The sequence below is a fragment of the Centruroides vittatus genome, unplaced genomic scaffold (genome assembly GCF_030686945.1).
Source record: "Centruroides vittatus isolate TY-2023 unplaced genomic scaffold, ASM3068694v2 contig_344, whole genome shotgun sequence".
Lineage (NCBI taxonomy): Eukaryota > Metazoa > Arthropoda > Arachnida > Scorpiones > Buthidae > Centruroides > Centruroides vittatus.
Window position 1 is genome coordinate 390,710 of NW_027122169.1, and position 72,089 is coordinate 462,798.

Consider the following 72,089-nt stretch of genomic DNA (forward strand, 5'->3'; position numbering starts at 1 on the left):
GAAGATGCTAGCAGAAATAAACGGATATTTACCTAGTGGAGTGTCCTTAAATAATCAGGAATGTTTCCTATAGGAGAAATTAAGAGATTCGAGAAATAATGCAGACATTATCAAAAATCCGACAATTTACGACATGTCCAAGGCGTAAATTTCTATCTTTATATAACTTTAAACAATTTCCACAATTTTATTAAATAAATATCCGAATAATGTTACAAAATGAACGAAAATTTTACAAGTTGCACAGTTTGCTTTACAGGAATTAGTTTTTATATATAGGTTGCTCTGCTTTACCTGGGACAACGCGATACGTGACAAGTCGCGTTGTTTTAATTAAAGATATGACTGCTATTCCTTTCATTATATTGTTAAATGTAATACAGAAAGCTTCGTTATTTTACGACTTTCTTAAAAAATGATGTCATAAGTGCTTAATAGATTTGGCGTTATCTCCTACCTCGAGAGTCAATAAACGTTAATTGTTTTATGGCTCTTTTCATTCTCCTCTCATCAGTTCATTTCAAATCGCAACGGTTTTTTTCAAATCCTAACGGACAAATCTTTGATAACAGGTGGGATGTCCTGCAATTGCAATCGATCAGTTACGGCGGCGCTGATCGATTATACGAAGGTGAACACATCGTCAGACCCAACTGCTTGTACCTGCTAATAGCGGACAAGCTTCTCTGTACCGAGGGTGTCCGCTATTTGGAGGTTATACTGTATAATAAAATTTTTTCCAAGATAAAGGAAAGACAAATTTTCATTTTATCGTAATAAGTAATTGCTCGTACACGAGCAGCAAAAGCAATACACACGAAATCATAATAAATTACAGACGTATTAAACTCTAAATTTGTTAATGAGTTATAGCGATTTCGTTTCCGGCAAGTATTTGATACTTGGAAAACATTCTGTTTTTAATAATTATTAACTCGAAACATTAATAAATTATGTTTCGTTTAATGTTTTTAAATGATCCGTAAATTATAAAGAAATTTTAGGAAGATTGACAAATTACTGATTCTTTTATTAATTTTATAAAATGTGTTTGTAAAAAGTATGATTATCAAGTTTTAACATATAAAACGATTAACATTATCAAGCATTAAGTGTTTACTTCAAAACAATGTAACTAAATTGCCAATTTCAATATAAAGTAGAGACTCGTAAATCGGCACCCCGGTAATTGGAATCGCCGGTAATCGGCACGATTTTCAGTTGGACTGTGTCGTGCTGAATCGAACGTTTTTGATACTAAATTTACTTCTAAAGTATAATTTTCATGTTTTTATATTCTTCAATATATTTATTTTGTTTGTACAAAATGCAGAAATAATTTTTAACGATACGATAGTCTCGATTATTATTATAAAAATTTTCGTTAGGCTTAAAATCGACGAAACTTCAACACGAAGCGACACGCAACGGAGAAAAATTAGGTTAATGTTACCCTAGGATCCAAAATGGCGGCTGAGGAAATTTTTCCCTATTTCGGAGACTGCGACGGGGGAAAAAATTTTCCCCTGCATTCAAGATGGCCGGGGTTCCGGCCGCCATCTTGAATTTCTCTGCAGACTCCGCGGATTTTTTAACCGAAATAAACAATAAAAAACAACAAAAAGAGGAGTTTTTTACTCACTTTTCGATTGTTCGATATTCTGAGTATGATCTCCTCTTTGGGGGTCGACGAAATTTTTCGAATGGTTGACTGTTCTATGTTCGACCGCTACTCCTTCTATGTCGTCAATGTGCATATATCCTTTCCATTTGTCCGTTATTATCGTACTGCCGGAATTCACGTATTTACAAACGATCCAATTCACAGTGTTTTCTGATCTGTTGTTCACCTGACATATGAAGCATTTATCATCTTCATCGCAATGAATGCAAACGGACTCGGTCGGCTGTATGCTTAATTTTACAGCAAAATTCGATGCGTTATCGAAACGGGGAGGCAAACCTAGCTCCGAAAAGTCGTCTTCCATTAACTTGTAGAAATCACGGGAAGTGCATCTCGACCAAAATTCGTCGTTGCAACTCAAATCAGCAAAACTAGTCATTATCGAACAATTGGCAATAAACTAAACGCGGGGAGGTAAGGAGAGGAAAAAACACGATCTTTCCTTAATTTCTGATTACTTGGTTCTCTAACTTTTAGGATTAAATTGTAATAAAAGAAATAACAATACTTACTAATACTGGAGGAATTAATAATAATAAATATTCACCGATAGCAATTTGTGTACAAATGAAATATCGTTACGGAAAAAAAAAAACACAGCAATTAATCCAATACGCAATTCGCCGCAACACAGCAGTAAACGATTCCAACAGGAAACTAGTCGATTTGCATAAAATTGCCCAAAAATGAACAGAAATCACGTCGCAGATCATGCATTTGCATATTCGTTCGTAACACTCATACGAAGTTCCCGCCAATTTTACTCTCGCACGACGTCACGAAAAGGCTCCCTCTACCGTCGCAAATTTACACACTACCGTCTCCGTTTCGAGGTTACAGGATACTCGGCAACGTCGTACGCAGGGTAGAAACCGAACGGGGAAAAAATCCATACGTCGTCGACGTCTTGATCCTAGGGAAAAATTTTTTCTCCGTCGCAGTCTCCGAAGTAGGGAAAAATTTCCTCGGCCGCCATTTTGAATCCTAAGGTAACATTAACCAAAATGCAACAGGAAGCGACACGCAACGGAGAAAAATTTGAACATCGGACAGGTTAATATATTTTTTCGTACATAAACCGTAATCGGAACAAATCCCTAATCTGAACAACCCCAGTCCCCAATTGATTCCGATTTTCGGTTCACTATTGTATTAAAAATATCGAAATTTACAAAAACTTCACAAAAGAAACTAACTTTGTAGAATGCCTGTTTTAACAGCACTGTCCATTTTCGACGGTGTATTTACTGAGTAACGGTACAAAAAGTAATGTCTATCAGCTAATAATATACTGTATTCTATATAAATTTCCTTAAGTTGTTTAATTTTAAAATAAAAAATAAATGCATATTAACAGATTAAACAGCTTCCACCATTGAAAAAGTCGCCCGAAACACATTAAAAATTAAATTGATAAGTACTGTTTATTAATTAGAAATTTCATCAGAAGATTCAAAATAATTTAATCATTGATATTAAGCACAAATATTTCGATAATGTAGCAAAAAAAGAAAAATTCACCTAATTCTTTTTATTCCTCGAAAAAGTCTCTTTTTCTGTCCTTTAGTTAAACTTGTTTATAATTTCGGAAGCAATGAAAAATAGAGATGTTTTCTGCTGTTCGTCGAGGTTAGGATCGTTTGGACGGACGATTCCCGCCTTTTCTTGTTTCGATTATTTTATTTCAAATTAGTCGACGCTGCAGAAGTCGGTTGGAAGACGACCGGTAGCTTTTGAATCCACGATGGCTGATTGGCCGCGGATCATCGGACCATAGCGGACCTACGATAAAGCTAGTCTACGCTGATTGGTTAATCAGACTTAACTGCAATCCGTATATAAGGTTAGAGTTTTGGCGGGAAGGCAAGTCAGCGAAACGGACTCGTCGAAGGAGGTTTTAGTCGTCTCGCTGCTTCTTTAACGAACGCTGGAAGGATTATACGTCTATCACCATCTCGGGAGTACGTCGTAAGGCGTCCTTTTCGACGGACCTGGTTCAGGATTAATGCACTTTGAACTAAAGTTATTTTGTGTGTGTGCTGAAACTGGTATTTGTAAATAGTTTAATATCGTATTTGTCATCATTATGAATTTTTGATTTTTGTTGATGTTAAAATCCCTGGAATATATATGGAGCACTTGACTCTGATGTTAAACTTTATATTTCATATAACCGCAGTTACCAAATATTGCAAATTTCACGCAAATGAGGCAACGAGCCGATCGAATATCATCACCATTACGATTTAACCGAGTTTTGAATGTTTTCACTCAAGCCAGGTGTTTCTATATGCACAACTCGAGGAAAAGAAGAATCAAATGAATGCCTAGTATGATTCATCTTGAAAAAGCAATTTTTAAAACTCAAAACAGCAGTAAATTTAGCACAATAATTATTTATTGGAATCCATATCCAAAATAGAAGACATGTTCGTTTCCATATCAAGTAACCCAATAATAACATCTGTGTGTAGTTGAAATGGTAAGTGAAATCTTTCATTTATTTTGCATATTATACTGTACTTTGTTTATCGAACACACGAAAGTGTTGCTTTTATATATGTATTGTTTTATGTGTCTGCACTATAATTAGATTATTAATATTATTCTGCATTCGAATTATCGAGTGCTGGATCAACTGACTCCCACTGTATTATATTCTTATTTAATAGGCATTCATTTGTCCTCATTGTGGTAAAGAATTCCAATATAAATCGAGACTACAGGACATATGATACATTCGCCACTTCGTAATTTTACATGCAAACTTTGTAATAAGAGTTATAAACATAAAAGATCTTTAATTCGACATGTTAAACTTGATCACGCGGTAGGTAATAGTGTTAGATAATGAAAATATTAAGTTGAATCATTCAGTTTATAATTGTAAACGTAAAATGTTTTATTTTTTGTACAAACAACAAATGATGCCTTGCTTTTAAATTGAAAAAAATAGGTATACGTTACCAATTATATAACTACAGCACTAGTATTTTAATACTAAAGCTATGTTATGTTTATTGAAATATAATAGATAATTCATTCAGTTATTTTTTAAACTTTCAGTTGAGGAGGAAGAAAGAATTCAGGAATACGATATTCAACAGAATTGAGAAAAAAAAATTTTAACTAATATCCAAACAAAGAGATATGATCCTTCAAGGAGAAAATGGAATAAAATTCATGATAGGATTAAAAGGAAATACTTCAGGGTTGTCCTCAACGCGTTCTAAACAAGAATTTACGTGTGATTTGTGTAAACAGATTGTTACAAACAAGAGAATATTAGAAACACATCTGTTCTGTCATATTAGAAAAAAAAAACAATTTCGATGCACAACCTGCAATAAGAAGTTTTTGTGGCAATTTCTTTTGCAAAGACATATGAAAGAACAAAAAACGAAATCTCAGAGGAATTTACGTTTGCGGCCATCTGGAAATCGAGTGAAGTCATCTCCAAGAAATGGCAAAGTTCATGCCTTCGGAAAAGAATTTAAATCGAAATACATGTTGTTACTTCATGGAGAACGTCCTTTCAAATGTGTTACTTTTTATTGAAATAAATAACTTTACACGTGGACTTCACGAGTAAACGACATGGCTGACTTGCATGCGGATTGTTTACATTAAAAAAAAAGTTAACTCTGTTGCTTCGCGACAGAGGGAGCCTTGTCATATTTTTTCTTTTTATTACAACACTTCCTCCAAAAGAAAAAATAAGACTTGCTTAATGATTACATGGTTACAATCTTCGTAAACCAATCTTTTCTCTTAGCAGTTCAAATCGGACACGTTCAAGCGGCTTCGTCAGCAGATCGGCCAATTGGTTCTTTCCGTCGATGTGCTCCAATTTGAGTTCACCATTTAAAAATCTTTCACGTACATAAAAGTGTCGAACCTCGATATGTTTGGACCGTTGATGAAATTCCGGATTCTTTGCTAGCTTTATAGCACTTGCGTTGTCAATATATAGCGTTGGAGGCTGCTCTGGCATTTCAATCAATTCAGACAATAAACGTTGTAGCCAGATTAATTCTTTTGCTCCTTCACTTGCTGAGATAATCTCTGCTTCAGTTGTGGAAGTTGCCACTACTTTTTGTAATTGGCTAGTCCATGATATAGCTCCATTCGAGAATTTCGCGATAATTCCAGTTGTTGAACGTCTTGTCTTCTTGTCACCAGCGAAATCTGAATCACTGTAGACTTTCAGTTCTTCTTCTTTATTATAAATGATGCCCCAGTTCATAGTACCTTTCAAGTACCGAAATACACGCTTTACCTGATTCCAATTTTGAATAGTTGGTTTCTCTGTAGCTCGAGCAGCTTTATTCACTGCAAAGGCGATATCTGGACGAGACGCAGTTGCAAGATACATGAGACAGCCCACTGCCTCGCGATAGGGTATATCAGATGACACTGCCTCGTCGAGATCACTTTCTTCACAGCCAACAGGGGTTGAGACTGCATTTGATTCAGCCATTTGGAATCTTTCTAATATTCTTTTTGTGTAATTTTCTTGACTTACTGTAATTGATCCATCTTCATATTGTTTTATTTTCATCCCAAGAAAATTGTCGAGAGACCCTGTCGTCATATTAAATTCTTGTTGCAGAGCTTTCAAAAAATCAGCGATATCTTTCTTGTCACTGCCGACAATGAGACCATCATCTACATAAATTGCGATATACAGTTGCCTTTTATTCTGGTTTCGATAAAAAAGACAAGGATCTGCAGTACTGTTTTGAAAACTTGCTTTCTTCATAAATCCGATAAATCGTTTATTCCAGCAACGTGGTGCCTGCTTCAGCCCATACAGACTTTTTTTCAGGAGACATACTCGACCGGTACCATCATCGAAACCCTCTGGTTGTTCCAAATACACTTTCTCTTCAAGTATGCCATTGAGGAAAGCTGTCTTTACGTCAAACTGTTCCAATTGCATACTCTTTGCAGCTGCTACTGCTAACAAGGTTCGAATAGTGTCATAACGTGCGACAGGACTAAATGTTTCCTCGTAGTCAATTCCTGGTTTTTGGGCATAACCTTTTGCAACCAACCGAGCTTTGAAGCGAGTGCTTCCATCACTTTTAGTTTTCTTGCGCAGAACCCAACGATTCTTCACAACCTGTGCATCTTTCGGACGTTCGACTAACCTCCATGTGTCGTTTTCTTTTAGAGATTCCATTTCTTCATGAATGGCATGCATCCATAGTTCTCTCTCGTTCGATTGCAATACTTCAGAAAATGAGTTTGGGTCTTTGTATTCCCCAGCAACAACTCCTGCCATCATTAAAAATTCATTGCTTTCCATCCAGGATGGTTTACCTCGCTGTCTCTTGCTTCTCCAGTTTTCTTTGTCAGAAGTTTCATTATTTTGCTTCGATAAAAGTTCCGTTGATTCCTCTCTTTTATCACATTCACTTTGATTTTTGCTTCCTCCGGAAGAAGACGCCGTGACGAATTCTTCAGTTTTGATTTGATTTTCTCCGTTTCGGCATGTGACCTCCTCCGGTTCCTTCACCTCAGACAACGGAGTGCACCGACCCGATGTCGGCTGCTGCTCTCGAGGAAAGTCAAATTCCACAGTATCACTTTGCCGATTGCAGACGACTTCTGGTTTGAATTTCACATCGTGACTCATAATCACTTTTCTTTGAGAAGGAATCCAGACTCGAAATCCATCCTTATCGTTAACATACCCAACCAACTGTCCGAAAATAGCTTTATTGTCAAACTTCGATCGAAAATTCTTGTTTACATGTACGTAGCATCCAGTGCCGAAGATTCTCAGATGATCAAGTCTTCCTACTTGTCTACCATACCATAATTCATAAGGAGCTTTGTTCTGAACTGAAGATTTTCCAGTACGATTCAAAAGATATACGGCAGTGTTGCATGCTTCTGCCCACAATCCTTTCGGTAATTTGCTTGGATTCAACATAGAACGTGCTGTTTCCACAATGGTACGATTTTCGCGTTCAGCTGCACCATTTTGCTCAGGTGTATAAGGTGGAGGAATCCATTGTTCTATCCCTCTGTTTGCGAGCAATTCAGCAACTCTTTTGTTGACAAACTCCGTACCTCCATCACATCTGAATTGTTTGACAACATGTCCATTTGTTCTAGCTTCATTTAAAAATTGCTCAAGCACATCACATACTTCGCTTTTCTGTTTCAAAAAGAAAATTCGTCGAAACTTGCTGAAGTCATCCTTGAAACATACGTAGTAACGTGCTCCTCCTAAAGATTCGGTGGACATTGGTCCGTTCACATCTGCATGGATCAATTCGCCAGTAACTGTTGGACGATTCATTCTTTGCTTAAATCGTAGTCTATGCATTTTTCCCAAAGCACATCCATCACAGAATTCTTCTTTGCAACCTTCCACGTTGATGTTCATTTGCTTCAAAACATCTTTTACATGCTGTTTATTTTGATGACCAAACCTTTCATGGTACACCTGTAGAGTATCAGACGCTGTCACAAAATTCACCCGAATGTTTTTATATGGTTTTACAACGCGTATATCGAGCATGTACAGACCATTTTTCATGTAACCAGTCATGACAGTGTTCTTACCAATTTCGTCTCGAATTTTAACACTTCTCTCATCGATTACTATCCTGTAGCCGTTCGATGCTGCTGCTCTGACAGAAAACAAGTGGACACTTGCATCAGGGACGTACAAAACATTTTTCATTTCAGCATTATACCAGATATTGTTTCGTCGAACTTGAATCCTTATTGTTCCTTGGCCATGTGCATACATACTCACATTTTGCTTTCCAAGTGAGATTACTTCAGGAACAACAAATTCTCTATATGAGACGAAGTATTGTTTGTTTGGGGTAATATGCTTGGTTGCGCCACTATCACAATACCATTTATTTGCATCAATGTAGTTTCCAACCGACGCGCCCATGACATGTGAAATGAATACATTGACACTTCGTTGCTTATTACTCCCGACACCTGTCTTTTTCTGCGGACAATCTGCTGCCCAATGACCCAATTGTTTGCACTTGTTACATGGAAATTTTTGTTTTGCCCGTTCCACTGACATTTTTGTTTTTCCAGAATTCTGCTTCTTTTTATACTCGCCAGAAGCGACAAACGCATTTGTTTCGGTTGTGCCTTGATCACGCAGTTCAATCGTGCACAGTTTTTCAATGAGTAAATTCAAACTTTGATTTTTTGACGGAATCGTGTCCCAAAGGTCTTTGAAATTATCATAGTCTTTTCCCAATGTAGATAAAATTCGGCCGTTTAATATTCTTTCAGACAAAGTATTTTCTTCGTGTTTCGTTAATTCGTCGTTTAAATCAACAAATAACTTTTGCAATTTGGCAACATGCGTGCTAATGTCCTCCTTCTCATCCCGTTTAACTCGAAAGAAGGCTTCAATTAACATGTTCAAACGTTGCGTACTGCTGCGCTCAAATCGCGCACGTAATTTATCCCAAATTTCTTTCGCATCGTTGCACGTCAACACGAGCTCAGCAACTGGTTTACTTAGCGTACTTGCTATTAAACTTGCCGCCCTCGCGTCGTCTTTCTGCCACTCAGCGTATGTTGCCTTTTGTTCATTCGTCGGCTCTGTTGGTAACTCAACGCGTACACGTTTTCCGTTAATAATATCTTCTAATCCGTATGAACGCAACACCATAGAAACGTGCCATTTCCATTTTGCCCAATCTTCAGGCCCTTCGAGCTTATCTACGTTTACCTTGTAATCCCCGCTGGCAGCCATTTTCCTTCTATTCGTTCTCGTTCGCACGTATTCGACCAAGTATAACTTCAGAGGCGCTCCACAATGATCTCTTTCATTCAAAATTGTACTTTTCTTATTTTCACGTGGACTGGACGTGGACTGGGCCCATAACCTGTTACTTTTTATTGAAATAAATAACTTTACACGTGGACTTCACGAGTAAACGACATGGCTGACTTGCATGCGGATTGTTTACATTAAAAAAAAGTTAACTCTGTTGCTTCGCGACAGAGGGAGCCTTGTCATATTTTTTCTTTTTATTACAACAAAATGCGATATTTGTGATATGGTATTTAAACACATGGGACGTTCTACGCTATGAGTTATTTGATGCATTTTTAGTTGCCCTTTCCGTTTAAATCCTTTATTACAAATATTGCATTTGAAAGACCTATATCGTACTCCATGAAGTAACAACATGTATTTCGATTTAAATTCTTTTCCGAGCAAAGTTCTCATTTCTTGGAGATGACTTCACTCGATATCCAGTTGGCTGCAAACGTAAATTCCTCTGAGAGATTCGTTTTGATTTCGAAGAACGTCCTTTCAAATGTTATATTTGTGATATGGGATTTAAACGGAATGAATATCTAAAAATGCATCAAGAAACTCAAGCTGAAGAATTCATATATATTTGAATATATAGATATTTGTGATATGGGATTTAAACGGAATGAATATCTAAAAATGCATCAAGAAACTCAAGCTGAAGAATTCATACTATTTCTCTTAGGTAACTAACAAAAGGCCTAAAACCAAAAAAAAAAAAAAAAAAAAATGTTTGATAGCTCATAAAATCGTTCATAACGAGAAATTCAACCACACTTTGATATATGCAACAAATATTTTAAAACAAAACACTATTTGATATGTCATGAAGTATAATCCAGCAACTTCAACCTTTAAATTTCCGGTACAAACGACGAAAATTAACAGAAAAAACTAACGTTTTCGAATCTCCATCGAGATCTTCCTCAGGTTCGTTAATGGAATGTCATACTCATGACCGGAAATTTAAAGGTTGAAGTTGCTGGATTAGACTTTATATGTACCGGTAGTCACGGGTGAAGTTTGTTGTCATGAAGTAGTTAATAATAATTTCATCATACTTGTCAGATATGTAATTAAAGTTTTAAACGCAGTTCTAGTTTAACACGGTATATTCTTATACACAGCAATGAATACAAATATTCTTGTCATATGTGTAACAAATATTTTCAGACAATAAGTTCTGTTCTTTGAGACAGCATAAAATTATTGACAGCGATAGAAAAATGCATATTTGTGACATATGTAAAAAACTATACCAGTACAAATGCCTTAGCCAGACATTGTATTATTAAACGTGAAAATACCTATGTATGCAATATTTGTAACAAGCCGTTTAAATTGAAGTGCAACTTTCTTTCCCTGACCGATTCGAGATAACTATTTTAACAGTTATGGTGTGTTTATATTGTCGCGCCGGCTCCAAAAATAGACGAGCTCTTTTTTTTCCCGAATCGTTCTTCTTCTTTATTCCAAAAGAACGGTGGAAAATTTTGTTTTTGTTTTTTTTAACGAGATATTTAAAGTTTAATTTGTTGTTAGTGTATCTAAAAAGTGTAAATTTCGGAAACTGGGCTGTCAATTTATTTATATCCCGAGCCCCACAGCTCGTAACAATATAATAGTTATAAGTATAACTATAACAAATTATTATTATAAGTTTTAAATATAATACCATAAAAATTCTTACATATTGCATAGGAGGTTTTGAATAACTTAAATGAATTTCAGTGTAGTGTGTTCTAAGTTTGTAACAAATTCATTTTCTTTATGACAACCCAAGTTTATTATCATACAAACGACATTTATGTTTACTTTTAACTAATAGAAAATTTTTAAAATTATATTCTACAATTTTAATTATAGTTTAATTAAAATGTTTGATGAAAATTTTAAATGTTTTTGTTTACTTTTTCAAAAACAAATTGTAAAATTAAATATAAACTTGTTTCTGCTTTATAAAGTTTTATAAATTTCGAAAATTAAAATCTAAAACTAAATCACGTGTTTATTATCCATCAAAGCAGCATAATTTTCAGGAGATAAATTTTTTGTACGCAAGATGGCAGTACAGTAGACCCCCCCTATAATACGAGTTCATATAACGGATTCGTATAATACGGCGAAAAAATTGCGATCGTATTCGTATAACGCAGTAAAATGTCATCGCCGACTCGTGTAGCGACAGGATTGGTCGAATTTGGACCAATAGCGGATATTGTACAAACCGTTGAGTTTAAACGAACACTGGACCTACTAAAAAACATTTATTATTCAACGGCCATAAAAATTATATTTTTATTAATCAGTGATTCTCAAAGTGGGGGTCGCGACCCTCAAGAGGGTTGTGAAAAATATTTGGGGGGTCGCTGAACAATTGATGCCAGATCAATTTTTTCAAATATTTTATAAATTTACTATGGAATCATGTTTAGAAATAATAGAAATAAAAAATATATAAAATAATTTTTACTTAATAAATTGCACATATAAATAATAAAATAATATAAATATTAAATACGAGCCTAACCCCCTCCCTCCGGGATGTTTTTTGACACATACTTATTCTTCGGGGTCCTTTGAAATTTTTTAGTGCATAAGGGGGGTCGCGGTCCAAAAAGTTTGAGAAACAGTTATTAATGATGTCTCCAAAGTTAAGTTCTTTTCATGCGAAAAATTCGCTGATCAGGAAACTCGCCCGCCGTTCGATGAGCCGCTCCGCGACGAAAACAAGCTTAAGCAATGGCGTCGTCGAACAGTGCACACTCGGTAAGTAATCCTACAATTTTTTGTTTATAGCATAGTTTATATGGATTAATCCCAAAAAATTATATGTGATTTGGAAATGTTGAGTCAAATTAGTCTAGAATCGGTTAATTTTATGGAAGAAAACCTTTCAAACAGCCGTAGCCCCTAGACTGCACACGTGCCGGGCTGTGATTGGTTCGTGTATTTGAGTGACTCGTACAACACGGATTCATATAACACGGAACGTATCTACCGTGTTATAGAGGGGTCTACTGTATAAAGTTTAAGTATATCGCCATCTGGTGTAAGGAAATACGTTTATGGCAGGAAACAATCTTTACCTGGAATTTAATATTTGCATTATGTTGTTTAATAAAAGTTAAACTCTTTTCTATAATTAGCATTATTGATAATTACTTTGCTCCTAAAGAAAGAATTTAAATTGATACAAAAATATAAACGCGGAATGAAATAGGCAGTAAAAGCAAAAATCCCAAAAGTGAACTCGAATTCTCTGATCCGTTTTAGATATGTCGAAAGGATATTTCACTCGGGCTCCATTATTGTAAGCCTGGAGGAATTTCCCACAGATATGGAAAGAAAGGCTTACTCGATGCCCACTAAGCAAACCAGTCAAAAAACAGAAAGTGAGTACATATCTGATATTAATGTGTACAGTGTGTTTGTGGATTTTTTTTTTTTTTAATCAGCTGTCATATGTAATTTAGATTTCACTGTAGAAAGAAATTTATGAAGAATATTTGCAATTTGATAAATTATTTAAATTTTCGAACATATTGAATATAAACGACTCTGTACACATAATAACGAAATGAGAAATTATTGTGATTTTACTTTTGGTTCGAATTACGTTTTTGAAAATGAGGAATTACTGTAGTTATATCAAATACAGTAGAGCGTCGATAAGTGGAACCAATTGGGGACTGGGGTCCTTCCAGTTAATGATTTGTTCCAGTTTCCGACTTTGTACGAAAAAATACATTAACCTGTCCGATGTTCAAATTTTTCTCCGTTGCGTATCGCTTCCTGTTGAATTTTTCTCCGTTGCGTGTCGCTTCGTGTTGAATTTTCGTCGATTTTAAGCCTAACGAAAATTTTTATAATAATCATCGAGGCTATCGTATCGTTAAAAATTATTTCTGCATTTTGTACAAACAAAATAAATATATTAAAGAATATAAAAAACATGAAAATTATACTTTAGAAGTAAATTTAGTATCAAAAACATTCGATTCAGCACGACACAGTCCGACTGAAAATCGTTCCACTTTCCGGCCATTCCACTTACTGACGTTCCACTTATCGACGCTCTACTGTATTTTATTCTAAAATTATTTATAGTTTCAAAACGTAACTATACTGTGATTTATTGAGAGTCGGAGTCGGAGGAATTTTGATGACTCCGACTAAAATACCAAAACTCCACGACTCCGACTCCACAGCCTTGGTTTTACTAAAGCCGTTTGAAATGAATAGTTTTAAAATATTATTACTATTATTTGGTTAATTATCCAAATCATTTTGAATCTGACAGATTTTAGATAAAAATATGTGATAGACTTATACACGTGAAGTATTTTAGCATATTTGTTTGTGGAAATAAGTTTACTAAGACCAAGCTCTTAAGCTCTTAAAGAACTTAATCATTTAACCCTTTTCCTCCCCCTAGTTCGGCTTCTCATAACTGTCACTTTAACCACTCGACCATCAAACTCCCTTGACCTTTAACTATTAAAATTTAATGCCATATATACAGTAGAAAAAAAAATTTCTCTCATAATTTACCTGTTTGCCTTACAAATTTTTTTATCTTCTAATTATATTCGGATTTGTTTTTAAGTAAACAGATTAGAGTACTGTAGAATTTCTAGCCTCCGTACGTCAGAAAAGAGTGGAGATTAACTTTCCGTGTACTAACATATATAGTACAAATAAGAAAAAGAATGATTTTATCTGACTCCATCGGTTTTAAGATAAGAGTTATTTTGAAGTAATTTTTATCCTTTACATTATTTTAGAAATAATCCTGCCAAAATTCAATTGTAACCCATAAATTCCCACTGTCATCCACTTGTCTGTCTTTCCTTAATCTTGAGAATGGAATTAGATAGATGAAAGCTGAGATCAAATATGGAAAGCTTAGGAGCACGTATATATGAACTTCCGATGCAAACCAAAGTCGTGTTATATCAATTCAAAAAGTTTCTCCTGAAAGGAGTTAGATGAAGGGCATGACACTATTGCTAACAGGAAAAGTATGATGCACAGGGGCAAGACTACTAATTTGAGATAGAGAGCATATATTTTGAATTAAATAAATTAAAAATATGATTAAAAATTGCGGCTAGGTATTGTGACAATGTCATAATAAATATCAAAACAAGCTAATATTGTCACAATAATTATTAGCTTGTTTTGATATAATTCAAAGCAAAAAATGTTACAATAGGAAGTTTTGTATTTTGTCTCCTGTATACATTTGTCTGCATCTACAAAAGAATTTTTTCCTCTCGACCAATGCATTTTAAAATGTAAAAAATCTACATCATCAAAATATTTTGAATTTTGCCCGTTATCCAATGATTATATCCCTTATTTTAGTGAAATATAACATTATGTTAATACAATATAAATATTCAAGATAATTTAATTGAATATAATTCATTTGTATTTTCTTCAAAGAATATTTATTTATCAAGAAAATCAATTATCTGTGGAATTTTACTATTTAAATCAATTCAGTATTTTATAGAAAGTTAAACTAGGTAGTAATTTTGGCTGTAAATACAAGAATTTGCAGCTAAAGTGATTAATGTGACTAGCTACATATACAGTACGTATAACTGTATTTAGTGTCATCTTGCATTAATTCTGTATACTAATGGTTTTTTGTCATTAATATTTTCAATAACAGAATTTTCTATAAAATTTTGATCTGATCCAAATTACATAGCAATAATTAAATGTATTGTATACATTAAATTAATTTTATAGATTTTGTTTTTATCATATCATATCATATATTAATTAAACTGGAAAAACTATCACAATTTTTTACTACATATTACTTTATGTAATATAATTAGCCTGGTACTATCAAAATTTTAAATGTATATTCTTTCCTAAATATATATTTCTACATACTCTGAATTTGGTAATAGTTATCAATGCATCTTTTACTTTAGGTTAAGTGGGTAGAGCAGAACTAACTATAGTGGCTATTTAATCTTTATAGTTACAGTTATTTTCAGGTAAATAGACATTTTTAAACTGTTTTTTGCACTATCAGTGTATGGTTGATAATAGTTAATAATGATTGTGCATTATTATTATGCTTTAAACACTAACCTTTTATCATTTTAATCATTATTTACTCACAGTACATAATTTAAACTGTTGGCAATTGTTATTTCAATTATATGCAGGCTGTTGTTAAAGACAGCACTGCAAAAAACACTGAATGAATGACTAATTTGTTCTAATTAATAGCTATAGTCAGAAATAAATCTTTAACTTATGCATTTTATAATTGTTTGTGTGTCTATTTAATGTAACAGTCAATAAAAGCAGAATTTCTACTAAACATATTTATTTTCTATACTATATTCAATTATATCAGTTCTATAACAAAAAGATCAAAATAAAAATTAAAATAACATTATATACAGTATATACTAAGTAGTTTATAATAAGCTGAATAAAAAATATAAAAAATAAATAATAAAATAAACTTACATTTTTAACAAAGTGAGGAAAAAATCTGAATTCTTGCCAGTGCAAGAAGTAGGATAGACTAGAAGGCTAGAATAACAGTCTAATCACCTAACATTACTTGAGGCAAAGAATTTATATACAGTCTGAATGGCATTTCATTAACTCCATTGACTTTGTATATAGTGCCAACCTATGCCTGAGAAAAAACAATTTTTGCCCTGAACGGGTTACCAACAGAGAGCACTTATATCTCTGGCATTCTTGTACTTTACAGTTCATATGTTTATGTGACTATTCAAATCCACCCGACAAAGTGATAAATACAAATACGTCGCACTAACCTTGTGTAGCTTTGCAGTTAATTTCAGAAACCTAACACTTATGTTTTTGATCACGCTAGGACCTTCTTTGGGTGTTCTATGAAAATTTTTCTGGTGTAATCCAGTTCGAACACCCGAAGAAGGTCCTAGGGTGGATCGAAAACATTAGTGTTACATTTCTGTAATTAACTGCAAAGCTATACAAGGTTAGTGCAACATATTTGTATATGTGACTATTCCATTCAGCTTATTATTTTTTCTCCTTTTAGCACTTTGCTTCAAGCAGCAAGACGAGTGATCAAGTCACTTCATCTATCAAATCAGCTATTTGTATATAAAGTATCAAAATTGAAAAGACTGTTGGAAATATTACTCAACTTTACTTATATACTTGTGAGCACTATGTTGGCCTCTTTATTCCTAGACTTATTATACCATCACTGGACACAAGATCAGCCTTAGAAAATCAGTTTATTTATCCAAAAAGTGTGCCTTTTGGACCTTAAGTTCCTCATAAACTTTGTTTTACAAATATTTATGAAATTGACACCTTTGAAATGCATACTTTTTTGGGAAAACAAACTGATTTTGTAAAGCTGATTTTGTATCCATTAACAGTGTAATAAGTCTAGGAATAAAGAGGCCAACATAGTGCTCACAAGTATATACCAAGGCTAGAAAAGAAGCCTATTATAGTATCAATTTTACTTTTTGATGATAAAAGACAAAATGATGCATTAATTTTGAAAATTAATAAACCATACAAAGCTGTTATATTGCTTTCATAAATTGATTTTACTCTAAAAGGATTTTTAATTTAAAAAAAAAAAAATTGGTAGTCACAAGCAATGAAATAATTCTAAAAATTTTATTAGTACAGTTTTCAAATGGAAATATTTAAATAACTTTTAAAATATGTTCTTAGAAAATAACAGAAAAAGAAGAAATTTTTATACTTCAATTTCCAAATTATTTACATTTTCTATCCAGAATTTTTTATCAATAATATCAACATGGGATGATACCAATATACTGGACTTCTTCTTATTTTCATTTTTTAATTTTTCCCTAACAATAACCGTTCCTTTTCTATACAACTCGGGTAAATTATTATAGTTTGTGTTAAACTCCGAAAATAAGATCTCGTTTTTATCGGATGACACCGTACCACTTAATCGCTGTTCAGCCTGTTGTGCAGTTAAGCCACCCTTTTGTATCAATGTCCAAAATACCGTATTGTAGAGATTATTAATATGACAGTCCGCTTGTCTCCAACTGAAATAATCACGTAAATTTTTATCGGTAGGATAGAGGACGACTCTTCCATCGAAACTCGGAGGATATTTCATCTCGATGGTAGGAAAAAATTCCCGCCAATAGTACACAAACGATGAGGAAAACAAACTACAAACATTCGTAACTAATTTACTTTGACGTCGATTATATATGTCAGTAGTTCTTTTAAACGCGAAGCTGTATTCATCACTTTGCCCGTAAGCTAAAACAATATCTTTAAGTTCATTCATCACAGTGAAAGCACATTTAGTCATTAAATCTAAGCAACGTTTATCGTTGGGTTTTTCGAAATCGTGAGCATCACAGAATCGATGAAATCCCTTCCCGTCTATTCTCACAATAATCCAACAGTTTTTCAAACAACGATCGTCAATCTCGAAGTGTTTTACATACTCAAACTTGCTTTTCGCCATTTTAAACGTGACGATACACACACACGTGGCTACAGCTACGTTTTATCACGTGGTACGCGTCTCCGCCAATCACCGGTTCTGTAATAAAACCATATAATGTAACCTTATTATCAATTTCGTTCTTCTTTATTTCTTCTAATTTTACATATTTTTTTTTTAACACGCGCACGTTTGGAAATGTTTTACATACTCAACCTGTTGTTTGCTATTTGATTGAAATGAAGAAGTAATGCACGTGACATCATCGTGGAAACCGACATATCTCGTCACGTGGTAGGCGTTCCCGTCAGTAATTGACAATTTAATAAAACCACGTGATGCGAACGGAAGTTGAATAACATTGACGGATGCTGGAAGCGAGTAACTTTTCTAAGTTGTTTGCCACGAATTTATAGAATATTGTTTCAGTAACCATGAATTTTTGGAAATGTCGAATGTTTTGTATTATAACAGGAGCGAGTAGAGGTTTGGGAAGAACCATAGCTACTCAGTTCTGTCAACAGGTGGAAAAGGATTCCGTATTCTTGCTTCTAGCAAGAAACGAAGATGAATTGGAAGAGACAAAACGACAGATGCTTGAAAGAAACAATTCGATAAAAATAATAATTAAGGCAGTCGATTTAAGTCAACCAAACTGGATTGAATATTCTCAAATTTTAACTGATACTCTAAAATATTTAGAAGTATCATCGGATAATTTCGACCGTTCTCTTCTTGTTCACAATGCTGGAAGTTTAGGAACACTTTATAAAAACAGTGAAACTTTGACTGATATTCAGGAATTGAGGGACTATCTAGATTTAAACTTAAATTCTGTTGTTATATTAACATCTGTTTATTTGAAGTATTTTAAAGAAAATCGTTTTATTATAAACATATCTTCATTGGCTGCATTACAAGCATTCGAAGGATGGCATTTATATTGCACAGGTATTAACTGTGATTAAATTTTATTTATAAAATTTTTCTGAAAACAATAATATATGCAAGTTTAAAATATAATATGGGATTCCAAAAATAATTACTGTTTAGTTTTAAAATTTTACAGGAATTTAATTTGTATATAATTTATATATTTACTAGTTAAGGCTGCAAGAGATTCCTACTTTAGAGTCGTGGCCGAAGACAAAAGTGTATCCGTTTTATCCTATGCACCTGGACCTTTAGATACCGACATGATAAATGAAGTTGCTAAAAATGGAACTAAAGAGCAACGAGAATGGGTGTTGAGTAAGTATAATATTGTCGCCAAAAAACAAAATTTTATGTTGATATAAAAAAATTCTCATTTCACTCTCATACATAATTGCTTTGGGGGTCTAAAGTCAAATTATACATATTTCTGAAGATGAAAATGATACTTAAGTCTGTATTTTCATTTATTTTCTATATCCTAGGCTTGAAATCCAGAATTGAAAGCATAGCAGTAAGGCGTATGGTAATGGGAATGGTAGAGACATGATACGTAACTTATCGCGCATGTATGCCAACCTACTAAATGCGCGCAATACTCCCAACACACAAGTAAAGCCCAACGACAACCATAATCACAGCATCAACCAATTGCGCATGGTGGTGCAATACAACCAGCACCTAAGTTCCATCTATAAAAAGATTGCTGCGCGTAAAGGCACAAAGATTGCCTATAAGAGATCTAACACAGTATATGGGCTATTGCATAATGGCAAGGAGAGGACTGAGGAAAGTCAGGCACCTGATGTCTATATGATTCCTCTCAGAGACCACCACAGATTCCAATGTGATCTAGTATGCATCGGATCCATGAAGTGCTCACTAAGCAAAAGAATACAGGAGCATCGGTACGATATCACCAACAAAAAGCATACCACCATCCTAGCCACCTATGCCAAGGACCCCGAAATACAAGCCGACCTCCATAAAGTCAAATTGATGAGATGGTCACATCAGATAGAGCACCTTTGCAACCTGGAAGCACAAGGCCGGCCTGGCCAGCAACTGTATTAACACAAAGGATGCAGTTAATATTTCTTATGCATGGTGGTGCTATGAAAAACAAAACACAAGCAACACTAGCATTTAGCTACCTTTTCTACACCATTAATTATATCTTATTATTTATTGTTTGTGGTGTAGGGATATTTTTATTACTATTGTAGCACGTATGGCTAAAACTTATCTTCTAGCATTTAAATGTTGCAGTATTTTAAAATAATTCTAAACATATTCGACGTGTTCCATATTCGAATTGTACTGGCCAAAAGCCTGAGAAAGACCACAATTACCATTGAAAATTTTAGTTTTAATTAAAATTTGTTGTTACTGGGATATAATAAGGTTATTGTGTGTGAACTATCATTCCTGGTGATTCTGTAAGTAGTAGTTTTATTTTTTTGAATGTGTTGATCTTTTGACGTACTCATTAGATATTATACTTAAAGCCTGAAGATGATTATTCAATATGATTGAAAACATTAACAGAAAAAACATTTTGCTGGAACTATAAGATGTTGAAATTATTACTTGAACTTTTATCCAGGCTGTCATTGTTTATTATTCTTCAAATTTATATTCAAACACAGTTGATTTGAAGTCTTAACCTACTTCAGAAATTAGAATTGAAATGACAAATGATTACTAATATTTTAAATAAAAATAATCCAAAAATATATAGGAATTAGAAAGAATATTTTGAGAAAGAAAACTGTTTATTATTAGTAATAAAATTTGGAATATAAATTGTAAACCAATTAAATATAATGTGAAAAGAAGAATTTATTTTCAGAACAAAATAAAAATATTATGTATTATGAAATAAGACAGATTGATCGGTAAAAAAAATGCAATTGATAAACATACAGCTTACCATACTTCTATCCAAATATAATGCATTTATTTATTTTTTTAATTCTCTGTCCTGTGGGCACTAAGAGGGTTTTTTTTTAGCAAGCTCGTTATGAGTTTGGCTAAGCACATAATAGGGTAGTCAGGTGGTGAGAGATGGAGTCTGACATATCCAGATGGACCACCCCCTGAAAACTTTTGAGGTTTTTGCAACATATCCAGATTCAATCTTTGATCCTGAAAGTGAGAAGCTGCCATTTTAACTGCTTGTCGTCTGGTTATCAATATATAGTGCATTCTTGAAAATGTTTAAGATATTGAATTTGGATATTGGGAATGTTATTCAATTATTTATGAGAAAAATTTAATTTGTTTCCAGTCCATCCAAATAACCACATATTTTCAAAAGACACTAAAAGAGCCTATTTGTTCCATGTTTTCAGCATAGCTATACGTCTGAGTGCAGTAACCAATCTTTCCCTGGGTGATATTAAAATACTACAAATTCCAATTAGCTTACCAATTACCAAAATGATGTCATCAAATGGTAAATTTTTGTAGTATTCCTATTAGAAATTATAGATGAACTGAATTTTTTAATATGCAGCAGACAGCAGTGAAATATTATAATGATATTTTACATTTTATATTAAAGTACTAAACTGTTTGAACTATAAAGTATTTAAAATAATGAACTATTAAGAATATTGTAAGACTGTATTGAGATATTTTTATGATAAAAAATTACAAAACTGCACAACTACAGCAAAACACAGACACAATGCTACCGAAACAAATGAAAACAGATATTGGGAATGGCATTGCTCCCTACTTCCCGCTTTTACTGTGCCGATTTTGAATTTTCACAAATGCACTTTGAAGAAATTGTAATTCTAAGATTATTTGATTCAGATAACACTAGGTACTGCTGTAGCAGAATTTGGATACAGGGAGTTTGGTATCAAGGTATGACTGTATTCAGTAATGCCATATTAATAAATATCAATATTGCATTTAATGTAACTTGTTTCTTATAAAGATCATTTCTGTATTTTATATTGTTAGTAATTCCTAAATACTAAAATTATTTGCAGAACTATAGACATATTTAATTTTAACAGTTTATATTAACAAAATAGCATTATTTTTCCTGATTAAAAATTTTTAATTATTATTGAATGATTTACAATTAATAAATAATTGTTATTCATTATAAATAAAGAAAAATTCTATAATATTGATTGATCATTGATAGCTAGTTTATTGACTTATGAAATACAATATGACTACAACTGACATTTTATACATGATAAAATTTGTGGACAATTCAATGTTTACATTATGGATTATTACAAAATATGCTGGAATACAAATTGCAAGTTGTTCTGAACATACTTGAGAGCATTTATTTCTCTTGAGTGGTGAGAATGTGATTTAATATGTTACTCAGATTTCATCAGTATCAGACTGGTTCAATGGTGCAATGAATGAAATTTTATGCAATATGGTTGTGACTTATTTAATTAAGGTTTTCAATAAATTGCTTGTTCAAGGCAAATCTGTGCATACAGTGGTTTCAGTCAACAAAATGTTAGTCATATGAAAACCACCCTTTAAACAGTTACAGATTTTATTTTCATTTTTTCATAATTGGTCTTTTATAGGAGTCAGACTTGATAGTATTTACTGAGTTAATTAGTTAATTTATGTCTGATGTTATTTTGATTTTTGGTTACTGATGAATTAAATCTTTATATCATATTTTTATAAATTTGTTAATGCATTTGGTCTATACATAACTAAATCAAATGATTGCCATAATTAATCAAGCTATTTTTTGCTACTGTGTATGATAAATAATAGCAGCAAAAATAGCCCAATTAATTACTGCAATTGTTTGGTTTAGTATTAATACATTGGACTTTGTGATGTTTATATATCTATACATAACCAGATGTTCTTTGCCATTTATCTATTTTTTTTTTTTACTTAATAAACTTTTTAATAACTTTTATATGTTAATTGTTAAATATGACAAAAATTGATCAATTATAAAAATAATAAATTTTTATATATTTATTTAGAATCACGAAATGATAGCACTTTTGTTCCCTGTGATACAACAGTGACTAAGCTTATGGACATCATTGAAAAAGGCTGTTTTAAATCTGGAGACCACATTGATTATTATGATAAAATATAAGCCACTAAACTTCCTATGCAATTGTTTTCATTTGTATTATGATTTCTTTACAAAAATTTATTGGATAAAAACTGAGAGATGAAATGCTATTAAAACATAAATGTTAATAAGCCATAAAGTAAAATATGTAAATTTGTTGTTTGTTAAAATTATACATGTTAATTGTTAAAATATATATAATCTTAAAGTGAAATCCTAATGAATCTGATTTCATTTAAATATACAGTAGAGCATCGATTATCCAACCCCCGATTAACTGACTTATCGGTTAACCGACCGTGTTCTAGTCGGCAAATTCAAATGACCGCTAGTGATGTGGCGCTACAATATTTGGTTATGTCTTGGCTACTTTAATATTATTTTTGTTAAATTTTTGCATGTTTTAGCTGGCAGCACTGGCTCGACCATGAAAGAGAGGCTAGTATTTAAACCAGGCTTAATACACTATACTAATAATGTATTTTTTTCATACTTTTCGGTCATCCGACTTTTCAGTTATCTGACCAACCCCAGTCCCCAATTAAGTCGGATAATCGATGCTCTACTGTATTTACATATCATAAACACATAATTATTATAGAATTGAATGATCCTATTCTCACAAAGAATTATTAATAAATTTTATAATAAATAATTTATAATTGTAAATAATTTGCAGTTAATTTATAAAATCAACATTGTTCTTGTAAGTCCTTTATTATTAGTTTAAGAGCATTTAAATTCTAATTTTGTATTGAGAGCATTTTTATTTATAACAAATTTTTGCATTATGTTAAAATTCATTATTTGTTTTAGAACTGAGTTTTTGACTTTTATTGTATATTAATTAAAAAGTAAGAGTGCATCAAAAGTAATTACTGTAGTAAATGATGAGTTTCAAAAAAAATAATAATAATAATCATTGTTCAAGATTCAAAATTTTAAAAAATGAACAATGATGATTTTATTCAAAATAGTAATTATTACTAACAATGAATTTAGGATTGAAAACTTTTATATCATTGAAATATCTTTGTTTCTGATTTTGTAAATTTTCCAAAATAAAAAATTTGAGATAAATTCTGTAATCAATTCTGTAATCTAAGCTGCAATCTCATTGAAAAATAAGTCGTACAGTTCATAACTTTACATTTTTCTTCTTTAGGTGTCTTCTCCTGTCAGGAGGTTGACAACCATTTCACGCCACCATGATCTATCTTGTGCTTCTCTTGAGCACTCTTCATACGTTAAGTTTGTCCAATTCCTGATGTCGTCGAACCAGTTCATTCTTGGCCTACCCCTACCTCTTTGCCCTTCAACCATTCCCTCTAGTAATAGTTTTTGTAGGCTTTGGTGTTGCAGTACATGCCCCAGATAACTCATTTTTCTTTTCCTTACTACTTCTAGTAAGGTTCTTTTCTGATTTGCAATTGCCAGGATATCTTCATTTGTTCTTCTTTTCTTCCAAGAAACTCTCAGCATTCTTTGAGTCATCCACATTTCAAATGCCTTTAATTTCTTTTCATTATTTGCATTCATTGTCCAAACTTTACATTAAAATAACATTTAAAAAAATTACATTTTACAAAATTACAAAACTATTTACATTTTCTTTTTTAGCTTTACGTATATTTGGTTTGAGTCTTGCATAATTAATTACTACTACTAAGGCAGCTTTTCAAACCAGGGTTGGTGCATTACCTCACCCACAAGCCTCCCTTTCTCCTATCATTCCATGCATTCATGTCAATTCCTGTTGTCAGCATCCATTTTAACTGAGTATCTTAATTTATTTATTTCTTGTTTTATATTTCTAATCAAATTTTCTTCTTTATCATCTCTCTTAATAGGTCTTTATCTCTTGTTGTTAAGTAACCATACTATTATAACTTTTTATCTTTGATGATAATTACAATGTTCATTTCCCTACATGTTTTCCTTAGTTTACAGTTTTATTTGCTTTTCCATTATGCATATTTGACTAATTCAAAAAATTTGCCTGAGAACATTATTTTCAAAGATGATGAATTTACACACTTTGCAGAGTCTGAGTTCTGCACTATACAGAACCAATGGTCAGATTATTGTTTTATATTCTAATTTTAGTTTTTCTATATAACAACTTTCTTTCGTCGTGTTTTCTCGTGTAAATCTTGCTTTATTTCCTGCTTATATCCTTGTTAAAATTTCTTCTTCTATCTTATTGTTTTCTTATATAAAACTTCCTAAGTACCTGAAACTATTTACTCTGTCATAGCATCAGTTACCAATATTGATAGAATCATTTACATTTTTTTCATCAACTAATGGGAATGCATGTATTTTTGTGGATATTATGTAATCATATTAATTTTGCTTCCTTTGCCAAGATCTTTGTCTCCTATGTTCTTGTGTATTATTATGACCAACAAGAGCTAAGTCATCTGCATAAGCTAAAAATGATTTTTTACTTATTTAGCCTGGTAGTCATTTCTCTAATTGTTTTCTGCTCTCCAATACTAAATCAAAAGCTAGTTAGGATAGATGTGTTCCTGTTTCACATTAAATTTTACCACAAATATCTTGAGATATTTCCATTCATTCTTATTTTACTTTTTGAACTATCTACAGATAATCTCTGCACTCAAAGCTAGAACTATTTAAAATCAATGACACAAAAAACCTTACACATGTTGTTTCTAGCAATTAAACTAATAAGCACAAACGTTTTCGGCCGTTTTGAATGGCTTTCTTCAGGTGCACTGAGGTCGGTTGGAACACAAATAAGCAGTGTATTTTATGATGAAATTTCCAGCACTTTGCTAACCTTAATAATTGTCGTAGTCTCTGAATTTAATGTGATCAGTACACAGCTATGTCTAACATTCTTTTGTACCAATCCACGATACTCTCTGCTTAAAATTTGTTTATGTATGCTCTTTAATCAGTTCTATGAAGATACAGTAAATGAATGTTTTTCATGAACTATAGGAGGAATATATTTTCACAAAAATGGCTGTTACCTGTTTGTTCAACACAGCCTTTACTATCTAATGTATTGATATAATCTAATTGTAATTGCTTATCAAGAAATTGTATAGAAGTGCAATTACTGCTAGCAGGTCATTTTATTTAACTTGGGATTATTGAAAGAAGTGAACAAAATCATTCAAAATTAAAACTTGATAAGTTTGATTTTTAAAACCATTATGTTTACATACTGAATATATCTATAGAAAATTTATACATATATATTTGTCACATAAGGATATTGTCATAATCAAGTGATAAAACATTTGGAACATGTGTATTTTGTAACTTGTTTGTCAATTGTTAATAATCAATGTGACTGAATGCTTATGTAGCCTACATGTTACAACCCATCTTAATATTTTGTTGTTAAGACTAATAAATATAGACAAATTTAAGAATCATTTTGACTTAAAAAGCTTGATAACTGAACCCATACTCAGCAAAAAGAATAATTACTAAAAGCAACACCTGAGACCCGAGACATTTATTTGCTACACGCTAACATTTTCAGCCTAATCCTCAGGTGACTGATTTTGGAACACCAGTTACATACTGTTACAAAATAGAATATGTTGGAATTATTGGAATGTTACAATTATACTTATCGTATTCTATTTTAGAATAGTTTGTAACTGGTGTTCCAAAATCAGTAACCCGAGGATGGCCTACGCATTAGGCTGAAAACGTTAGTGTATAGCAAATACTGTAAATGTCTCAGCAGCCAAAGGTGTTTGGTGATGATTTTAGTAATCCCTCAATTATTTAAACAATCTTTTTAATTATAACTTTCTTCATTTTTTGTTTTGAAAACATTGTAAATGGACAGTGTTCAATGTTTTTCTGCAAATAAAGCCTGTAAAGAGATGTAATTCTTATTTCCCAAACATGTACGGTTTATATATGGTTCACAAAAGCTACACTTCTGAGTATGAGAAATCTGTTATTGTGACTGTGTTTCAGAGAATGCTGAATTACTGGACATTTTGGATTATTTGGTTCAGATTAATGAACTACTATACTTTGCGGTACAATAACATTCTCTAATTTGGACTTGTCTTCCTCTGCTTGCTCAAAATTTACAGCAAATTTTCTTTTCTCTTTGGGGCTGCAATTTGAAACAATTGTAGACCTATAAATTCCCATTGTCATCTGTTTGTCTGTTCACTGTCTTTCCACTGTCTTTCCTTAATCTTGAGAACAGAATTAAATGAAAGCAGAGATCAGATATGGAAAGATTAGGGGTAGGAAGCTCCAATTAATTATATATGAACTTCTGCTGCAAACTGGAAGTCAGGTTATTTCAATTCAAAAATTTTCCCCTGAGAGAAGTTAGCAATAGAATCATGCTGGTCATCTAACTAATGGAAAAGTCTGATGTACAGGGGTAAGACACTATTAATTTGAGGCGGAGAGCACATACTGTATTTTAAATTAAAAAATTATTAAAAATATGATTGTCACAATAAATTGTGAGATTCTGAATTTTTTTAGATAAAATATTCTAGAAAATTAATAGAAAATCTTTCAAATTATTACATTTAGTTTTAAAATTTTTATCAAAGCTAAAAATCAAAGGGAACAAGGAACAAATGTCTCCTGTGTTGACAGTCAGTTCCTGAGAGAGATCTTTATCTCCCACGACTAAAGGGCTGACTAAACCAAAAAGACTCATTAAGACACCCAGTCAAATGATCTTAATTCTTAATCTCTATTGGAGGAGAAAAATAGTATAAATAGAGGATATGTGCCAAACTCCATGCACAGTACATCATTGTATCCTCCATAATGTAAACCTAGTGCCATACTTCTTCAGATTGAGCTTCCGCCCAAAGAAATTGATTTGCATAAGTCAAGTTATTACAGAGGTAATATAATATTGTTTGTAAACTCTCTCTCTTATCTCCCATATCAAGGATTATTATATTGTTAACACTCTCTAGTTAGATGGAATATTTAGTTTATTGGTAATTTCTTTTACCTTTTGTTATTAAAATTTTATTGTTTACTTGTTCAATTAGTTGTCATTGACTTAGTGTATCACGGACTCCTATCTCTTACTCACGTGACTCCTCACTCGCTTAAAACGTTAGCCCTCCTTTTTAATAATAATATATGCATGTTAGTCTGTGATAGATCGACTAACTGGTGTTAGTCCCAACGTTGATCGGGATCACAATCTTCATCGTCGATAAAGCCATCCTAGAACATCGAGGTCGAATCTTACCGATTTTGTGCCAAGTAAGCGGTTACCTGATATCATTCTGTGACCCTCAGCTTATGTCACAAAATAATTGCTTGTTCCTAATGATCTTTTTACTTTTCTTAAAATTTCTTTATATTGTTTGCAAGTTTTTAAATCATTTTTATCAATTAACTATTTTATATATATAGTTTTCCTTTTCTTTATTAATTTTAACATATTTCATTTAACCAGTATTTTCTTCTTTTCACTTTCTCTTTCTGGTTCAGAAATTCCTTCATTATTTCTGTCAAGTAATCTCTGATTTCTATACAACAACAACTGCTTCACCTGATTCTTCTAAAACTATAATTTTATTTTAAAGTAAATGAAAACTGTACTTCTTTTCATTCATCAATTAGTTTACCATCTGCTCTAAAGCAGATGGTAAACAAATTGATGAATGCAGTTTTTAAGATTTTTCAGAATTTAGGTTGGAGCACTAATACTTGTATGCTATGGTACTCTACTTACCCTAAACTGCATTGAAGTGAAAGTTGGTGTAAACTTAGTTCTTTCAAGATGAACTTGAACATGCAGCAGTTTTAGGGTTGCCAACATGAACAGTTTAGTGTACACTAAAACACATGCTCCAACTTGAACACAACTAAAGTTGTCTTCCATCTAGCATTTTTTGGGAACATGATTTTTTTGATAAATCTGAATATAAACCAGAAGGTAATTTGATCTAATTTCAGTTCTAAGAAATTCTGACATCATCTTTGTTTATGTCTCATTTACTATCAATTTGATTGTGTTGGCTGATTTGGTGAGATTTAGAATGTTTAACATATTCTAAAGTTTTTTGCAAGTACACGACATTAGGAGTGAGATATGCCAGTTTTGTAAGTTATGCATTTCTATATATGGATTCAAAACTATTTCTTTATCCTCAACATTTGCATTATGAAGAAAGAGTTTTATCAGTCATAGAGAAACTGTGTTGTGTTAGATTGCTTATTCGAATTGTTAAAACACAAGATCGTGTTATTAACTCAATCACTTGGCTTTTGACTCCACCTTTATTTAGTTGAATCAACTAAATAAAGGTGGAGTCAAAAGCCAAGTGATTGAGTTAATAACACGATCTTGTGTTTAACAACTCGAAAAAGAGTTTTATGTTGTAAGACTAATTTTCTGTATAGGCTATTGCTTCTAGTTTTATAAAAAAGATATTTTTCTCTCTTGTAAATACATGATATGAGATCATGAATATATTGCTGAATTTTCCTTTAAATCTTATTTGACATCATAAGTATTTTTTAAAATATTGTTTTGAAGTTTGAACAAATGAATTTGAATGTTTTTTGTGACAACAGGGAAGACTTGAGACCACAAGCCTCCTGTGGATTTACACCTGATTTTTGGTGAAAGAAGATCAATCAGAGACAGAGTGAGATGATTCAACATACTACTGAAGAAAGTTTATGGAAATCTCTTGTATGAACTTTAACTCCCAGGAGAGGGAAAACTTGGAGAGATTCATTGAGAAGAAAAAGGATTTTAAATGGTCAACCAAAACAAGAGTCCCCATCCCAATTCAAAAAAGTACTCTTACTGCCTCTACTAAGTCATCCTAAGATGGGAAATCTCATTGTTCTATTTAAATCATGTGTAAGAAAATTAATAACAGCTGAAGTGGAAATAATAATTAACCAATTTCTTGGGTCAGAACTTTAAACTTTCTATGACTTCAATGAACCCAAATATTCTATGCATTTTCTGAATTTTTTGTTTTCTCTCTCACTCTCCAACCTAACGTGTAAGCATAGCCATGCAAATTTTGACAAGTTTCATGACCTTGTCAAGAAATTTGTGATATAACACCATGTGGTTAGTTAAATCAAAAAAATTTTTAATGAGAAAGAATTTCCCACCTTCCTCTAATGGTTGTGCTGTTTTCTGTGAAATACAGCAAAACTGCAATTTACATGGATAGAAGTTTTTGGTTATCAATTAAAATTGACTACTATCATGGTGTAATTTCAGACTGTCTCGATACATAGGAAATCTCTCATGTACAAGTGCGGTATACGTTTTATACTGTGTTAAAATTCAAATATTTTGTTTAAGAATTTCAATTTATTCATTAAAATAAATAAATAAAAATTAAAAAAAAAACAATAAACAACAACTGCAAATTATTAATGTTCAATCCCCATACTTGTTTATTATTCATATTTTTACTAGATGTAACTTAGTTGATTTTTTAGACTTTTTTATATAGTATATTGAATTAACATTTTTAAAGAAAACTACCAAGTTGTTTACATTTTACCAACACAATCTTTCAATTTATGCAACAGAATTTCTCCCCCATTAATTTAAGAAAGAAATCGCCTGAAATTTTAAAGTATTTCAACATTGTGCACACTTCCCTAAATGTAAGTCCAGTGTAAATCACTTCTATGCATCAAGTTGTGGGATTGCGAAGATCCTTAGGGTTGAAGATCGCAGGTGTGGGTGTTTGATTACCACGAAAGAATGGAGACAAACGAGAAATACACTTAGAACTAACTTTATGTACAAAAATTTTATATACAACGTCAACATCTCCACAAAGTTGGCACATGTAGCACAAGGCGGTTCACAAAACAAAAGTCCTTCGGCGAGAAGACAAAGAGTTGAACAAATCCAATCGGTTCAAATAAAAAAAAACTATTTGCTCCGTGAGGTTATAAACCAGCAACCGATTCGCTTGTCTAAATCTTATATCGTATTTCCGATTTCTCCCTCCGATGGAAACGGATTACCAAAACCAGGAACTTCCACACACACAAAGAGAAGGAAGACTGTTCACCCCTATGCACACAGCAGTCGTGAAAAATCGTTCTTTCCTCAAACACCAGGAACCAGAATGGGACGTTGCCAGCCCCTCACACTTTATATAGCGTGCCTACCGCCAACACAGTGCTGCCATAACATATATACGATAAAAAAAAAAATAAAAATAATAATAATAATATTTTACAATTTTAAAAACATCATGCGTACAGAAATAGATAAAATAAAAACAAAAATGACAAGAGAATAAACAATAAAATAAAAATATTCCGACAATATATAAGAACGACACATATGCCCCCTCCAAAATTAGAAAAAAAAAAAATATTATTTTTTAATATCCGCGGTTTAGGGTGACGTAATCAACTCTCCGTCGCCTGAGATTATAGGGAGCATTCTGTTGGACAATTATGTCGTCTTGCTCCCCTTCAGCAAGTACATTAGTAGTAGGTTCCGGAGTCTGATGGACCTCGAGAGAGGGTCTGTGATACTTCCCCATGCACATGTAAGATTGCCGATAGTCAGTTTCCTCCTCGTCATTATCATCAGCCCCCTTGGCCTCAGCCACATGGTCTCTCCTTCTAACTCTTCTCCCGGAGTTTTTCTTTTGCCCGTAAAAAGGCTTAAGCCGGTCTATGTGTATGGTTTGATTATCCTTTAACTTCCGGCCTCTTACCCTGACCACCACATCACTAAGCATTTCCTCTACCCGGAAAGGACCTGTATACCACGCAGAGAATTTTTTGTGTGTAACTTTTGACGGTTTCCTGATTAATACCAGATCCCCAACTCTGAATTTCCTCAATTGCCTGTTTTTATTCCAATACTCCCTTTTTTTAGCTAATTGCCCTCTGCTGAACACGTCCGCAGCCTCACGACAGACCTGGAGCTTGCGGATTAATTTCTCACGGTAATCCAGTGCATTAGTAGCGACTAAGTCTCTGTCCAGTGTACGGGTTTCACCAGGGATGATGGGATCAAAACCATACAGCAGGAATGATGGCGTTTCACCAGTCGAGCCATGAATGGTGGTGCGATAAGCTAGTAACGCGGCAGGGATGTAATTATCCCAATCAGCATTATCACCGTTAGAAATCCTCGCGATCATTTCAATTATAGTTTTGTTAGCCCTCTCACATGTCCCATTAGAGGTAGGTCGATATGCAGTCGTTGTTCTCCGATCGATGTTCAGTATTTTACTTACATCGTTCATCAGTTTCGAGGTCAAATTTGTACCCCGATCGGAGATAAGAGTCTGCCCGCCACCGTAACGACACACATATTTTCGAACAGACAATCTGCTATAGTCCTTGACGATACCTCTGAGACAGGGATGGCCTCAATGAATCTTGTAAACATATCGATAAAAACGATAATGTACCGGTTTCCCTTCCGTGATTCAGGCACGGGGCCTATCACATCCACTGCGATCACTTGCATCGGCTCGTTCGGGTGAGTTACTTCCTGAATAGGTGCCCTCTGAGCAGTGCGATTGAATCTTTGGCAAATACTACATCTGGTTACAAAATTTTTAACTTTCTTCCTCATATCGGGAAAGAAATATTTATTTCTGATTTTCTTCAGCATTTTTTCCACACCACCATGCCCGCTTATCTCATGGTAATGTTCAATTAAAGGGATCTGCGCAGAATCGCCAACACAAAGGCACTTAACAGGCTTGCCTCTATGATTCAGCCCTTTTTTTATCAGGAGACCATTACTCACTTCAAAATCACGGAGACACGTGGGGGTGTCACCAGCCCCTTTTCGTACCAACGTGTCACGAGTCTCGATTATCTTACTATCACTTTGTTGGGATTCAATCACCCAATCATTAACGCCCTTAGTGTTATCATCATCAGGTGGAGATACGGAATTGATGTTTACTTTGACCTCAGGTGAGATCTTCTGATCCTCATGGGAGCGAGACAATAGGTCAGCCACTTTATTTTCTCCGCCCTTCACATGCACCATCTGGATGTCATAACCGGCTATCTCGATAGCCCATCTCATGAGTCGGCGGTTATGGTTATTCATATCTCTGAGGAAAACCAATGGCTTGTGGTCAGAGTACACAATTATCGGTCTACCCAGGACTAAAAAACGGAAGTGGCGGAGGGCTGTCAATAGCGCGAGGCATTCCTTCTCTACTATTGAGTAGTTCAATTCGGCGCCATGTAACTTTTTGCTAAAGAAGCCGATAGGAGCGAGACGGCCACCATGCTTCTGATGTAATGCGGCCCCCACAGCCCGATCGGAAGCATCCGTATAGAGGTGGAATTCAGATGTGAAGTCAGGGTGTCTCATTGTTGGGGGAGTGGTTACAGCTCTCTTCAGGTTGTTAAAGCTGTCTTCACATTCCTTCGACCACTTAAAACGATACCCTTTTTTGGTTAATTCTGTGAGTGGTAAGGATATGCTGGCAAAGTTTTCTATAAAAGGCCGGTAAAAACCGAGGGCTCCGAGAAATGAACGTACTTCTCTCACCGTTCTAGGCGGCGGTATTTCAAGGAAGGCCTTTACGTTATCGGGATCCGGCGAAATCCCCTCATCGCTTACTATGTGTCCTAAATACTGAACGGAAGTTACTGCAAATCTGCATTTCGAGGGCCTTAGTACTAATTCAGCCCTTTTTAGGATGAGGAGTACATCTCTTAACAACTCGCTGTGTTCGTTCATATTCTTGGAAAAAAGTACCACGTCATCTTGGAACACGAAACAGGAGATTCCTACATACTTGGAGAGTATCGAGTTCATAATGCTCTGGAAGTAACGCCCAGAGTTTTTTCCACCCTGGGGCATGCGGCAAAGTTGGTATTTTCCCCAGGGGGTGGAGAAGGCAAACACCTCACAAAGGTGGGGCGCAACAGGAATCTGGAAGTAACCAGAATTTAAATCTAAAACGGAAAATATCTTTCCTCCCTTCAATTGAGCCAGGATGTCGTCAATCCGCATTAGAGGGAAGTCTTGACCTTTGGTGACTTCATTAACCTTCCTTAGGTCTAGCGTGAAACGGATCTCCCCGTTATTCTTTGGTACAATATGTATGGGAGAGTTCCATTCAGATTTCGATGGCTCAATTATACCGGCCACCAAATATTGCTCAATTTTTTCCTTTAATTTTGGCAAGTACACATGCGGAATACGGTATTGACGGGTGTAGATAGGGTGATCTGTGCACAGATCGAAATTATGAACAAACTTGGTCGTGCCCGCCAACTCTTCTACATTTTCGCTGAATATATCAGAAAAATCCCTGATGATGTCTTGTATCTTTAATGCTTGATCGTGGGGGAGGTGCGATAAGTCTAATCGTTCGGTTTGGTCTGGCGATTTGGGGGTTTCTCGGAGTGACACGATTGCTACAGTTGAGCTTCCTCTATTCACAAGAGCACCACCCTCCATAAGGTGTGCTATTTTAGTCAAAATTTCCGGGCAAGCATACAAGAAGTCCATTCCGAGGATACCTTGGTTGCCTACCAAAATTCCGGAGTCGACGCCGATGAATTGAGTAGGGACGACCTTACTACCGAACTTCACCTTAAACAAAAACCCTCTGTCGCATTTCATGATGCCCCCGGATACTCCTTTTACCCTCACGTTGACCACATTGCATTGATGACCCATGTCCCCCAGAGACTCAATATTTTTTTGGTTAATAAGGGACCTCTCGGCCCCGGTGTCAACTAGCAAGCTTACTGCGATGCCATTAATTTGACCGGAGATAAACGGAAGCTGGTGCTCGTTAATCTTTGGTTCACTAGCCAGTTCAATAGTTAATTCCGAGCCACCGACCTGGCTTTCACAGTGGCTCCCTTCGCGTTTAAATTTATTACGGGCAATTGGCACACAAATGATCCTTACTTTTGCAGATAAAACATTCCCTCGTCCGATTGGTTCCCACCCTTTGACTACTTACACCCTGCTCTTCAGGTCTTAGAGACAATCCCATGATTGCATTAGATAACTTCGACACAGTCTCTTCCAGACTGGCTAGTCTGTTTGACAACTCTGCCGCATTGGTCGAGCCCCCTTCAGGCGGTTCCGTTTTACCAGCGGGCGGCACGACGACCCCACCTACTTGAACTTCCTTAAAGCCGCATAATTGCTCTATCTTATAGAGTTTCTCCGCCAACTCAACCGCATCGTTAAATGACTGAGGCTCACGTTCCAATAACTTCATCCTCAGACCGGGGATGAGCCCTTGGACGAATTGACTACGGAGCATTTCATTCCTTAAAGTAGCCATATGGGGATTCGTACAAATCATTTTCTCAAACGCGATACATAACCGAACACGGTACTCACCGACAGTCTCCTCGCGTCTCGGCCTTATACTGATAAAGTCCTTCAGAGTGTCTCCCTCACTTTGCTTAGGTCTGTGGAAGCTGCTTATGAGCGAGGATTTTATCCGATTATAGTCGTTGTCGTATGCTGCACGTAGATCCATAAAAAGGTTGAAAGGTTCGCCCTTCAACCTCGATTGCGCCACCACTAATCGAGTCCCATTGCTCCATTCCGCAATACATGACACTTCCTCCAATATGTCAAAGAATTGCTTGATTGAAATATTATCAGTCTGTGATCCAGAAAACATCGGGATCATTCTTAAATACCCGGTGATAACCGGGGTTGCGTTAACCATGTCCTGTTGACCTTGCCGGGCCGCTGTGCTTGTCACAAATCTGTCGCAATTGTTCGAGTCCCCTGTGCTCGCTGTCTCCATTATCACACGTGGTAATCCTGTCGCGGACGCCAATATGTGGGAATGCGAAGATCCTTAGGGTTGAAGATCGCAGGTGTGGGTGTTTGATTACCACGAAAGAATGGAGACAAACGAGAAATACACTTAGAACTAACTTTATGTACAAAAATTTTTACATACAACGTCAACGTCTCCACAAAGTTGGCACACGTAGCACAAGGCGGTTCACAAAACAAAAGTCCTTCAGCGAGAAGACAAAGAGTTGAACAAATCCAATCGGTTCAAATAAAAAAAAAACTATTTGCTCCGTGAGGTTATAAACCAGCAACCGATTCGCTTGTCTAAATCTTATATCGTATTTCCGATTTCTCCCTCCGATGGAAACGGATTACCAAAACCAGGAACTTCCACACACACAAAGAGAAGGAAGACTGTTCACCCCTATGCACACAGCAGTCGTGAAAAATCGTTCTTTCCTCAAACACCAGGAACCAGAATGGGACGTTGCCAGCCCCTCACACTTTATATAGCGTGCCTACCGCCAACACAGTGCTGCCATAACATATATACAATAAAAAAAAAAATATAATAATAATAATAATATTTTACAATTTTAAAAACATCGTGCGTACAGAAATAGATAAAATAAAAACAAAAATGACAAGAGAATAAACAATAAAATAAAAATATTCCGACAATATATAAGAACGACACAAAGTCAGCATTTAACTATTATAGCAGTGATTCTGTTCTGTGAAACACAAGTGTTCAGCAAACTTGCCCTGAGTGTTTCACAAAATAAACAGATTTTAATTTATTCCCAATGTATTATTTTATTCATAGACAATTCTATGTTTGCTGTTTTATTTGATACAATAAAGTTTATTAGTGTATTGTCTCATGAGAATAATAGACATGGAATTGCTTATTGATTTTGATGCTAATGCTTCATGTAATAAAAAGTATTCGAATGGTGTTCTGTAGCCTCAGAGAGGTTGAGAACCACTATATTATAAAAATTAGTGAATTGATCTTAATATCATTGTCAACAGTTTTTGTTTAAATCTTAAGAGAAAAACATAAATTAATATGAAGCTTTGAAAAATTAGAAACACTGCAAGTCTTTGGGTCAGTGGCATAGCGTAGTGGGGGCGGCAGGGGCAGCATTTATAGGGGGCGGCAAAATTTCACAATAAATAATAATATCTTGTAAAAATACCTAAATAAGGGGGCGGCAAAATTTTCCTCCGCCCCGGGCGGCTGACACCCACGCTACGCCGCTGCTTTGGGTATGAAATTTCCCGAGGCAAGCATTATCTAAATTTTGTCAGGTACCCAAGTAACAAGCAAAGAGTTATCAGAATAAGAAAATTTCCAGTGTTAAACACTACAACCACATTTGTCACTTTTGTGCCAAAAGGGGAAATCAACTCCCTTTACAAGTTCTTATCTCCAACTTTGACAACCATCTATGTATCTAACCCTTCTAAACATCCCATCTGTGGATGTAAATCCATGATTTATATTGGTCGATACTAATGTTAAAAAGGGCGATTCCCCCCCCTGATTCGAGAGTTCTCTCAAAATTGGACTTGTGCACTGAACAGCCATCTAGTTCCTTCACTCATCACCCTCCTCCTCAAACTTCATTGCTGTCTACAGAGAAGACACTCTAAGAACTTCAATAGAGGTAGTATGTTTTTACTGGATGTAAACTCTCTCTCTCATGCAATCAGATAGGGATTTAAAATTCTCCTCGTATCGATTATTATTTTCTTTTATATTTTGTTCCTAATAAATTTTGTTTGTTTGATCTAAATGGCTTTGTTTGGGAATACAACTCTTACGCCAAAATCTTATCACGCATCTACAATCCCTCCCTCTCGGAAAGGTATAATTTTTTATTCATTAGTGCGCCTAACGCTCTAACTAGGCTGGTGTCAGTAAAAACCCACAGGAGGATCATAAGAACTTCCTGTACCCAAATTTAACAATACTAAAAACCCATCCTAGAGACCCTGCGAGCAGATCTTCTGGATCTGAGATTGAATCAGAGTGAGAAACGAAGCTTTCTTCACCCCAACTTCCCACACAATAAATTTAAAATGTAATTATAATTATTATAATTATATTTATTATGATTCAGTTTGTATAATTAATACAGGAAATTCTCATTAATTCAAATTCAGATAGTTCATAACTGTACTTTTGTCCCAACCAGGGATATAGTGATTTACATGTTAAGGGATTCAGTTAATTTGAAATGCAGCTGCTTCAAAACTTGAAGTGAAAATTCTGTTTGAACTGTGATATGTGCATGTTAACTCATTTGTTTAGATTAAAGTGTCTCCATGCTATAATAGAACAATAGACCAAGAACAACTCTAACCTGGTCTACTCTTTTTCAGTGGCGTGCAGTGATATTTAATGATAGGGATAGCTGTGCCGACCCTGGATAGAATCACTGAAATTATATTTAGGTGTGTAGCATCCACGAGCTAAACCGTGTGAGGTTGGTGCTCTGTAAAGAGCATGTGCAAATGCGTATAACCTGGCTGCTTTACACCATTCAAATATTTTTGCCGCGGAAGCTATTCTATATTCAACAATACAGTGTTTCCATCGGGAATATGCATATATGAATTTATATTCAAGTATACAATAACAATCCAATCTTATCATTTTTTTTTCACATGTAGTATAGAAATTTGTAATAAGATACATAATGCGGTTATAATATTAATTTTTATTAATTCAAAGTATGTTAATATATGAAAATAATCACACAATATGTATTCATATTTTAGAAAATACAAGGAAAGCAGTGCTTCCACAGCTTTCATGGACATCATGCCACTGCCCTTTTTCTCTCTTATCTCATAAAATACAGCTGGTTTTTGGGATTGCAAGATGGAGCTACAAGTAGCAGATTGATATATTTATAGGGCTCTAGGTCCCTACATTTGGGTGACTTACTACTTTTTGGCCACTTTAAAAATAATTCGGGATACGTTTTGAGAAATTCTGCTTTACTTTTTATAAAACCTAACTGGCAACCTGTGAGGTTCTCACCAGACATGTGCTGCTTACTTGCAATTTATTTACATTATTATTATTAACGAAAATAGCATTCTGCTTGCTTAATAAATTACATCAGTTACATGACACTTGGCATACTGTACAGAAATATGTAAATCTCAGATAATTTGAAGTCATGATTATTTTGTCCCTAGAATCTTGAACTAATGAGGATTTCCTGTATAAAGAAAATAAAATTTTAAAATGTTGCTGAGTTTGCTTATCAATCAATATTCCATACTGAATAACTTTGTTTTCATTTTCAATGTATTTTTCATACATGTTTGTCGACGTTTGTTCCCTACCATGTTTTACAAACTCACTATTTTAGCCGCAAACTGCTCTCCACTTCATCCAAAAATTTGCATACTAATGTGAGTCAATCATTACTAAAAATCACTCCAACTCACAAAAAATTCAACTGTAAATTTAATTGCATTTAAATTAGTATAAACAGGACCAGCCAGTGCAAAGGCTTGCAGGACCTCATGCATTCAGTGATCCAATGCAATGCTCCTGCATGATTCAACTCTTGCAAAATTTTAAAAATTGATCTTTTCATTATTTGCTAATCTATTTAATGGATGATATGTTTACCATTAAAATATTTTGTTGTTAGAAACATTTTTTTTTAATTATTATTAAAAGGCTCCACACGACAACTTTGCACCGGGTCCCACTTTTTCTCCAACTAGCCCTCCGTATCAATCTAATTTTCAGCTTATTATTTCCATGCTACATAGAATTACTGATGCCTGTTCCCTATACAGAAGGCACATTTTATATGGTTAACAGTTGGATGTCTTTCCTGCTACAAATACTCATTTATCCAGACTTGGTACTGGTCAAAGCCATTAAGCTAAACTTTGGTGATATAGTTAGAACTGGTATGTTCATTGGTTAATTAGTATAAATTTAGTCCATTTTTACAAAATATTTGATTTATAATTTAAAATGTATAAATTATGTAAAGTTATAATAATAAAAAATTAAAAATACTTGTTAATTTTCTTTTATTAATGGAATGACATACAAGTGACAAAAACTTAATAAAAACTACTCACAAATTGCTTCATAAATTATATTTTGTACAGAGTATAAAAATAAATACTAATAATATTAATTATGACATAGAATTTAGTCCAATAAACAAGATTTTTATTATGCACATATATCAATTCTCCAAAATCCACAACTAAAATTTCTGTGAAGCAGAATTATTAAAACGATTCCATTGTGTTTTAGAGATAACTCGCTACTTTTAAATTTTGATCTGCTAATCACATTCCTGATAATTTTTAAAATGGCAAAAAATTGTTTATGATGTATTAATTAATATTTAAATCAAACATTTTTTTCTTTATAAATCAGATAGAAAATTATAAATAAATTCAAATTAAGAAGTGACAGGATATACTTTCAATATATATATATATATATATATATATATGGAAATGTATGTTGAATTTTATTCTATTAGTTATTTTGGAGAATTGAGTTTTATATTGAATTCATATTGATTGGCTATTTTAAGTATAAAGTACACAATAGTTATTAGAAATAGTATTAAAACTGCTCTTTGATAAGATTAAGTAATTGAGCAGATAAATGTTTAAGGCAAAGTTTAAAGGGAATTAAAGCTATACAATATATAAAAATAGCAAAAATCGAAGAAAATTACAGTCAGAGTTATGAATGCGAAGTCGTATATTTATTTTATAAAGTTAAATAAGAAACTGGATTGATATATTACATAGATGTGATTGAGATATTATATATATTTATATACTGTATATAATGTATATATAATTTGTTAACATTTAAAGAGTCTAATAAGAAAATATTTAATTAGCATAGTATATTTTTATGAGAAACAGACAATATTCAGAATAAATGCTGCAAATTACTTGAATATGCATATATTATCATTTTCAAGTTATTTGTGTTATGCTGCTAATTTGTTCTACTAGATATTGTTTTGACAATGATACAAAAAATATATATATATATATTTATAATAAAAAGTTTAAACTTTTCATTAAGCAATTTTTAAATTAAAACATCTGGCATATATTTATAATACATGTGTATATATATATATATATATATATATATATATATATTCTTTTATCTTCAAAAAATATTTTAACAGAAGTAAAATATTCTTATGTAATAAAATTTTGACTTCTACTTCATTTACTCTTTGTCTACAATTTAAAATATTTGAAACAAATAATATATACAAAATTTATGCCAAATGATAAAATAACATATACTTCTTTAAGACTCTTATTTTTCCTTCTATTTACAATGATTTTGAGTATACCAGGGAATTCACTTCTAATTGGGAAATGGTACTTGGATATAAAATGTCTAATACACAAAATATTTCATAACATAATTTTACAGATATTTAAAGATAATCTGATTTTATCAAATATTCCGCCTTATAACATTAAAAGTTTATATTCTAGTATTAATACTTCGTTTGAGAGATTCATTAAATTTTATTATTCTGGATAAACAGTATAGCAATTACTATAAATCTAAAAACTTCATAAGATCTGATATCCTTTCATTTTAGAAAACCAAAATGAAAGAATAAAACAAAGAAAGAAGAAAAGGAAAGATTCTGCAAAAGAAATTTTTTGAATGCTAAATTTAATTATCAAAAATAAATTCAGTTTTAGTTTTTGCTTAGTTTCGAAAACAAAAACTAAATCCCAAATAAATAAAAAAAATCTTTAAAAATTTCATAAATTGTATTAATCTATCGATAGTAAATTTCAAATAAACTCTCAATTTAATTAAAACATGATTAAAAAACCAATTTTCTCTGTAACTAAAATCCCTTTCTGTATACAGTTGTTATATGTAAGTAGGTAAGTCATAAAGTCATATTCTGGTTTATAAGAATAACTCATGCAGAAATGTTATATTCTTAAATACAACTTTTCTCTTGTTATTTAAAATTTCAACTTTTATCAATTTGACTATGTAATATTTTCTTTGAATGAAATATAAAAAATTTTTCTGAGTAATACATTTTTGAGTATTGGTAATACTAAAAACTAAAATTTATCCACTAAAATTATACAAGATTAAAAAGTTTATTAAATAGATGCTGAAGGAATTTATTTTCTAAGCTTTATTGCATTAAAATCTTATACATTTAAACAGAATTCTTAAAATAATAATTATAGAAAATCTCAAAAAATTCTATTTTTTTAAAGATTAGAAAAGTAATAAGACTATTTTTTTCAAACTAAAAAGAAAACAATTGAAGAAAAGATTATATCTATCTAAAAGTAATTTTATAAAAATGTAATCGATTTCTCTATGTAATTGTAAATGTAATTACTGTTTTGATAAATTGAGCTAAAAAACAAAACATCAACTTAATAATTTAATTTAAAAAATTAATACATAATTTATTAAAAATAAAGGTTAATGTTACCTTAGGTAGCCAAGATGGCGGCTCGTCTCTAATTCCAGCAAGGAAACAGTGGGACCCACGTTCTAACCTAACCTAACCTATTCTAATAATTTGGTTGCTAATAATTATGGTAATTTATTAGAATAGGTTAGATTAGGTTAGAACGTGCGTCCCACTGTTTCCTTGCTGGAATTAGAGACGAGCCGCCATCTTGGCTACCTAAGGTAACATTAACCAAAACGAATATATCAAGATAATTATCTTATAAATTTTTATATTCTTAAATTTCTTTATAGAAAACACTCGTGGAAGCAAATTAATACCTTTTCTAGAGAAACTATTTTTATACAGTTTTTGAATTTTTACTAGAATATGAAAGAATACATATGAATTAAACTGAAAGTGATATTCAAGAAACAATTGTTTCTTTAATAACTCATAATCAAACACAGAAAATATAAAATGTCAAACAGGAAGAAGGATATTCAATTTCTTAGATGAATTATCAGCATAAAATATAAATTACAGCAACTGAAAATTAAAAAAGTGAAGTGAGATCATTTATTTTAATGTTTAATTACAATAGTGTTTTTATAGTAATATGGATAGTTTTGTTATGATTTTGAATAAATTTCGAGTACAGAATTATAGTAAATAAGAATACAAACATAAGTATTTATAGAAATAGCACATTTATTAGCAAATTTGATTTAAATATAAAATCTAAAATAAACAGCAAACACTTCATTAATTGATTATGAACAGTACTAAGGCAGATGCAAAATGAATGAATCAAACCTATAAAACAGTTTTAAAAAGCAAAATGATAGTCATGAACGAATGTAGAAAAATGTAATGATTTTCTGTAGGCTTTGAGCAATTAATTTATCGGCTGCTAGAAAGAATATGAACTTTGAGTCTGATCACAAACGTAATTATGCTATTTACAAAAGTATCTGGAAGACTTGACATTGTGATTATAGTGAATAAGACTACAGTAAACAAATATATTTAAAAAAAAACTTTTAGTGATTATTATAAATTATTGTAATACAGAAAAAGAGAAGAAAATCAATCTGTCTTAATTGAAACAATCTAGAGCAAATGATTTAAAAAATGATTCGCTTCAAAAATTTATTGAATACAGGCATACCTCGAGTTATGTCGTTCTCGATTATACGTCGTTTGTCAAAAAGGTATATGGAAAAATAAAAATCAAGTTTAAGTCATTTTATTCGACTTTACATCCATCCGCCACAAATATTGAAGTCGTAATATAACTAGAAAAGCGTTAAAAGCACATAAAATCATATTAAAATATGTACGTTTACAGTAAATGTTAATATAATCGTCATAAATCCTAGAGAACGAAACACGAAAACATGTGTTTCTGTGTTGTCGTCTTATTTAGCGGTCTTTAAGTGCTTGTTATTGGCGTTTTCCACCGTAGTTTCGACTTACATCATAACTACACAAGTAAATTCGACTTACGTCGCCTCTCGTGGAACCAATTACGACATAAGGTGAGGTATACCTGTATACAGATATTCAGAATTAGAAAAATAGAACTGAGAATTAACAAGCAAACGCTGCAAACACATGATATAATTTTTTAACAAACTTTGCATAAGAATATTGGCAATATGAGAGAAATTGGATACAATAATATATTAGCAAAAGGAAAGAGAATACTCACTTGTACAAAATGAAATTTTCTGAAGTTATATAGATTTTCAAAATTCAAAACATTTAGATTTTTAAAAAATTGGATATCAGCATGAAAATTAAAACAAAAAAAAATTGTTATGTTGTCAGGATTAGAAAAATAATCAAAAGATTTCTATTATTTTATGTTAAAAATATTTTACAAAAATTATGGGATTTTGGCTTAATACCATTATTAGATTTTTTTAATATCAAGAATATATAAGAATTTCACGTTTTAAATTCTTGTTAATTCATAATGCACTGTAAAACTCATTTACAAGTATTAAAACTTTTCTTATTTTTAAACTCACTTTAATTGATTTAATAGAGGAGTCTGAACTCTTTGTAGTAATTGATTCCTTTGTGCATTGAGAGCAAACTCGTATCTTTTGGTATGCTTATCCTCTTTGTGCCTCTTATTATTATTATTATTATATTAAAATTCAGAAATATTGTATTTTTTCTAATATGAATAACATTTTCCACTTAGAATGTTCAAAAATTTCATAAGTCAATGCTAAAAAAGTAATAGTAATAATAATTAAAACAAACATTATTATTAAAAACTTAATTTTTAATTAATATTAAATTTTTTCAAATAATTAAATTCTAAATTAATAAAGAACCACTAAAACAAATAATCTGTAGTTGATATTAGCAAGGTTGAGGCCGAAGTTTTAAACGCGAAACACATACATCTGACGTCGAGTACCGCTTTCCCGTAAGCCTAGAAGTTTGGCAATGGCATTTGGAAAGTAGGCGGAATCGTGCTCGACATTCCAAAGGCCATTGCCAAACTTCTAGGCTTACGGGAAAGCGGCACCAAACATCCGACGTACGTGTTTTTGCGTTTAAAACTTCGGCCTCGACATCGCTATTTTGTTGATTAAATCAACGAACAATCTTTTTAAGATATTTTATTGATTTGACTATATTGACTGAATTTATAGGAGACAGTTTTATTGATGATACAAGAAAAAACTAAAAAGATTTTAAAATTTAAAATAAGCACTTTTGTCTTCTTTTATTTAAAGTTTTTTCAGATTAGAATACACAGTTAATCTACTGCATGCTATAATCTGTAGTGAAGCAATTAATTATGTGTTTTAATCTGAAGAAGACTTAAAAAAAGGTCAAAGTACTTATTTTAAATTTTAAAAACTTTTTAACCTTTTGTCATATCATGGATAAAACAGTGTACCTCCTAATTTAGATTTTTTAGAGAGGAAGATGCCTGTATATTTATATTTATATGGAATGACTGAAAACCAGATTAGAGTTTAATAGACTTTATATTTTTTTTTAACATTCTGTCTTCATTAACAAAAAAATAAACATTGTTTATAGTTTATATTCTCATAACATACATAACAAAAAATTAATTTATAAATTTGTAAAAACTTGAAGATATACAAGTCTAAAGACAGAATAATAAAATATTTCAAAAAATATTTTTCAAGTAAAAAGTGATCAATCAACTTCTATAAACTGTCTATACTTAATAGTGATGTTCTAAAGTAAGAGTTTCATTTTAAAGATAGAATTGTCATAAATATCTATTATAAATTTTCTGACAGTGAATTCTGTAAAAATAATTAGTGCTTTTGATTTTGTCTGTAAATGTCATAATAATAATGCTAACAGATAAATTTCAATTATTATTATTTCAAGAGCTGCTATGAAAATAAATTAATTTTCAGTTCAGTGTGTAGTCAAATAAAAATTCAATTAAAAAATACCAGGAAATCTCTGAAAAGTTATAAAATTTCATTTTTGTTTTTTTTGTAATAAGAACTTTTAATGTTTACTTCGAAATATTGATATATATATATATATATATATATATATATATATATATATTAATAATAGTGCTATTAGAAAAAGAAATATTTGTTTATTCGTCCGAGAACTGCTTAATATAATGTGTACTTTTAGTAATGTTAGATAAATTATAAATGAATTTTTGTGATGATTTATTTCTCAGATCATTGACAATTTCTTCATATCTTTTTCTAAATATTTCATTAAACTAAACTTGTTCAATTAGCAGTTTGATTTTCCAAATTTTATTATGATTTATAGTTTCATTAAAAAAGCAAAAATTAACTATTATTACTTAGCAGCTGTTTATTCTGAGAGTAATGATGTAAAAACATAATCCTTCAAATTTAAATTCATTAAAATATTTTTTCAATGATGTTTCAAGCAATTTCTAATGAATATTTTGTAATAAAACATTAAAATGTAGTTTTCTTTTTTTATTTGAAAACAGCTTTAATTTTCTAAATTCTGTAATGGTGATGTGCAGTATGCCATGCTCTGTATCTTAAAGATGCTTTTAATGTTTGTTAAAAGAAATTTAAATGAAAAAGTAATAATGTGTTTGAAAGAAGGTGGTTGATATAAATATTTTGTAAATTACTAAAATTACTCTGAAACTGGAAAATATGTCCCCAGAAGACATGGAGATAACCATAATAAATTCCGGCAAATGTCTAACAAAAATTTACAAATGTTTTGGTCTTTTTAATATATGGAATGCCTACACATTCTAACAATCAAATGTCAAATTCGACAGGTTTAAGACTTATGACCTGAAGCGGGTCTATTAATGAGGTTTGAAAACATTCTTCAATTTTCATTAAATATTTGTTGGAATTTATTACGGTTCTCTTTGTGTCTTCTATTTTGAGAATTCCAAAAAACCAAATTTGATTGTTTGCAAAACTTTAACTATATAACGTGTTTCAATTTTATTATTATATTGTCTATTTGTTTTATCTTTCTCTATTGTTCTATCAATTATATTCATATTATCACTTTTTATCTCTACTTTTATAACTTGTTACATATACATATATATTTAGTTTTAGTCTACAAAATTTTTTGAATATATTATTTAATAAACTTTCTATAATTATCCAGTATTGTTTAACACTGATGAATCTGGTTTGTTATGATACTTACTATTAACAATATAGCTATACAAGATGACTTATTCTCAAATAACCTGACATGGTTTTTGTGTGATATAAGCGATTATTATAATTTTCAAAACCTGTTAAATATAGGTTTTAATATAGTTTTAACTTTTAAATACAGGTAATATAACTTATTAAACCTATTAATATATTTAAATAAACACTTGTCTATTAAAATAAAATTATAACAGCATTTATAGTTAATGAAATAACTTTCCTGCAGTTCAAAATCACATTGCTAACTACTTTTTTAAAAAGATTATTCCTATTATTTGATTAATCTAACAACAGCAACAACAAAATATTCAAAAATAGATTTTATATTTCTTAATTCATTTTATCATATTGAAATTTTATCCAACTCATAATATCAATTTGAGTAACTTCGAACAAACATTTAACTATTAAAGTTTCTATGCGAACGTAGTCATGAGCAGTGGTACAATCAGGGGAGAGGCAAAGGGGCAAGCGCCCCTATAGAAAAATTCAAAAAACAGTCCCTAAACAGTACTTTAAATAAGCATAAATAGATTCTTTTAAATGTTTCAATATTGTTTTTAAAATAAATAGAGAACAAGAAAAATTAACTGATTGATTCTTGAAGTTAAATATTAAATATATATACATACTAACTATATTTCAATAATTAGACTATGAACATCAAAAATTTAATTTAACATTACAGAAAGAAGATAAAGAAATATCAAATTAAAGCATAGAAGTTATATAAAAATGGAATCAGGTTATTTATTATATTCAATTATGACAAATTTAGGAATGCATTTTTGTTAGAAATTATGTAACATATATTGAAATCATATTAGAATAGTTGTTAAAATTCTATGAAAATGAGGGTCTGAAGCCAAGTTTGTCTTAATATTTATTAACTCTAAAAATATCAATAAACAGCAAGATAACTCCAATGTTTCATTTTCAACTTTTTATGCAAGAATAAATATGCATATTAGATTATTATTAATAGGTAAATAAACTCAAACTTTTATCCTAAACACATTTTATTATAAGAACAAATGTCTTCATTGCAGAAATTTCCTTTCTAATCAATTCATTTTAAAATATAAATACCAAAGCAATTTCACTTTAAAATAAGTGAAAAAATTCCGGAATGCACAATTCAGATTTCTGATAAATACATTATGCTAAAAAATCAGTTAAAAACTAAGTTATTTACACAACATATATGAAAATAAAATAAATAATAATAAACAAAAAAAAGATTTAATATAAAACTCCATTAATAATACAAATCTAAAACTTGTTTTTATTTTAGAGATTTGAATCCGAAGCGAAAACATCTGTTCTTATATTAAAACATAAAGAAAATACTCTGAGTTTATTTATTAACTCGATTTTCTACAAAAATAAATGAAGAAGATCATGATTATTACAACTTAACGTCCTCTCAATAATCTACTCTACGCTATCAAGTCCACTTATCGATATTAAAAAAAGAAAAAACAAAATTATTATAATAAATACATTATAAAAAAAGCAAAAATCGTAAATTAAATCAAAACAAAACTTTTGTATTTAAATTACTGTATAATCCAACCACCAACCTGTATATTTTTTTAAAAAATTTACAATAAAAAAATGAACAAAGAAAAAAAACTCTGAAAAGAAATAAATACAGTGGAATCTGTATGGAATTTATATGAATTATGCATATTAATCATTATTTAAAGCAGTACTCTGTAATTTTTAACAGTGACTCGCTTAAGTATTGATATTCAAGACATTTAGATTCATTATTATTAATTATTTATAGTCTATATTCAATAATAATTATTTTTGATTAGTAAAGAGTTTGACAGAAATACATCTAATACATCAAAATACATAGCTACAATAATGTTAAATGTACATCTTTGCTAATAATAATAATAATAATAAAAAAACCATATATGAGAAATATTGAAACATTTTATAAATCATATAATTCATAGTAGATCTAGTTCATATTAAAATAAAGCATTCCGATCATCAAAGAAAAAAGTGATTTTATTTTAAAAATTCTAATCTTGTAACCATAATTACATAAAAAACTTAACAGTAAATTTCTATCATTTTCAAAAGTTCAGAGTTTAAATATTTGGTTTCTTATTCAACTATACTATGTCAATGAATTCTCATCAAGTCCAGTGTTTCAAGTCCCATTTCTAAATATATCTTAAACTGTAAAGTTTTATTAAATACAATAAACTTTTGAAATAAAAATATTGATTTTTGGTGTATTTTGCACTTCTATTTGAAAGTTAATTTCAGAGCACTGTTCTAACGTGATTCTGGCATGTGTATGCCAATTAAAATATTATAGATCTATGTCTTAAACATATCATTTTGCCTAGAAATTAATCTAATCTCAAAGATGATCATTCCACACAGGTTCCAGTGTAATTTATTTTACTTTAATATTTAATTACACTATTTCATTTAATACTTAATTCTTTGTCAGAAGCTAAACTGTTCTATCAACTTCTACATGACTTTTCTATGTAAAGTCTTGCAATTCAATAACAACAGAACATTTGATTATGTTACATAAAATATAAAATATATTGAGTATTTCAATAATAATAATCATAATATATTAAAAACCACTTTTAAATAGAACAATAAATATATATATATATATATATTGGTTAAACATAACAAATTTATGAAAAATTTCAAGGCATTACTGGTTGGCTGGAATCATCTAAATAAAAAAGAAAATAAATAATTAACAATGATTCAACTATTGTTGTTATATTAACAAAAATAAAAATAGTAAATACTTAAAATTCAAATTTGCATATAGATTAAAAAAAAAAAATCAATTTAATTTAACATCATGAATTTTCAAATAAAAAAATATTTTATATTTAAAAATACAATATTTTTTATTCAATTTGTTTTAAATATATAAGATATTTATAATTAAACAGTTAAAATATAAAATTAATTGTTATTCAATAATCAGATTAAGTGTAATAATTTCCAAATATTGGAAAGTTATATATATAATATTATTTTCTTATATACTATATTACAGAAAACTAAAAGTATTCATTTTAATTTAAAATAGTTATCTTCATATATCATTAATTTAGCATTAAAATTAATTTGTATATATCACAAACTGCATCGAGTAAATACATAAATATACATATTTTTTTTAACAATGAGAAATTTTTAAAAATACATCAAGAATAAATTCATATAATACACAATAAAAGCCATATAAAATTACTTTTAAATTATTAAAATATTCATTTCTTTTTAAAACAACATATACACAAAACTGATTTATTAATTTTGTTAATGTAATACCAGTAAATACAGTACATCTAAAAATCAATCAATCAATCAATCAATATTTGCAAAAATTATGAATAGAAATACATCTATTCAAAATTTATTAATTAAAAGGTAGAATTAGCATCATCAAAAATTTTTAAATGTTAACAGAAATTGAAATTTATAACATTGAAAACAGTACTTTCAAGATTACTGATATTTATGAAAGTTATTGAAACTTAAAATGGATAATTATGATTAATATTAATTTATATTTTTTTAATTTAACTTTATAATTTTTATATAATATTGGAGATATATATTAAAACAACAATAAATATCTTCATAAGATTTTGATTTGCAGACTTCAGGTACTTAATTATAAATGTAATTGACTTTATTTGTTTTAAATCTTTTACATGAAAGCTAGCAATATCAAATCATTATGAATTCCCTGGTTGATTTAGTTTTAATTAAAAAAAAAAAAACAAATTAACTATATATGATCATATTTTATTTTTTAATATATATAAAAATTCAACGAAAAAAAAAAATTGTTTATAAGCAAAATAATATTTACATTTAAAATAATCTATTATATTTCACAACAGTACATTTAAAAAGGACAAAATACATTGTAATGAATAATAATACTTTGGCAGCAGGAACAATTTCAGTATGAACAATAAAAATTTCTTATGAAAAACATATAAAGTACATGAAATATATTCATAAAAAGCATTAGCTTGATTATTATATACATACAATATTTTATAAAAATACTGCAATAGTGCAAAAATTAATATAACATTTCAACATGAAACAATATTTTTTTCTTAATATATTTATAAATGAATAATTTCCATTATATAATAGATAAAAATAAATATGATTATTGAGTAGCTTCTAGCTTTAAGAAATCTTGATGGCAACAACAATCTTGATAATATTCTACATATTTAAGAAAATAAAACAAATGTTAATATTTCAGAAATAAGAAAATTGATTTGAAGTATTGAATATTTGCAAATTTTTAAAAAATATAGAATGGTACAAACTAATATATTTCAATATAAACAAATTTAAAACATAGTAACAAATAAGTTACTATGTTTCGACTAGTTATCAAATAAGAAAAGCAATACTGAATTTCTGATATAAAATTTGGTATCACTTGCTTTCCATACTTTTTAAATCTATTCTTATTAGGCATCATTTAGCTTGTATTATATTTTTTTATACTATCCTGAATATGCTATATTTATATATGGAATAATTTTTAAATAAGGAATTCCTACATATCAACAAGATATTTGTTAGTCATATCATTATCACCACAAATATATTCTTTTCTTCATTGAAAGATAACTCTCTTTTGAGTCAACTTGTATACTAATTATAAATACCGTATATACTTGCATATAAGACGAGATTTTTATTCATTTTTCACTGCTTCAAAAATCTAGGTTGTCCTATATGTGCGAGCAAAGGACTTTATGCATTTTTTGCAATAATTTTTGTGAACTGTGTATTCACATTTTTTACCGGATGTTCACTCTCCTGTGTTTAAAAACAAAAGTATTTTATCTGGGTCATTTGGATTGTTCTTATGAATTGTCAGGAGTAAAGATTAGTGATGCAATGAATATTCGGTTACTATTCAGTATTCGGCCTATTTTTCACTATTTGGCCGAATACCAAATATTTAATCACTATTTGGCCAAATACTGAATACCTAAAAACAGGAGTAAGAAATAACAAAAACACAGTAAATTAATCATTTTGGTATTTAGATTTAATGTTATCGAGTTAGTGTTGTTTGTTTATATTTATTTATAACTTATAACCTGCACAAAATAAAAAACAAAATAATATTAGTCACATGTATTCAATTAACAATTACAAAGATCAGCACACGTACACACACCTATTCATTCAAGAATCGTCGCACATCTGTGGGTCTGACCCTGCCTATCCTTTTTAAGCTCTCGTCTTTGCTCTTCTCTTTCTCTTTCCTCTATCGCCCTAGTCCACGTATGCCTATGCATACATCATAATGTACGTACACGATACTTTTGATTTGTCACTTTTCCGTCATAGATTTCCCATTTTACAATTACGTGACTCATAGCCTGGTGATAACGGAATAAAGAGACAGATAGGACGTGGGTATAAGTCACAGTTATGATTCCACAGATTTGGGACAGCTTGGTAGCTCAAACAGCCCCAGGCTTTTGCTCATGCATGCTAAGTGACTTTCATTACAAGCATTTAGCTTTCCAAAGTCTATGAGAACAATTATTTGGCATTGACCAGCCGTGAATTTCACGCCAATAAGCTACCTCAACTTGTTTGATTATGTTATCAACTCAATTTCATATTTATTTTCACATTTTCACTTTGCAATCCTTCTCTGTTCTTTTTCCATTATTTACACATGTAGCTCATTTCATTGTTATCATCATTTATCACATACTGCCATGACACTCTTGTCTGTCCGCTACAAATGTCGAGAATTAACGTGTTTAGCAAAGCGTAGTGACGTAGTGACAGAGTGCCAATAGAGAGCAGGGTCCTTGCCATAATGTGGTTTGCACACCAATTTTCGTACATGCGTTAATCAAGCCGAATAGTTTGGCCGAATATTCAGCTATTCAGCCACGCTCCTGGCCGAATATTCGGTATTCGGCCTCAGGCCAAATATACTATTCGTTGCAACACTAGTAAAGACAAATAGCAATAGGAAACGCAAAGCTTTTGAATTAAATTCCAAATTGAAATTCCAAAATCACACGAGAGCCCAATATAAATTTTAATCCATTCCCAGATGAAAAGAGATGATTATTAGGAAATCAGATTTGGAGAAACTCTTAAGTGTAATCGACAGAAAGTGGATTTGACTGTTAAGAATTGGCAAAAAAGGTTCCCCAATAGAAAATAATAAAAGTTAACTCACGCCAAAGTTGCATATATTTCTGATAATTAGCACTGAGTTCAGCGTTAACGTAGATTCTTCTTTTTATTGCAAGCACTTTCGACGAAAAATTACGATCGTCGTCTTCAGGCGAATGTGGAAAGAACAAATTTGAAAGAGGCACGTGCCGAACGTTCCAAACCGAATAACGGAAGATTTTCGTTGGCGAATTTTTAAAAATATAATGTATTCTTTTAGCGTTCGGTAACTTCGCCGGTTCGAAGGAGATTTTAGATCGGCACGAATTGACGGTGCATGCGCTGAAAAGCTCACACGCTACGTGTGCGCTTGTCGGCGTGTTTGAGTGTTTATGCGCTTGTAAAGAGTGACCCAAATTTCGGGCAAGTCCAGGGTGGGGACGTTGCATGCCTCTGCTGTTATTGTGAGGATCGCTTCCCAGATGAATATTATTTTTCTATTGTTGGAGCTTTTTAGGAGCGCTGTTTCTGACCAAAGCGGAGTGTAACCTTGTTGTAGAACTTTTCTGGTCAGCTCTGTTGTTTGCCTTCCTTTATTTATATCATCCTGGTGTTCCGCGATACGGCAGGCGATCATTCTTGTTGTTGCCCCTATATATTTCTCTATTTCTCCTGTTGTTGGATTTTGTAGTGGCACCGCGTAGACCCCCGATTTTTCTAATGCGCTGATTTTGTCTCGGTCGTTGCATATGGTTCTGCGTAGGCTGGGTAGAGGGGTCAAGGGGAGCACGAAGCCGTACCGCCGGAATATACGGCTAATGAGTATGGACTGTGCTCCTAGATATGGTAATGTTGACGGTACTATTGCCATTTCTTTTTTGTTGTGTAGCGTGGTGAACGGGTGGATGGAATCGTTCACTCTACGCAGTACATGCGTAAATTTGGCGCCTGTGAACCCAGCGTGTAATACTGCCATTCGTATGATTTCCAATTCATCATTTATTAGGTCCTGCGATGAGGGAAGCAGTATCGCCCTTCTGATGAGAGCTGCTATGGCGGCATTGATATACCGCGATGGTTGGAAGGCGTCAGCTGGAGTGATGTGGGGAATCATGTCGGACTTGTGGTATACCGCAAACCGTGGTCCTTCCGGCGATTTCTGTATCTGCATATCCAGAAATGTTATTGTCTGGTTCCGCTCCTTTTCCCAAGTGAATTTGATGGTGGGATAAACGCTTGATAGTCGCTGCATAAATCGGATAAATTCTTCCTCTGAATTCCCCCATGCTACTAGGATGTCGTCAACATATCGTAGGTATAACAGGGGGTAGCAAATAGTGAGCGGTGCGTTGAAAGTTTTTTGCTCCACGTCCCTCATGACGAGCTCGGCCAAGACTGCAGAGAGAGGGGAGCCCATAGGGACACCCTGTTTCTGGAGATAGATTTTCTGGTTGAAGCGGAAATAATTGTTTTCAGTGACGAAGATCAACGCTTCGCGAATATCTAGTACCTGCTGAACTGTGAGACCTTTCTTAAGGAGCATAGTATTGGCTAGCATTACGGCTTCAAACGTGGGGACGGAAGGGTATAGCGATATCACGTCCATTTTGTAGAAGGTGCAGATGTTGATGTTTGCTCTTGTGATGTTGGCTTCGATGGTGGTCTTGGCTTCTATGGAGGAGGGAGTGACAAATGGTGACTCCGGGAGCAGCTCTCGTAGAAATTTTGCCAGGGCTTTTTCCAGGTGGTAAGTTGGATGCGACCTTTTGTTTACTAAAGGTCGTAACGGCCAGTTCTCTTTATGCGTTTTGGGCTGAAAGAACAGCCTAGGGCAGGCAACATTTGATGGAGGTTCAAGGTGACCAGATAAAGTCAGTGCTAGTCCTGGCAGTGTTGTAATTTTCCTTGCCTTTCGCAGTACAGTTGGCGTTGGATCTCTGTCCATCTCCACTGAGCATGAATGCAACAGAAAGTCATTCGCTCTAGAAGTAAAATCGTTCTCTCTGCATAAGACAAATCTTCTGTCCTTATCTGACATTAAGAGCCTGAGACCATTCGTGGCTAAGAATCGTGTTACTACCTGGTGGTTTCCACGGTTTTTTGGTGCACCTTGTGATCGCTTTGTTGTAGCAAGCTTCGTGAAGACCTCTAGTTCCATTTGCTGATGCATGGGTGTAGGTTGGCAGGACTTTATGGCCGCTAGGGCGGCCGGGACCAGCTGGTCAAAATCGGAGCTTGAGGGAGGGGGGATATATTTCGGACCTCGTTGCAACATGTTATGCACAATCGTGGGCACACTTTCTTCTGTGTAGTTATGATACGGAGTTGGTACTGCCACTGTTTTTTGTGCATACGAAAACTTGAGTAGCCACTGGAGTTTTTTGCTCAGCCTCTTTTTAGTTTTTTGAGTTGCGACCGAAGCTATACTTTGTATTTTGCCTATCTGAGTGTACAACTTGGAGGGGTCACAGACTTTGGAAAATCCCAGATGTGCCACATAGGTTCTTTTCTCCGCTTCCGCGATGCACTTACGTTTATTTCTAATTAGCTTGGTCAAAAGGGACTGTTCTACTTTCGGAAGCGTTCCTCGAATACACTCCGGAAACTTTTTGCGCTTAAGTTGTATGCATTTGGGAACTACTCTTTTGGCTCTGCACGTTAGTAGGAAATGTAGTTGGGCGAGCAATTTTTGCCATTCTATCTGTAATTTCAGCAACGTGAAGAAACAGTTTTTCGCAGTTTCCATTGCTTGTAGAAAATAATAAAAGTTAACTCACGCCAAAGTTGCATATATTTCTGATAATTAGCACTGAGTTCAGCGTTAACGTAGATTCTTCTTTTTATTGCAAGCACTTTCGACGAAAAATTACGATCGTCGTCTTCAGGCGAATGTGGAAAGAACAAATTTGAAAGAGGCACGTGCCGAACGTTCCAAACCGAATAACGGAAGATTTTCGTTGGCGAATTTTTAAAAATATAATGTATTCTTTTAGCGTTCGGTAACTTCGCCGGTTCGAAGGAGATTTTAGATCGGCACGAATTGACGGTGCATGCGCTGAAAAGCTCACACGCTACGTGTGCGCTTGTCGGCGTGTTTGAGTGTTTATGCGCTTGTAAAGAGTGACCCAAATTTCGGGCAAGTCCAGGGTGGGGACGTTGCATGCCTCTGCTGTTATTGTGAGGATCGCTTCCCAGATGAATATTATTTTTCTATTGTTGGAGCTTTTTAGGAGCGCTGTTTCTGACCAAAGCGGAGTGTAACCTTGTTGTAGAACTTTTTTGGTCAGCTCTGTTGTTTGCCTTCCTTTATTTATATCATCCTGGTGTTCCGCGATACGGCAGGCGATCATTCTTGTTGTTGCCCCTATATATTTCTCTATTTCTCCTGTTGTTGGATTTTGTAGTGGCACCGCGTAGACCCCCGATTTTTCTAATGCGCTGATTTTGTCTCGGTCGTTGCATATGGTTCTGCGTAGGCTGGGTAGAGGGGTCAAGGGGAGCACGAAGCCGTACCGCCGGAATATACGGCTAATGAGTATGGACTGTGCTCCTAGATATGGTAATGTTGACGGTACTATTGCCATTTCTTTTTTGTTGTGTAGCGTGGTGAACGGGTGGATGGAATCGTTCACTCTACGCAGTACATGCGTAAATTTGGCGCCTGTGAACCCAGCGTGTAATACTGCCATTCGTATGGTTTCCAATTCATCATTTATTAGGTCCTGCGATGAGGGAAGCAGTATCGCCCTTCTGATGAGAGCATGTATGCAACGAGTCATTCGAAATATATCCCCCCTCCCTCAAGCTCCGATTTTGACCAGCTGGTCCCGGCCGCCCTAGCGGCCATAAAGTCCTGCCAACCTACACCCATGCATCAGCAAATGGAACTAGAGGTCTTCACGAAGCTTGCTACAACAAAGCGATCACAAGGTGCACCAAAAAACCGTGGAAACCACCAGGTAGTAACACGATTCTTAGCCACGAATGGTCTCAGGCTCTTAATGTCAGATAAGGACAGAAGATTTGTCTTATGCAGAGAGAACGATTTTATTTCTAGAGCGAATGACTTTCTGTTGCATTCATGCTCAGTGGAGATGGACAGAGATCCAACGCCAACTGTACTGCGAAAGGCAAGGAAAATTATAACACTGCCAGGACTAGCATTGACTTTATCTGGTCACCTTGAACCTCCATCAAATGTTGCCTGCCCTAGGCTGTTCTTTCAGCCCAAAACGCATAAAGAGAACTGGCCGTTACGACCTTTAGTAAACAAAAGGTCGCATCCAACTTACCACCTGGAAAAAGCCCTGGCAAAATTTCTACGAGAGCTGCTCCCGGAGTCACCATTTGTCACTCCCTCCTCCATAGAAGCCAAGACCACCATCGAAGCCAACATCACAAGAGCAAACATCAACGTCTGCACCTTCTACAAAATGGACGTGATATCGCTATACCCTTCCGTCCCCACGTTTGAAGCCGTAATGCTAGCCAATACTATGCTCCTTAAGAAAGGTCTCACAATTCAGCAGGTACTAGATATTCGCGAAGCGTTGATCTTCGTCACTGAAAACAATTATTTCCGCTTCAACCAGAAAATCTATCTCCAGAAACAGGGTGTCCCTATGGGCTCCCCTCTCTCTGCAGTCTTGGCCGAGCTCGTCATGAGGGACGTGGAGCAAAAAACTTTCAACGCACCGCTCACTATTTGCTACCCCCTGTTATACCTACGATATGTTGACGACATCCTAGTAGCATGGGGGAATTCAGAGGAAGAATTTATCCGATTTATGCAGCGACTATCAAGCGTTTATCCCACCATCAAATTCACTTGGGAAAAGGAGCGGAACCAGACAATAACATTTCTGGATATGCAGATACAGAAATCGCCGGAAGGACCACGGTTTGCGGTATACCACAAGTCCGACATGATTCCCCACATCACTCCAGCTGACGCCTTCCAACCATCGCGGTATATCAATGCCGCCATAGCAGCTCTCATCAGAAGGGCGATACTGCTTCCCTCATCGCAGGACCTAATAAATGATGAATTGGAAACCATACGAATGGCAGTATTACACGCTGGGTTCACAGGCGCCAAATTTACGCATGTACTGCGTAGAGTGAACGATTCCATCCACCCGTTCACCACGCTACACAACAAAAAAGAAATGGCAATAGTACCGTCAACATTACCATATCTAGGAGCACAGTCCATACTCATTAGCCGTATATTCCGGCGGTACGGCTTCGTGCTCCCCTTGACCCCTCTACCCAGCCTACGCAGAACCATATGCAACGACCGAGACAAAATCAGCGCATTAGAAAAATCGGGGGTCTACGCGGTGCCACTACAAAACCCAACAACAGGAGAAATAGAGAAATATATAGGGGCAACAACAAGAATGATCGCCTGCCGTATCGCGGAGCACCAGGATGATATAAATAAAGGAAGGCAAACAACAGAGCTGACCAAAAAAGTTCTACAACAAGGTTACACTCCGCTTTGGTCAGAAACAGCGCTCCTAAAAAGCTCCAACAATAGAAAAATAATATTCATCTGGGAAGCGATCCTCACAATAACAGCAGAGGCATGCAACGTCCCCACCCTGGACTTGCCCGAAATTTGGGTCACTCTTTACAAGCGCATAAACACTCAAACACGCCGACAAGCGCACACGTAGCGTGTGAGCTTTTCAGCGCATGCACCGTCAATTCGTGCCGATCTAAAATCTCCTTCGAACCGGCGAAGTTACCGAACGCTAAAAGAATACATTATATTTTTAAAAATTCGCCAACGAAAATCTTCCGTTATTCGGTTTGGAACGTTCGGCACGTGCCTCTTTCAAATTTGTTCTTTCCACATTCGCCTGAAGACGACGATCGTAATTTTTCGTCGAAAGTGCTTGCAATAAAAAGAAGAATCTACGTTAACGCTGAACTCAGTGCTAATTATCAGAAATATAAGGTTCCCCAATTGTCCAGCTTTACATGAACAAATTATGTTGTCGATTTTACATGATTTTTCCCTACAGTTTAAAATGCCAGTAATTTTTGCAGAACAATATGTGCATTTACATGCATTTGATATTTTATATGTGATTGAAAGAAATAGAAATGTATTAATACAGTAGACCCCCCTATAACATGGATTCATATAACACGGTGAAAAAATTGCGATCGTGTTCGTATAACACGCTAAAAGAGACTCGTATAACATGATAAAATGTCATCGCCAACTCGTGTCATGACAGGATTAGTTGAATCTGGACCAATAGAAAACATTGCACAAACTGTTGAGTTTAAACGAGCAGCAGACCTACTAAAAAACATTTATTATTCAACGGCCATAAAAATTATATTTATATTAATTTAATGATGTTTCCAAAGTTCAGCAAATTTTTCGCAGAGAAATAATTTATCGGGAAATGCGCCCGCCATTCGATGAGCTGCTCCACGACAAAAACAAGCTTAAGCAATGGCGTCGTCGAATGGTGCATACTCGGTAAGTAATCCTACAATTTTTTGTTTATAGCATAGTTTATATGAATTATTCCCAAAAAATTATACGTGTTTTGGAAATGTTGAGTCAAATTAGTCTAGAATCGATTAATTTTATGGAAGAAAACCTTTCAAACAGCCATAGCCCCTACACTGCACACGTGCTGGGCTGTGATTGGTTCGTGTATTTGAGTGACTCGTACAATACGGAATTCATATAACACAGAACATATCTACCATTTTATAGGAGGGGTCTGCTGTAAATCTAATTTTCTTTATTTTGATCTTTAAAGTCACACCTCGTCCTATATGCGAGGTCATCTTATACACGAGTAAATACGGTATATTTAATTGTTATTATGTTATTTATAAAACCATTTTACATTAATAAATTTTAATTTATAGATGTAGTACAGTAGAGCATCGATTATCCGACCCCCGATCAACCGACTTATCAGTTAACCGACCGCGTTCTAGTTGGCAAATTCAAATGTCCGCTAGTGATGTGGCACTACAATATTTGGTTATGTCTTGGCTACTTTAATATTATTTTTGTTAATTTTTTGCATATTTTAGCTGGCAGCACTGGCTCGACCATGAAAGGGAGGCTAGTATTTAAACCAGGCCTAATACACTATACTAATAATGTATTTTTTCATACTTTTCGGTTATCCGACTTTTCAGTTATCCGACCAACCCCAGTCCCCGATTAAGTCGGATCGATGCTCTACTGTAATACCAAACTATTTTTTTTATTAAGATGGTAAGATGAAAAATAGCATTTTTATATGTAGATTCATTACATTTATGTCATTAAACAATATATATATTTAAAAATTTTAATATTTCATTTTTAAATATTTATCTTCATTCTTTATCTCTATTTCATAAATATAATCCAATTACATGAATAGATACAAATAAATGTAAACTTAAATTATAATGTTATAATAATAAAATAAAAATAATTATGAATTTTACCTGATTATTTACATAACAATTGGCCCCTTTAATTATAAATATGAAAATGATAGTTTTGAAAATATAAAAAGCTTCAAACAGAAGAAGTATTTAGTAAAAGTGCTTGCTCTGAAGTAGTGATTTGATTTACAGACAAGTGAGATTTGTTTGTATTTCCATTGAACTTTTCTTTCTTCCTAAAACTGAAAACAGAACAGATAAATAAAATATTATATTTTTTCACTAGTTTCATAGAATAATATGATTTATTTATTAAAAAATATGTAATTAATTATAAGTTTTAATTTTTTTAAGTTTTTCATTTTTTATGACTTAATTTTAAATTATGTTTCATATTATTGTACACATGTATCACAGTATTGTATGAATCAAAAATTTTAACATTTATTATCTATATAATTCTGTAACATCATTTCTAATTTATATAATTATAATTTATATAAGATACAAAATTATAAAAATAAAGATTAAAAATTATTAAAATTTGTATCATTTCTAATCTGATACAGATGTATACCAACACGTATGTAAAAATCAATTCCTCTTTAAATTAGTATCTATAAAATTTTACAAGTATTATTACAGTTTTGTTGATTTAACTTTGCAATCTCATTCTTTTAAAAATTACAAAAGGACTTGTAAAATTATTGAAAGCTAAATCAAATCAAATTATTACTGATTTAATTTCTTATTTATTTATTTTTAATTACATAATTGCAAATAATATTCCCTCCATATCAATACCAATCTATAGGCCTATATATAATTGAGACAGGTTGATAATAATAATCAGCCCAGAGCCCAAATGGTTAGGAGTGTGACAATACGCCATATTATATTAGATATAAGTTTAGTTTTAAGTTTTCTTTCTTCTTCCTTTTCTTTTCTCAAATTTTCTATTAACATTCCTTCCTGTGGGTGGGGTAACCCTTTCTAAAAACCAGGTTAACAAAGGGGAATGAATTGTTAATGAATTTTCCAGATTATCTGGATTTTTGGTCATCCGGATTGGGACTGGTCCCATTTGAGCTAGATAAATGGAGTTCCACTGTACTAAAAATGAAAGTTAGTATGGAATAAAGAAAAAGTCTACTTTGACTTTTTAGTAGACTGAATACTGAGTCTGTCAGACAATTTTTAGAAAGTTTAGCAAATTGATTAATTAATGCTTCTAGTCCTTTAAATATTATTTTATTAATATTACTCTATTGTGACTATAATCAATTAATAAGACTTATTATACTGATTTAACTAGCAGGAAATTAGAGAAATTGAATCTCTTGGCTCAAATGAATAAACTTTTATTAGCACCTGTATATAAAATTTTCTTGTATTTCAGACTTTTTCATCCCTCCTCAGCAGGCGTTTATTAGTTGTCTTTTTAATATACTTTAGATAACTTATTCCTAACTCATGATAAGCCTTTTGCTAACATATGCCTTTTTTTTTGCTTAAAATGAATGAATTTTAATTTTGAGCACCAATAATAGATTTTCATCTGCATTGTTTGAAAAAAAATACATTTTTATCAGTTTAAAATTAAAATAATTTATCTTTTTATATACTGTATTTACTTGAATAATCCTCCATACCCCATGTTTTAAGATACTAGTTTAAAAAAAAAACAAAAAACTTAAATATGAAATAAATTAAATCATTCAACAAACTTTACTAATTTATGGTTATAATGTAATAGCAATTTTTACTCTCATTGTTTGTAGTATTCAATATTGTGGCACTCAGTTTACAAGTTGATGTGGTAATAAAGAATAAAAATACAGAAAGAAAAAACAAAATAGATTATTTGTAAAATCTGATAAATTATCTGCAATTTGTAGTAATCTATTTTATAATGAATTCACCTACTAATTAAATGAAAATAAGATATGTTGTTTAATTTTAATTGAGCTAAAAACTGCTAATTTAACCAATAGCTTAAACTAAGAAGTAATATATATTAGATATAAAGATTATTTACCACTAATTTCAGTTGTATATTTAACTTACTTTATTTATTCTCATTTTTATAAAATTAGACACACAAAACATTTAAAAACATTGCTTGTTACTATAATCTATATTTATCATTAGCATAGTAAGCAAAGCATTTAGTACCTGGTAACTGGAAGAACCATGAATGTCACAGATTGGATCATCAAATTTGCTTCAAATAAGCCTTGCATTATAATGTTTGGCAAGAATTTTTGGAAAAAGTGTGCAAATTATTCAAGTAAATACAGTATTACTCAATTCATAAAACTATGGAAAAATTTATCCAGCAGAGATATTTATTTCTTCAATAATTAAACTTTAGTAGGGATAACTACAGTCCTCAAAGAAATTTTGAGTAAAAGCAAACTAATAAAAATGAAAAAGTTTAGAATAAAAAAGCCTTAATCAGAAGATACATTTTATTCTTTTGATGAACATGTGCTTCATTTTAAATTCAAATACTCATGACGAATTTTTATCTTTAACCAGGTAAGCAAGCAGCCTGCATCCTACCCAGATATTATTTTTTATTATTAACCATGTCATAATTCCAGTCCTAGCATTCCTGTAATGAGAATACTGAAGCTGCCACAGAACGTTAATGATAACATGTACTGTACCTTTGATGATATTTAAATAATAAACATAACAATTAAAAATTTAATTGAATTAAATTTCAATAATAATAGTATACATTTTGATAATTTTAGGCATTGAAAAAATAAAAATACACAAATCTTTATAATATAATATAATATAATATATGAATCTTCAGAAAAGAAAAATCAGGCATTAAATAAGAATTACATTATACATTTAAATAAAATTTTATTAGAAATAGATATCAAAACAAATAAATAAATAAATAAGAGTAATAATTTTTCACCTGTCATCCATTTTTTTTGAATGATTACTCTGTTCCTCCAATTTTGCTTCTTCACTATCCCATTTCTGATTCTGCATGTTTATACTACGGCAACAACAACAACAACAAATTGCAATAGCTAAAAATAAGATGCTTCCAACAATACTCATGCTTATTATCAAAGCTTCAAAGTTCACTAAAAATAGTAAATAAATATACATTATTATTTTTTTTATTTTTATTTAAATATGTTAATGTCTAAATATTAATTAGAAATAAATAAATTATATTATCAACCTATATATTATGAAGTTCCATTCTGGGACTCTTCTCGTAAGTTGGATAATGGAAATAATGAGGTACAAATCTTAATAAGCCTATATAATTTATTATTTTTTAAACTGACTTACAGTAGTATTCGTAGAACATTTGATGAGTACTCATCAGAACAATAATTTCCATTAAAAATCAACAGATAAAAAAATAAAAAGGTATTAAAAAAATATATAAAAAATAATAAAATGAAAACCGGGTTGTATAAAAACAATTTTTTTTGAAAGTAAAAGTAACTGATGCTATATAATTCTAATGGTTTTGAGAGAATGAATAGAAAAGGATTTATGAGTTATAGTTAGATGAGTAAAAGGGCTATGTATAAAACTAGTTCCATAAATTAAAAGATGGAGCATAAATAAAAATATAATTTGAACTTAAATATGAATAATATCACAAATGTATGCATATTGTAATCTGTTACTGTGCATAGATACTGTAATACAATACAGTGATCTGGTTAGTAGCATTGTGCATCAAACCAATGTTCAATCCTTTAATTAATTAATTTTGATATTTTATTAACAGAAAATATTCATAAATATACATTCAGGTTATTAACCACATTAACCACATACAAAAATCATATGGAGGGAATGTTTCAAATTTTTTGTATTTGTTTTTTTTTTTTTTGGTTAATTTTTATTTATTATTAATTCATTGTAAGCTTACTTTAACAATTATAATGATTATGTTGGACCAAGATGCACTTCAGAAAGTTTTTTTTTTTTCCACCTTTTGGATACTAATGTACAAATCCAAGTTAGTCAAATATAAACAAACTTGTCAGTTTTTGTTATATAATGCACATCTATTTTCCATTATATTAATAGTATTATGTCTAATATTTAACTGTTATATCATGGCATTAGTGAATGTAACCAGTTGTTTGGACTTGAAAATAACTTTTTTTAAATACACTAATTTCGGCCATTATACTGTACATTGAGAGATCCTAATTGTGTCTATATTACAAATAATATACAGGGTTCCTACTCAAATTTTTGTTTTAAATTCCTTGATTTTCCCTGACCAACTTTGTACAAATTCCCTGACCCTCAAGTATAGCACATTAACAAAGTAAAACATTTGAATTACTATGCGCACAAACTATTGCTGTTTCAACTTTTTAATTAGTTATTTTTTTCTAATTAACAGTTACATATTTTTTATAATTGTTAAATTATTAAAATTAAAAATAATATTTTTAATTAAATTAGTTTATCCTGTTATTAATCCACAACCATAAATCTACATGGCCGTGAAAAAAACCTATTATTTATTTATTATTCATTAACAAATCCTATAGAATCCTTGTACAAAAGTGTATATTTATTAAATTTATCCTTTAACAAATTTCCTTAACTTTATAAAATATTAATAAACTGAAAAAAAATCAGAAATTGTTTTGTTATGAAATCAAAATTCTTAAAATAAAAAATAAATAATACCATTTAAATTAAAATTATTTCTCATTTTTTGTACTTTATCATTTTTTTTAACAGTTCATTCATATTTGTCTTCAAATTGAGAGTGTAAACTGTAATTGTGAGGGATTATCATGTGCCACTGTTACACATACTACCTTTTATGTTAATAGTCACATATTCAAAATACAATTTTCACTTTTACATCTTTTCTAGATATCATGTGATATGAATTTACAGAATTATAAATAAAAATAATTTAAGAAAATCATCCATTTCTAGTCTCAGTTCTAGAAATCGAATAAATTTATTAAAAACTTAAATGTTTTCCTTTGAACTAAAATTAAATTTAAAGAAAAATATTTAAATTGTTAATAAATTTGTCTTTAATTAATATTATGTAAGACTAATAGTTAGATTAGTTTTGATAATGATTAAAAATTTGAATTATTTTCATCTTAACACATTTCTTTCTATTTATGTTTAAAATCTCACAATTAAATTTGTTACCTAGACAGGTTGTCCATGCCATCTCTCCTAAAGATCCACAATCATCCTGCGTGACCAAATGCTTATAAGGATAATAGGCACATTGTTTGGATTTATAACAATAGTAACACTGAAAAATTAAGATATTTAAATAAAGACTATTAATTAAAATTTTGTAAATAAACATGGAAAACTTAATACTAGTAGATTTTAATTAATTTTCACAATAAAATATAATTATCATATCTTCTGAATATAAGTGTATGTTAATTTAGTTGATATAAGCTATATGAAATGAATAAGAAATCATATTTCAACTATTTTATTTGTTTTAAATAATGCATTATTAATTAGTCCTTGTATTTCAAACACTGTAAGACTGGAATAAAGTATGTCAGAAAAAATGCCAATGAACCTTATAAATGAAATTCCAGTGTAATTTAATGCAGATAAAATATTTTCAAGGATTGTCATGTATATAATAATTGTTCTTCATTATTATATACATGACAATCTTTATACCAATGACAGTCAATACAAAAATATTTTTTTTTTAAGTTTTGTAAATTCTCATTTATACTTAAATTCTGTAACACAAAATAAAATATATGTTATTTTGTATCACATTATGCACACTTGTGTATTATTTACGTATTTGAGTGTTTTCAAATAGTTTTAAAATGTTGCTTTCCTCGAATTCCATTTTGGAACACATTAACCTGAAGAAGATCTATGTAGATCAAAAGTGTTTGTATTTTATATGTATTAAACTATACTGGAATTTCATTTATAAGGTTTATCGGTTGGCATGTTTTCTTAATCCTTTGTATGTTCCACATAAATTTTTGTGTTAAATATTAACTGATAATCAATGATGTAACAAAAGACAAAGAGTTTATCTTTATTTACAAATTGCTCTCTAGCATTTTCAGACAACTAAGCCATCGTCAGGAGATAAAAAATTTTGTATGTCTCCCAACAATGGACTTAGTTGTCTGAAAATGCTATTGTCGGGCGACATACAAATTTTTTTATCTCCTGACGATGGCTTAGTTGTTCGAAAATGCTAGAGAGCAATTTGTAAATAAAGATAAACTCCAGCAGAACAATTTGTTTTTTGTTATTTTTAAAGAACTTAAGAGTTGTTTTCACATCAATAATCAATGATAATTTGAAATATACCTTTTTGCTTGCTTTCACACATTTCTCACAAGTTGTGTTGGTAAAGCTAGAACATACTATGAAAATTAAACAAATAACAGTTAAAATCATGTCATAAATACTAAAATACTAATGTAATTAATAGCTAATAAAAGTTATATAGAAAGTCTATTTATATTTAAATAAATTGCTAAATCTTTATTCTCTACAAATAAATAATATATATATATAAAAGTAACATAAAGAAAGGTGCTTTGAAAATAATTTTAAAAATTTGAATAAGCAATAAAAAAAACTTTCATCTACATCAGTCATTGTTTCACAAATTCATTAAATAAACAGTATTGATCTCTTCTACAGTATCTAACACTCACTTTTATGCTGAATACAAATTTTTATGATTACAAAATACTGCGCAATAGAATTTACTTAATGTAGTCACTTTGGGATTCGCCTAAACTGATAACAATGACCATCTGATAATATTAAGTAGGAAAAGTAAATAAGACTACAATTAAAATTCTCGTTGCCTCTGATATTTCAATATGTTAACAATCAAAAATTTCATGACAAAGATTTGTTAATTCTAATTATTATTTTTAATTAATAGCAAGCAAACAATATTGGATAAATTATAATTCATCCAGATCAGCAAAATAATTCATATTAAAGTTTTGATTCAGTATCAATGTTAAAATGGATTTATCAGACTATTAGCATTAAAATTATTATTATTATTATTATTATTATTATGTACTTGAATATAATACTGTTTTAATTTTCTAGATTTCATATAAGTGTTTGTTTAAGATATATAATATAGCTTTTATCATTTAAATATTATATATATATATATATATGAAAGTACACAACTGTTATTAATTTATACTAACTGAAAACAAAAATAATCACTAAATATATATATATTTTTCAATTTAATAATTTTTGGGTATGAAAAGGTTAAAACGGTGACTTAAAAATTAATTTTATCTTGTAATTGATGATAGTAAATTGTGAGATATTTAATACTCTTTTAATGTGACATTATTATCTAACACAAATAGCCAAATTTAGAAAAAATTTGGTATTATTTCATGTTTCGACAATTATCTGTACCAGTATATAATTTTCATTGAAATACATTTTTTTTTTTAACATAAAATATTGATTGCGGCAATAACTATTTTGATGACCACAGTGACTTCTACCTTTTTTCACTCCAACAATATCAAAATTTTATAAAACTGATTTCTCACTCACTTTAAAAGTATTTGTTAAATTAATGCTAACAGGTATGACATCTTTTTTTCAAATAATACATTAAACAAACTGGCGGCAACAAGTTCTAAATGCTGCACAAATATTCATGATGAAATGTAGTTATTAAAAATAATGTGCTGTTGTCAACTATATTGTTATAACACACCCGGAAATGGTATATAAATCTTCAGAATATACATCAAACTGCTAGATATAAAATGTTAAAAATTGCTACTTTATTGAGATTCTTTTTTGTAAATTTTATTTTCATGATTTATAATTTAAAATTTTTTTGAATTATAAATGTATAATAAAAAACAACTTTTTATCATTAAATGATATTAATATTTATAATAACAACAATAATCTGCTTTATTGGACCGCATTAACAATTATTAAAGTAAATTGCAATAAAACAGATTTTTGTCACTGTTATATTCTTTAAAGAACTTGGAGTCAATTCTCATTAATATTAATATTTAATGACGGTATGATGATGATAAATAATTAATATGTATTTATTATTGCTAACAAGAATTCAGTAAGGCTCAGATGAGACAAGATGAGATGATAAGCAGACTGGCATATACTGTACTTCAATCAACACTGTAACAGAAAACTGTAGGAGCTCCCAGCAAATTTTTTTGAAGGGCCTACCTTTTACTTGTTACAGGTTGAAGAAAAAATAATACTAATCTTAATAATACTAAAAATTTATCTTAAATTCAAATAAATTATTTACTCTTATTTTTTCCTTTTTTAATAAAAAAAAATTATATTAAATTAATAATAATAAAGATTTATATAAGATTTTCTATTATAAAATCTCATTAATAATAATAATAATAATAAATTTTATTAATAGTAATAAGGATTATTATTAGATCCTTATTATAAACTGTTAATCCTTATTATAAATTTATGAGTGACGTTAATTAAAATAATAGAACTTAGATATTTGTAAAAAATCATAAGGGAATTGTTTGTCTATGTTTCCACTAAAACCTCTGTAGGTAAACATGTTTCCTTTAGATAGTTGAGAATATGGGTCTCCTGAGACTTACTTATTATGAAGACAAAAGAAAATCGTCTGTAGTAAAAATAGTTTTAGTTTTAGGGTTTGTTCATATAAAGAAACATAGAAAAAAAATATTTTTTAGAAAAGTTTCTATGTTAAATCTTACACATATTTTATTACCAATTTAAAAATTTCTTCTAAATATAAACCTCAAATGTTACTGGATTCCCTAAACTGTGAAGAATGATTGTTATAATAGTGACTTCCATGGATATATCAAATTTTTATTTTGTTTTTTTTACTCTTCCTGGCTGGAAGACTAACTGTATCTTCTTTCTAATGTAAACTTAATATTGTAATTTGTAATGTCAATAGTTATAAAAAATAATATAAGTATGAGCACATGAACCTTATCATATTTTATACATCTATTGTATCTTTAATGTATCTTTTTCTACATTTTATATATCTACTTCTTACACCTCTGTATGTTATTCATCAAAAAAATTGCATCTTGTACCTTAATACTGTTATTATTATCAATGATAATGTTACATCATTAATATTATTAAATTCACAAAACATGCAACAAGCATTATTTATAAATGTCAAGATATCAAAATTAAATAATAAACATCATATTATATTTTCATAAAAATATGTGATTAAAATGATTCATATTTCAGTACAAAGTAAAAATTTATATTAAACATTAAGCATTTTTAATATTACATATATTACATAAATTTCCTGTTGATCTGAACATCTTGATTCTATAATCTAATGTCAAATCATGTATTAATAATACATTTACACTATCATCATCATTATAAATATATTTCTAATATGTTTATAAAGCTTGTACTCTACTTATTAAAAAAATACAATAGATAAATGTCAAAAAAAATAAATTAAATAATAAATGAAGTATTTCAACAGAAGCTGTTTTTAATAAGTTAATGCTAATAACAAGAAATAAATACAATATAGAGAAATACAATAAAGATCAATACAATGTTACAAAAATACAATTTTGAGAATTTTTGATAAAAAATAATAAAAAAATAAATGCTTCATTTTTAAAATGATTATTATATGAATTTAATTATTTTAATAAAATATATTTGAAAGGAATGCAAAAAATAATATAAGTATAATATAAGTTCTCATATGATTAATTTCAAACAGTGAACTCAGAATTAGCAAATAAAGCTACTTTATTATTGAAAACAACATTCATTGAGAGACATTAATTAATATAATAATATAATTTTACTAGAATCCAATAGTTTCTTTCTTAATTATAATAAATATAATTTAAATTTAGCATGAGATGGTGGCCTAACCACCTACCTCCTGCCAAATTAACAATTATTTAGCCTTAATAGCAAGGTAAAGGCTGTTCATTTGATATTTGAAATATAATATTGTTATGCAGGATAATTATACATAATATAGTTTGTAATAATGGAAAAAATTGCAATTGAATAAATTATATTATAGTAAAATTTAGGAAAATTAACTTTCTTTAATAGAAGAATAATTTTAATGCCTGGATCAGTTTACTAAATTCATTCACTTTTCTTTGTTAGAATTTTGTGTTCAAAATTTCTCTCCTTTTTTCATATTTTATTTAGATTTTGATTTTATTTTCATAATTCAGTATAATAATAATTTTAAACATATTTTGATATTTGTGTCCTAAAATGAGTAATTCTCTAGTATTTTAATTGCATTCTATTCTCTTGAAGATGTTTATAAGATGAAATGATTGAAAATATTGTATTTATTAAACTTTTAGCTTCCTAAACTAAGCAGTTACTGGTATTTATTTATTTCATGTAAACTCTGAAATATAAAATTTTTATGTTAATAATAAGAAGTTGGGAACATTACAATGCATTGAATTTCATTAGTTTTAATAATCAAAATTATGAAAATTATCAGTATCATAGTACACACATTAGAAAGATCTGGGGATTTTTCTCTGGGCCAGGAGAAATTTTAGGGCTTGTAGAGATTATTACTCCTTTAAATTAATGTTATTTTTACTAATAAAAATAAAATCTTTAAGACTGATTTTTATTATAAAAAACATGGCAAAAAGGGCTATACCCCAGGCCATATACAAGCTCAGCTCCAGTACATCTGTAAATAGGTTAGTTATATAAATAGTTTACAATATGCTAAATATGTTGCATCATAATTACTTCAAAATTTAAAAAAAAATTGACTTTTAAAATAAAATAAAATGTTGTATTTCTCTAAAACCTTTTACTTCTATTGCCTGAAATATATTCAGATATTTAGTTTATGTTAAATTTAATTACACCAGATTTTAGTTGTTATCAATAAAATTTAAAATTTCTTAAACTAATATAATAAATAAATATAATAAAGCATAAATGCCGTATTAACAGAATACTTATTATAAAATTATTTATTTTATCTTTAATAATCATTAATTAATACATTAAAATTGTTTTTTTTTATTTTATAATCACTATTGCATCTGAAAAATGTCAATTTAATTTGATGTCAGTTTTAATTTCTTATTATAATATTACTTATTTATAAGAAAATAAAATTTAAAAAAGAAAGAAAGAAAAACACATTAACACAACAATGCTGCAGTAAGCATTTATTGTAAAATGATTTAACAATAATATTTATGTATGAAATTTTTAGATGATTTAACTTACAATTTGCTGTTGGAGGTGTCATTTCATAATAGTTGCTATGATTTCTATCTTCGTTATTTTCTAGTGTCAACTCATTTTCCGAATAAACTGTTTCGACGGCAAATAATATAATACAAAAAAACACGTTCCAAAATAAGTGAAAGACTTTTGTAGTTTGATACATTTTAATTAATTAAATGGCTTTTTCATTTCTACAACAACGCTCATTT

General features: G+C 31.3%; 3 protein-coding genes across 3 annotated transcripts in view; 1 reads left to right on the top strand and 2 right to left on the bottom strand.

Annotated features, from left to right (window-relative positions):
- Positions 1 to 17,220: 17,220 nt before the first annotated feature.
- On the bottom strand, positions 17,221 to 18,030 carry THG (tRNA-histidine guanylyltransferase). Its single transcript, XM_067268948.1, has one exon. It carries the CDS (start codon positions 18,013 to 18,015, stop codon positions 17,257 to 17,259), a length of 759 nt encoding a protein of 252 aa, XP_067125049.1. The 5' UTR covers positions 18,016 to 18,030; the 3' UTR covers positions 17,221 to 17,256.
- Positions 18,031 to 18,303: 273 nt separating this feature from the next.
- Positions 18,304 to 23,221, top strand: LOC136974146 (sepiapterin reductase-like). Its single transcript, XM_067268947.1, has 3 exons — positions 18,304 to 18,945; positions 19,099 to 19,245; positions 22,923 to 23,221. The coding sequence occupies exons 1-3, from the start codon at positions 18,429 to 18,431 to the stop codon at positions 23,039 to 23,041; spliced, it is 783 nt and encodes a 260-aa protein (XP_067125048.1). The 5' UTR covers positions 18,304 to 18,428; the 3' UTR covers positions 23,042 to 23,221.
- A 27,638-nt stretch (positions 23,222 to 50,859) lies between these two features.
- LOC136974150 (pituitary tumor-transforming gene 1 protein-interacting protein-like) overlaps positions 50,860 to 72,089 on the bottom strand; it is a 21,352-nt gene continuing 122 nt past the window's right edge. The window contains exons 1-6 of the mRNA XM_067268953.1: positions 71,881 to 72,089; positions 66,922 to 66,977; positions 65,761 to 65,869; positions 63,512 to 63,686; positions 60,634 to 60,815; positions 50,860 to 51,213 (exon numbers count right to left, since the gene is read on the bottom strand). The exon at positions 71,881 to 72,089 is cut by the window's right edge and continues 122 nt beyond it. Of these exons, the coding sequence (XP_067125054.1) occupies positions 60,707 to 60,815; positions 63,512 to 63,686; positions 65,761 to 65,869; positions 66,922 to 66,977; positions 71,881 to 72,043 (612 nt within the window). The 5' untranslated portion in view covers positions 72,044 to 72,089 and the 3' untranslated portion in view covers positions 50,860 to 51,213; positions 60,634 to 60,706. The remainder of the gene's footprint in view (positions 51,214 to 60,633; positions 60,816 to 63,511; positions 63,687 to 65,760; positions 65,870 to 66,921; positions 66,978 to 71,880) is intronic.

Excerpts from the sequence above, each read along its gene's own strand:
- THG (XM_067268948.1), bottom strand. The coding sequence starts at position 18,015 with ATGGCGAAAAGCAAGTTTGAGTATGTAAAACACTTCGAGATTGACGAT.
- LOC136974146 (XM_067268947.1), top strand. The coding sequence starts at position 18,429 with ATGAATTTTTGGAAATGTCGAATGTTTTGTATTATAACAGGAGCGAGT. Across the intron at positions 18,946-19,098 it reads ATGGCATTTATATTGCACAG|TTAAGGCTGCAAGAGATTCC; the intron begins GTATTAACTGTG and ends TATATTTACTAG. Across the intron at positions 19,246-22,922 it reads GCAACGAGAATGGGTGTTGA|AATCACGAAATGATAGCACT; the intron begins GTAAGTATAATA and ends ATATTTATTTAG.